The sequence below is a fragment of the Chondrus crispus genome, genomic scaffold, assembly GCF_000350225.1.
Source record: "Chondrus crispus Stackhouse genomic scaffold, scaffold_16, whole genome shotgun sequence".
Taxonomy (NCBI): domain Eukaryota; phylum Rhodophyta; class Florideophyceae; order Gigartinales; family Gigartinaceae; genus Chondrus; species Chondrus crispus.
The window spans coordinates 318934-390426 of NW_005179046.1; the positions used below are offsets into that span (position 1 = coordinate 318934).

The 71493-nt window shown below is 50.4% G+C and overlaps 1 protein-coding gene across 1 annotated transcript; it reads right to left on the reverse strand.

Moving 5' to 3' along the window:
* Positions 1-49376: 49376 nt before the first annotated feature.
* Positions 49377-49631, reverse strand: CHC_T00002890001 (hypothetical protein). Its single transcript, XM_005714287.1, has one exon. It carries the CDS (start codon positions 49629-49631, stop codon positions 49377-49379), a length of 255 nt encoding a protein of 84 aa, XP_005714344.1.
* Between the last annotated feature and the right edge of the window lie 21862 nt (positions 49632-71493).

Genomic DNA, 71493 nt, shown 5'->3' on the forward strand with positions numbered 1-71493 from the left:
TCTCCCATGCCACGTATGCGGTCTTGTGATGAGTTTCCATTTGTATTACACTCCTAATGTTTATATATTTCTACGTGGGATGTTAGGTGAGTATCTGCCGCACGTGTGGAGTGTGTGATAACTCCCTTCAACTCTTGGCTTGGTGAGAGGCTTCGAAGACGTGGCCTAGAGCACGGGACACGCGGCAGGCATTTAACCAGTACGGTCTAGCTCGCGGAAAGAGAATTGCGCACGTGGCCGACCACGCCATGTCATCCCGAAGTGCGGATTAGGGTACAACCGGTGACGGGTAAGAAACCAGCACGGGTAAGTAACGGAAAGGTAGTGTAGCAAAACTACCTGTAGTGCAATACACCTGTCAGGCAGAGACCGAGGTTCGATGGTCCAACAACAGCAAAAACAACAAAAAGAACAAACGCAACAACTTCCGATGTCGCAGCGCTACGGAGCGTCCGACTCTCCCTTCTCCGTTTAAACGAGCTTGCGACTCGTAGTAGCTCGGATCCCTGATAGGGGACACAGAGACATTGCCCGGCCCGGGATCGTTCTGGTAGAGGCTTGCGAAGAGAAATGCTTGACGGGTGTGGGGAGGGGCGTGTACGTAGGGTACCCCGGTTCCACTGGCTTGTAAGACCAATGCTCTTTGAGCGTCTTCGACACCTCGTAAGGAGACAAGGCCTTCGATGGGGGCGTTGCAACGCAGCCCGACGGGATGAAATGAAAGTAGCAGCGCTACAAAAATGTGCCCCCCGATGGCTGGAAACACCTTCACCGGTTCGGTCGCAACCGAGGACGATGGCACCAACACTGACTTGTACACTTGTAAAGCCCTTCGAGGGAGACATCGTTGCAACAGTCTCCGTGGGAAAATAGGTCACAGTAGCAGCGCTACGTCAACGTGTGGCCCGATCGGGTTGCGGCCGAACTGGTGCACGTGTCCTTGCCATCGATGGCAAGGACACGTACACCAGCTCGGTCGCAACCAATACCGACGGTACCAACACAGGATAAGGGAAATAGGTAGAATTAGAGACAGAAAAGGATGGTGAAATAAAAGAAAAAGAAAGGGGACCCCCGAGGGCAAAGGATAAAGTAATCTGTAGTAGAAGTGAATGTCTTGTAGAAGATGGACTTCGATCAAGACGATATCAGACTCTGGGAACTCGGGTTACCTTTACTGACTTGGTGGTCAGTGGGCTAAGGTATATATCGCCCCTCGAGCCACTACAGTAGCTCGCGGCGCTAGATTCTAAATCTAATCTAAAGGTAGCCAAACTAATGTTAACTAATTAACTAAATAAAATAAAATAATTAAAAATTAAAACTGTGCGATTATTCACACGTGTGTCCCCCATCCCAGACTATTTTTCATACCTTATAAAATTCCTTTCCGTTCACCCCTATGTAGAGTCCCATGTTGCAATACACTACCTACGTCTTTATATTAGATTTAGAATTAGATGTGGCACTGTAAGGTACAGACCTCACAGCGTGCGCACGCGCACCAACACGTGTACCCCAGTGTACCACACGTGTGCTGTCAGCACCGACGTCTGACATCGTTTCAGTGCAGGCCGGCGCGCACTGTCTACAGTAGCTAACTACAGTACAGTCCGTACTGTACTGTAGACCGTTAATTAACTTGTAAAAATAAATATAGGTAGCGACGGCCGGCGGAGGGGACCCAAGGTAGGCAACTCTCCACCGACGGTCTCCCCGCCAGCTTATTCTAACCGTTTGTGCCGACGGAACAGCGAGCGTTAGAAGCCACCGCGCGGGTAATGGACGCGCGGGACCACATCTGCGAGCTCGGATCCGCCTCTTCCCGTCCGAACCGGATCGTCAACCGGTACTGCTCTGTGGCGTCGAGGCATCGATTCGCTCGCCTAGGCGCGCGTCCCCGTCGACACCGCTCTACCACCAGCTACCGACCCGAACCAGGTGACGTTGGTTGGTGCAAGACCCTCAGTACAGCCGATCCGAAGAACGCCGCGAACACCCTTCCGCCGTGTTGGGGGTGTTTATAAGACAGGTAGTATTTAGGCTCAAAAGGGGCGCGGGCAGGCCTGCCCCCGGTTTACTGTTGGGGACCAGTGTCGGGTCTTAACCCCTTAGAGGAACGCCAGAACACCTGTCCCAGTACAGTATCTGCCGTGTAGTGTGAACCGGGTACTGTACCCGATTAAAATTCTAGCGCCCTAAATACGAACTACGGCACGGGTTCCGAAGCAACACGTGGGCACTACTGTACACGAGTACTGAGCTGGGACCAATCGGAATGCCCCCCTCACACCACGTGGACACCTGGCCCGTGTGTATATGCTGTACGGCTGCAGATTACCGACCTCCGTGCGCGTCGGCTGTCATTCTACCTCGAGCTTGCACAGATAGTTGTAGAGCTTGGCAAAGATCTTAAGAGCTCATAAATCCGTCGGATGTTTCTCGATTTATCAGTATTCAAGATGCTACAGTGCGCTTAATTGGCCTAATAGCTCTTTTGATGGACCTATACGCATCTGGGCTGCGCAGAAACTTTTGCACGACCGTCCGACTGCGTTTCAGCTCTTTTGTGATGCGATTCTAGGATTATTTGGCTATGTGGAAAGCCATAATTTTCCTATGCTCCTTCCTGCTGAGTGAGACAGCACGACGCTTGCTTAAGGGCAGAAGATGCGACCTAAGAGGAGCCCAGGATGTTTCCGATGCTCTTTTAATCATTGGCATTTCATTTCTCCCGCCAATATCCGAACACTACGTTAGCGGGACGTGTGTGGGATATGGTGCTTTACATATATTTCCACTTTTGAATATTCTCTCAGACTGTGATGCAAGAAATATGCATGCTTGTACCCTTTTACAGATTCGGGTTTCCTGCTCCTTTTATGATGGGTGGCAGGGATGCTCTTTAATCGAACACTTGTCCCTGTCCAAAAGGTGCTAGTTTTCGGTGGTGCTTTGTAGTTTTCCACCAATGTATCATGATTTTATAGTCGCATGTAGGGCACACCCAAGTTTTGCAATTCTTGGAACCGCATGAATAGTGACATTGCCGAAATACTGAGAGGGGACTAAGGCAGGTGCCGCATGTAGACCAAAACTTGAATACTACTTCTATTACACACGTCGCCACACTGTCATGCCATACTTGCTCCTTGCCGCCGCCGACTAACCTCAGGTCCATTGCACCTACAATACAAGCTAGCGTTTCGGAATTATGGCGAATTAGTGGAAGAAAGCATCGGGTCGAGGTGTCCCAGAAACCCATCATTTTGGAGTTGGCGGTAAAATAGTGGAGTCTCGTGAATTAGCAGCAGAATCTGTCCAAAAACTCTGTTGGAGGTCAAAAGTTGATTCTAGAAGTAGGCGCTCGCGAACTTTAACTGTTTGAAAGAATATGACTGTCCTGAGAACGGTGGTATGTCTACCCACCTTTGAGGCAACCGTCAGACTTCGATACAAAACCCTTTCTATTGATTTCTTTCTGCTTCTGATCTCCTCCTCGACTTAGTCGCCCACACTCTCGCCTTAAGATTCATACACGACCTCTTCAATTGCCTTGTCTCTGCTAGCAATTTCTGTCTTCGACTTTCATTTGGCAATGCACTAAAGCTCAAAATACACCCTTTCGTATCCCACGTAACTACCTTGGCAATTCGGATCAACTCAATTAAAGATTCATGCATTGATCAGGGTCCTCTGAAATGCTGTTGTACTGATTGTTCACCCGTAACGTTTCCTTTTATCTCGGAACTAGGGGATTTCTGAAAGCGAAAGTCGTAGTCATCTCTGAACGTTTTGCGGTTTGAGGGGAAAACAAACTACACATCGGTCTACACTCTTCCTGGACATGGTGTGGTAGGAACTTGGTGGGCTCGTTAACTGGATTGTGCCCGGATCGAATCCAACTGACATCACATGTCTTATGCTTGTGGTACGTCTCTCTCGCGACCTTAACAACAATAATCAGCCTCTTCTCCCTCGTCATGATTGACTTAGTAATCGTCTTGAGATACTGTCGGAATTGGTTGGCATGGCGAGGAGAAGATCGGTATGCAGGATGTGTGTTAGATCGTGGCGCACCAGGTAAGCGCAATCCAATCCATCTGAAAAGACTAACAACTCTGCTCCCATGACCGAACAACTAATCCTTTTTCTTTATAACGATGCGAAATTGATTATAGTACATCTTCCCGATTTACTACAGAGAAGTACATTACAGCTGAACTGCGGTCGAGAATTGGGCGTATTGGCAAAAGAACAATAAGTAGAAACACTCAAGGAATCGGTGTTTTGATCTAGGCGGTGTTATTTAATTCTGCCACTCGCTTTCTTCTGGGCTTGCACAATAATATCGTTCACAGATTTGACATGTTTCTTCCTAAAGTGATACTTGGTAACTTTTGCCGCTAAATTCACAGCCGCAGCTAGATCAAGTGTTGTGGGAACAAGCGACTAAAACTCTTGTCTCTTCAAGCGAAATTCCAGTACGGCACAGGTGGAATCAAGCAGCAATTATTCGCAAACTGCTCTTAGTGCATGAGGTACCCGTCATCACCTTCTAGCTTTTCAATATTGATTGCAGAGAATGGGAACTGATCGTTCTCCCGCGGTTCGGATTGAAAGTTTTCACCTCTCATCTTTGACTCTGATTCGAATCCCATGCCACCTCGTCCAATGGTTTCGTCTGCGTAAGCTCCAGGCAGTCCTATCAGTTTATTGTGTAAGAGCTTGAAGAACAGGGATAGATCACCACTTGTCAGTATCATCATGAGCCCTTGGCGTACGTGTTGAGAAAATGTAACGTGCCAATAATCCCCCGAGTACAGTAAGCTCTAAAGAGGCTTAAGCAGCTGTAACAGTTGCCCGGAGTCAAGATGGAATTCTTTTGATAGCGTAACTAACACATCTCGCTTGAGTCCCTTCGGCACTCTGTAGATAGGCCGGCGACAGGTCCCCAGATCACAATGGAAATCTCAGCACTGAACCCATAGTATTGAGAACACGAACCGAACTTTGACTCAAGTTGGTGCTGATTGTAACTTAACCATCCCCTTACGGGCGGGTGTGAATGCGCAGTCCGAGGAAAGACCCTGATCGAAAGCGAATTGGAAAAGGGGCATAGGAAAGGACACGGGTCTTGATCGCAGTGCTGGAGCGGGAGGGTGGCGAGCGCGTATTGTTACTTGGAGGAGCGGATCGACGCCTCGACGCCCCGGGCTTCCCCGGGTGACGTACCAGTGCCCACAGGCGGAGGAAGATCCCTACACTCCCGCTCACGATGCGTTCGTTACCTGGACCGATCCCCTCTTGAACGTGGTCCTGAATATAGAGCAGGTGCTAGGGTAAGCGTCGGGTGTTGCCAAGGAAATGGTTCTGGCCAAGCCCGTGCCTACCCATCCCTTCCGCCGTCGGTCCTCTGCAGTTTAATATACCAGAACGCGGCTATCATAAAACCCTAGAGTACAGTACGTACTGTATTGTTGTGTTTTTGAGTTTACAATCTCGCTTACAGACGCCTTCCTGGATTAGAAGGCCGGTATGAGAGGGCCAGCGAGTGTAGGGGCAATGCTGTGCGCATGACAGACCGGGATCGAATTACACCGCCGTCTGGAATCCGCGGCACCGCTGTCGACGGAGCACAGCCCGAACGGAGTGCGCCAGAGCACGGCCGGCTGGATGCTCTGGGGTAGCGCATGGGTGCAATACGAAGCGGGCGGCGGTGGTGGCGGACAGCGGGAAACGGAAGGCGGCAATTTGCCCGGAAGGAGGAGAGCGGAGCGAAACGGAGGAGGTCCCCAGTGGAAGAAGCTAGTGTACGAGAGGGTGATGGCCGGGGTATTTGATTAGGAATAGTGTTTTGCCTGGAGTAAAGGAGGCATCGACGCCTCGACTGGAGAGAGAAGGAAATTTTGCGAGGCACAACCAAGTACTGCTCGTAACATTACAAATTTGAAAGTAATTACAAACCGTCGCGAGGACCGGACCAGGGTCGTGACGGTCATAGATATGGGACCTGAAGAGTCGCAAAGCGGAGAGCGTGCATCCTCAGAGGACGCCAGGAACGCAGATAGAATTCTTTGAGGATGCCCTGTGACTCCAGCCGCGAGGAATGAGGGCATTGCAAGACCGTGGAATGCACCAGCAGCGAGGCGCCTGGACATGAAAGCCTCTTTAAAGCGGGGTACGAGAAGGGTGGGTGCTGGTATTCCCAGCAAGTGGCGTATAGGGAGCTCTAGACCAAGTTTCTGAGTGCCATGGCCTTTTTGCAAGGGTTGTTGGAAATATTTGTCAAACAAATGGACGAAAATACCAAAGCAGTACGTGCGGTGGAATTGGTACTGCACAAGACGTCAAACACCGAGTATCAACTTGCTGCATCTCTTCAAGCTGGCCAGGGCACCAATGAGCAGCTTGATGACCATGAAAAGGTGACTCCAAGGAGGAAATTGGAGACACCTGAGACTGGGGTTGCGCACATGACGTCTTGCAATGAATGTGAGACGATGTATAACCAGCGCTTGACCCAAAAAGCGACGCCAGAAGTCAGAATTGAGGCCAGCGGCCAAACAAAGAACTTAAATTTTGAATATTGTCTCACATAACCGTATGCAAACCGCAGACCCCCAGTCACTGGCGGACTACTACAGGCTGCAGGACGCGTACAAAATATACTATCGATCACTAGAAACAGTTAGAGCGGAGCGGCCGGGAGATAGCATATCCTGTTGCCGCAAAGAAAGCAGGGAACAGACATTGCCGAGGGTTTCCAGTTCGTGAGGGCGTCCACCTGTGGCTCTTGCCGTATGCAATTACTGGATATGCGCTTGCTATTTTTGAGAACGTTGCATCTGCTAATCTAAAGGAAAATACGAATAATCTGTGGGACCTTCTTCTAGCTCGTCTTTCCAATTCCAACCGCCAGAGATGTATGAGAATGGAGTTTCTCAAGATGGCATGGGAAGACTGCAAAGAAGACGTGAGTGGATTTGCTCGACGTCTTCGTGCAGCAGCACTTGCACTACCAGAATCAGTCTGAGATGGGCGTTTGCCGGATCGATTTACGCAGTCACTCCACAGACGCCTCCAAAACTATGCCCTCGCAGCACACGGTCCATTTGACGAGGTTTTCGGACGAGTGGCTATGATGGCCCACACGTCGGTGAGAGACAGCAAAATTCGTACACGTCAGGAGCGTGTAGGGAAAATGAACGAGACTACCAACATTGAGACCAGGGCAACACTGGTCATTCCCGGCGCCCCCCGAAATTACATTGAAGGCAGTGTACGGAAAGATTGGCGGATGACTGCCTTGTGCCTCCGCTATGGAAAGGGAGGACATATTGCGGGTCAGCTTTCCCAGCCCGGATCTGCAGAGACGCGGAAGGGAAGCTGGCGGGAAAGTCAAGGAGTGGGTCGAAGCCTACTCAGGCGCTCCACAAAAAAACAGGACCATTTGACACGCCAGAGAGCATGACCATGTGTTTGTGCCTGGGTAAGCACGACATGCAGGATGAAGAAGTCGTCGTGAAGATCGAGGTCGCGAGAGAAGTGGCCGGGGTCCCGGTGGACACCGGTGCAAGCGCGATATGGGTGGATAGGGAGTGGTTTCTATCTCATGGAGGCTCCATCATCAAGGATAAGCCCAGTGCCGTGGCTGGTAATGCTCATGCTATTGTCGTCTGCGGAAAGGGAAAACTAGAATTCCAGATGTGGGGTGTGAGCCTTTCTGAGGCAGTGATAGTGGCGTACAAATAGCCCAGTAAGCTGTTCCTAGTGCCTGCAGGAATGATGTCCTCAATTCAGTACTGAGTACTCCATTGACGACATAAATTTACGTCTTGTAAGGAGCTTTTTTCTTGGCTTTCGTTCCAGTTTGACCCTATGATTGGCTTTCCCGCTCTTTCTGTAATCCAAATCGAGGTTCGCATAATCCTGGAATGTGTTCGCTTGCCATAATTTGCAATTTTACACCTCCAGGCCGAAAGCGTCCACCATTCTTGTTTATTCGGAAGCATGGATCGGTCACCACCCGAGCCTCTTCCGTGCCGTGCAAGATGGGCTGTCGCGAAATACGACTACTTTTGGGAGGATGGAGAGGAACACATTTGATCTCAACTCGCCTGTCTCTGCACAGTGTCCCATGTTTCAAGACACAAGACCATCCGTGCAGTGCAGCTCGCTTTTGTAAGAATTTTGCAGTTTAAGGCGTTTCAAGTGAAATCTCGAATTATCGGGAATTTTCGAGGATGTGTCAGCAATGGAGCTGTACTGCCCTGTAACTTGCTGTCAGCCCGCACGCAGGTTAGAACCTTAATTCCCAGCGCATCCCGCGCACAGTATCCTTGCTGTAATGGTTACATTTAGTGTAACCACTGCCTAACACGTAGTTTTATTGGTAGTTGTGTATTTTGCGGAGCTGTATAGGTTTTCACCCGAGCTACTAAGCCACGGTTTCCTGTACCAGCTTATATTTTAGAACTCCATAAAAGGCTGAGTTCGTGTGAGATTAAAGGATTAACCTCACCCGTTGTCAACCAAAAATCAGAGATTCAACGAGAAGTATTTCCTCAGAACGAACTAGCCGATGTAGTGTTCACCTCGGACAGGTTGTCCCCAACGCCCATCGGGGGGTAGCTTTGGACATCGGTGAGTAGTTGTCCAATCCGAGTTTCATTCTAAAGGGGTGCTCCCGACGAGCACCTATCAAGCAATCAAATCACCTTTACAGTGTAACAGCTGTGAGGTGGGGTTTTTGCCACATTGCGCAATCGAGCAAAACTCCATTAAGTTACTGTCTCTGTTTAAGTACTTGTGGGCTGGAGTGACAGGTGTAGTGCAAAGCGCCTGTCAGGCAGAGACCAAGGCCCGACGGTCCAACACAAACAACAAGAACAAAAACAACAACTGCCAACGGCACAGCGCTACGGAGTGTTCGAAGCTCCCTGTCCTCTTTAAGCGGGTTTGCGGCCCGCAGTAGCTCGGATCCCTGATAGGGGGGCAAAGAGAAGGGCCCAGCCCTGGATCGGTGAATGGTGGTAGAGACTTGTAAAGGCAACTGCTCGACGAGTTCGGAGGGGTGTCTAGGTAAACCTGGTCCGATGGGTCGTAAATCCAATGCTCGAAGAGCGCCTTGTACACCTCATACCCTTGATAAGGTCTTCGACGGGGACGTCGCAACGTAGCCCGTCCGGAAAGAAGAAACAAAGCAGCGCTGCACCGTCGTACTGCCCGATGGCAAAGTACCAACACCGGATCGGTTGCAACCAGATTCCGATGGAACCAACGCTGAGAAAAGCACCACTGATGCACCAACACAGAAGCCCGATAGCTAATGACGTCACGTTGCGGATCGCAATCCTACAAGGTGGGACCAACTCAAGATTAAGGGAAATTAGGATAGGGAAGTAAAGGAAAATTGATAAGGAAAAAGGAGACCCCCGAGCGCAAAGGATGCCGTAGGCTAGAGTAGAAGGGAATGTCTTGTAAAAGATGGACTTCGACCAAGGCCATATCAAACTCTGGCAACTCGGGTTACCTTTACTGACTTGGTGGTCAGAGGGCTAAGGTATATATCGCCCCGCCGGAGCCACTACAGAGCTCGTGGCGCTAGATCCTAGATCTAATCTAATGTCAGCAAAATTAATGCCAACTAATTAACTAAATAAAATAAAATAATTAAAAATTAAAACTGTGCAATTATCCACACGTGTGTCCCCAACCCGGACTACTTGTCATATCCAATTATTTTCCTTTCATTCCAACCCCATGTAGAGCCCATTATTGCACTACAACAGGTACTAGTTGTCTGTTGAAGTACCTGTGGGCTAGAGTGCCAGGTACAATTTGTCTGTGTTGAATACCTGCGGGCTGGAGTGCCAGGTATCTGAACGTGCTCTGGCGCTGAGTTATTATACTTCTTGGGTGCGATGCCTGTGTACCAAGATCTGTTGCTCGAAGCGTCGCTCCCCCACCGCTCTGTTTGAGGCGGATAACGGTGTCACTCGAAAGAGCTGGTGGAGTGGCCAGGGCCTGAGGTGGACGGGAAGGGTGGCGAGCGAGGAGCACAAACGCTCTCTCGCCTCACTGTTTTTCTGCTGCTTGCTGTTGGCTTGGTAGCGAGTGGCGAACTGTCTTTAAGTCGCATTGTTTGGATCGGGGCCTTGCCAGGGGTAGTGAAGCTTTAAAATGGTATCGTGCTACGTTCCTGCAAGAGATCAGTCTGAGGTTAAAGGCTGTCGTGCAGTTTGCTGTATAGCCTCTCTAAGGAAGTCTCGTAAGGATCAAAAAGCGCCTTTCTTTGAGAACGCAGAGAAGGGTAGAATGCCGAAATCGTATCCTGACCCGGACTGTATCCGGGCGTCATAGGTCGGACCTCAACCACCTACAGGGGCTGCAGGCGTCGGGAGTCAGACTCCAAAGAACCTACTTGTAAGGGCTACAGGCGCCAAGGGTCGGACCCGGACAAGTGAACAAGGAAGTTGTCGATCGACTTCAGAATGCCACCGATCTACCTTCGTCGTCCAATATGGTCTTCTCCGTCTTTGACAGAATAGAAGCAAAATGGCTTCCCAGTCGCAGACTTCTCCGTCAGATCAGGCCTTGTTCTGCCACACGGTGGACATGGCTTCTTTAACTCGAGCACAAGCGGGCTTTATCAACTCCGTCCGCATGCTCGACGATAAAAGCAGATCTGGACCACTTTCTTCAGAGGAACTTAAGGCTGCCGTGGCCGAGATGTTCCCTCCGGCCGTACTATTTGGTGATTAGATCAACGCTTTACCGTACGCTCACCGTGCTCTTCGGACTTGGCTTGACACCAATGGTGCCAACCTCACTCAGCACCGTGGCTAGCGGATTCCTCTCACTTCAGCAACAAGCCTCTATGAAGAGGCTGAAGACCGGGACATCTTCGAAACATTTGCTCGTGAGCTTGTAGCAGCTGGAAAGAAAAGCGGACCAATGAGGCACAAGCTCACCACAAACGTCGATGCTAGCGCTGCTCATAAGATTGCAATGCGTTTCAAGGACAAGAGACAGAAGTTTTCAGGAGCAGTTCGAGAGTTCTTCAACGACTTTGTTGCGGATTACACACGTGCCGCTAGTGACTACGACCTATCTTCCATGCAGAAGCTTCAGTACATGCATAACCTATTCACTGGTGATGCAAAGCGCTTCTAAAACAAGATCGAGTCATACGCAGCGACGTTCCCGCAAGCAGTAGAGATGATTAAAAAAGAGTATAATTCTTGCGTCCGCCAAGATCGGTGCAAGAATTATCTCTCGTCTCTCCGTGTGACCAAGTTTGTTGCAGATGGACTTGAAACCTCTGCTGCCCTTGAGAAGACATACAAGGTGATCACAAAGCTTGCTCCGCAGGTCCCGCAATCACATCGTAGCGAGGCTCACAAGGTGGAATTTCTTCGCAGAGCCGTTGTCGGATATGACTGGGCTACAGAACCACTTTCGCGTATCTCTACACACAACCTGTCTTTCCAGATGTTATATGGTGAGTTAGAGTCTGCACTTCATCTTGCCAAGGAAGGACAGCTAGCGAGGGTTCGGCACTCAGTATCCGTCAAGACTGCGAAGAACGAAGACGACTTCTTTGGCATGTTGCCCCAAAGTCAAGGGCGATACCTGAACAGACACCAAGGTCTTAGGACTCGACCTCCTACGCAGGGTTATCACGCACAGCAGTCAAAAGAAACATTTTGCAGGAATGACCCACTTAAAGTTATGGGTTGTTTCAATTGCGGTGAACCTATTCATCGAATAAGTGACTGTTCAAAAGCCAAAAATTCTGCTGTTGCCACAAAACTTTGACTAGTGTACTATGCTAAGAAGCGCCAGCAGACGCCTTCCTCTCATATGGTTCTCTATGAACTCTGCCCCCAGCTGGACTCCGGACAAACGAATGATCCGGATGATCAGTACGACTTGGGGCATGTCTTTGAGATTGACCAGAGCCACGGAAACGATGCTGGAGTGTTCGATCCTGAAGGTGAGGACGACACGGCTTCTGAGGAAACCGATATTGAAAATTCGGATTTTCCTCTGAGGGACTAAGTCGTCTACTTTCTCTCAATAAAAGACGATCCGATGACTCTAACACCACGGAATCAATCTATGCTTGCGATGCTCGTGAACTAGAAGCATTTTCTAGTTTACAAGCTGAAGAGTTTCACGGAGCTTGCATAGAAACAGGAGCTCAAAAGAGTGTCATCGGAATGCAGCTAAAGGCATATTGTCGCCTCGTGAGTCAGGATCTGGTGCTTAAAGGTCAGGAAAGTGATCGAAATTTCATGTTTGGCAAACAGTCGCATGTCAGTTTGGGTTTGTTCGAAATTCGTATTTCCGTCGGTGATGTGCACTACGTAAAGCTGTCAGTTAACGTGGTCGACATTAATGTCCCGCTACTGCTGGGGCTAGACATCATGTCGGAACATAGAATTGTCGTCCACGTTGCTGATGGATTGCTCTTCAGCAAAAGTTATTGTTGGAAACTCCCCATTGATCGGAAACTTCGGCATTTGTACATAAACCGAAAGTCATCAGTTCTGTACACGTCTTTGGAGTTGACGAAAATCCATCGTCATTTTTTCCATGCCAATCCCGACAGAGTTCTCGACCTAATGAAGAGAGCTGAGGACGCCGAAGTAACACTGCAGACTCACCGCGCTTTGAAAGACATCTCTCCGACTTGTGCTATAGGTCAGAGGCTTGCTAAGGCACCTAGTCGTTTCAGGGTTGCTCTACCGAATGAGGACGTGATATTCAACAGAGCTGTGTACATGGACTTGATGAAACTTGATGGAAAATCTACTTTGCATATCGTCGATTAAGGCCCCTCTTTACTGCTGCCGCATTCCTCAGCGAAGGCAAAACAGCAGATGATGTCTAGAATGTCTACATGCGCTCCTGGGTCATTTCTTAAGTCGTTTTTTTGAAATGGTCCGTTGCGATCAAGGTCCTCAGTTCACGTCAGAACGGTGGAGGAGTTTGCCCTTGAAGGCTGTAATACGTCAAGATGAGTCCGGAGTCGAGAGCTATAATGCACTAGGCGCTGGAGAAAGGTATCACTCCTTCCTGCGCCAGATATATCCCAAGTTCCGTGCTGAGCATCCTAACCTAGCTCATGACTATGCTCTCTCTCTTTCCGTGAAGTCCATGAACGAAATAGCCGGGCAAAATGGACGCTGTCCTATGCTCCTCGTATTCGGCGTACTTCTGCGGATGCCACTGGCGACAAAGGACTTGCCTGAACAACGCGAACGCGTGAACGCGATGAAGACCGCAAGGTCAGAAATGGTTAAGCATGTTGTGGGAGCTCGTCTGTCTACGGCACAGAGAAGCAATGTTCCTGGAGCAGCAAATTCGGAAACTAAAGCAGGATGTGATGTACTTGTATGTCGTGAACTTCCGGATGAATGGCGCGGACTTTTCCGGGTGTTGAGTTGTGACGGGAAACAAGTGGTTCTCGATGTTTACGGTCTTCACAGCACTTTTTCTGTTGACAAGGTCAAGCCGCACAGGATACCTTCCGTTAATTCTGAGCAACCGTCGCCACCAGATCCAACTCAGATCCAGGCCTCGAATGTGCCTGACCATGGTGCAAACATCGGTGGTGCTTCTATTAATGATCCAGCCGTGGTTGCCGTGAATACGATCTTTACGGGGATTCATGGTAACTTCAAAGATCTCAAGCATCATGGTGATATTTCTGAGCCGTGCAACGAAGCTCTGTCAACTTATCTGACTGAAGTCTTGAAGGTAGGTGATCGAAGAGAAGATAGCGAGCCATTCCTTTCTGTGAAACAAAAGGAAGTGGACGGTCTGACGTCGAGAGGCACTTTCACGAAGGTAAAGCAGTGGGACGTTCCGAAAGATGCAAGAATTCTTGGCGGGAGGTTTGTCTGTACTTTGAAAAACCAAGGAACTGACAAGGAAAATGCCAAAGCTCGCTACGTTGCTCAAGGACACAGGGACAAAGAAAAGCCCTTTATTGTCCATAATGTCACAAAATTGCACCAGAGCTCGGTCAAGATCCTAGTTTCCACTTGTGCAGTTCTCAACTTTCTCATCTTCACTTATGAAGTTACTCAGGCATATCTCCAAAGCGATGAGAAGTTGACAAGGGAGATTTACCTCAAGCGGAAGAAGCAGGATCAAAAGTTCTTTGTGGTCACTGACCAAGAACTGCTTCGGCTTTTGAGAGCTCTATATGGTATCAATGACGCTGGGGACTACTGGAGTTTCACTTTAGACACTCACGTCAAGTCCGATTTGCAGATGGTTCCGCTCGAGACTGATCCGTCGCTCTACCTGAAGAACGGTACTAATTGCGTAGAAGGACTTCTCGGTGCATATATATATGACTGCTTACTCGGCAGAGATGAGCGTTTTCAAGAGCTGACTAAGGACATGCTGTTGAAGTTTGACTCTAGACCCAGAGAATGGGACAATGTCGAGTTCTTAGGAACTCAAATTCGGACTTCATGGATGCATGCTGACGGATGCAAAGCTCGAGTGTTCTCCGTAGGGCAGCCAGACCATCTCTCTAAGATTTGCAAGATTCCGACAGACGTCAGTTTCGAAAGATTCAGATCAGTTCGCGCATCTTTCACCTGGCTAGCTGATGTCTGCTGCGCGATCAATCGATCAGCCCAAGTCACTGAAGAAACGTTCTACAAGCGGCATGTTGAAGAGATGAACTGTGCTATACACCGTGTTAGATCATCGCTGGACCTGTTTCTAACCTATGGTCCACTTTATTACGAAACTGTTCACCTTAGGGCATACACGGGGGCCTCTTTCGAGACCAACGACGACCATTCGTCGCAGCTTGGATATGTCGTCTTGGTATGTGATGCCTCGGATAAGTGTCACGTCTTGGACTTCGCCAGTCGTAAATGCAAACCTGTCGCAAGGTCTTTCGTGTCAGGAGAGATATACGCGTTCGCCGAAGGATTCGATGATGTGTTTGCCATTTGAAACGTATTGGAGAAACTCTACAATCGTAAGATCCCTATTACGATGCTTACCGATTCGAAGCAGATGTTCGACGTGATGACAAAGGACTCCCACACAGCAGAGAAGCGCTTGATGATTGATATAGCCGCATCTCGAGAAGCTTAAAACCAGCACGAGATATCGAACGTGGGATTGGTATTGTCAGAGCACAAATCGCTGATGGATTAACAAAGGTCAATAGATGTAAGGCCTTGGAGGAAGTTGTGAAAACTGGTTTCGACAAGAACACAGTTCAGCATTGGATCTTCCCTCGTATTGAATGAGTTTGTGGACTACGTGTTTGGTTTTTGAGAGGTGGCGGTGTAAGAATTATGCAGTGTGAGGCGATTCCAGTGTAATCTCGAATTATCGGGAATTTTCGAGGATGTGCCAGCAATGGAGCTGTACTGCCCTGCAACTTGCTGTCAGCCCGCATGCGGGTTAAAACCTTAATTCCCCAACGCATCCAGTGCACAGTATCCTTGCTGTAATGGTTACATTTAGTGTAACCACTGCCTAACACGTAGTTTTATTGGTAGTTGTGTATTTTGCTGAGCTGTGTAGGTTTTCACCCGAGCTACTAAGCCACGGTTTCCTGTACCAGCTTATATTTTAGAACTCCATAAAAGGCTGAGTTCGTGTGAGATTAAAGGATTAACCTCACCCATTATCAACCAAAAATCAGAGATTCAACGAGAAGTATTTCCTCAGAACGAACTAGCCGATCTAGTGTTCACCTCGGACAGGTTGTCCCCAACGCCCATCGGGGGGTAGCTTTGGACATCGGTGAGTAGTTGTCCAATCCGAGTTTCATTCTAGAAGGGGTGCTCCCGACGAGCACCTATCAAGCAATCAAATCAGCTTTACAGTGTACAGTGGGTTGGCGATAATTGAAACCCCGGATAATTGCAACATCGCGATAATTGAAACGGAATCTTGGGAACGACCTTGGTGGTCACCCAAAAATATCTAAAAAATAAGCTTGTTTCAATTCCGATAATTGAAACGTTTCAATAACGATCCCAGAAGGTCAGCCCCCTCAACTCACCCCCAAAACACCCAAACAGAACGACAAATCTACAAAAAAATGAAACGGCACCCGTTATAAATCATTTACCGTTACAGGAACAGGATAACCGTTTTCTTCAAATGAACTATATTCCTTAAACAAGCTATCCCTGTTAGCACAAAAAAATACTAAAATGTGAAGTCTTCACTTAGGGACACCTCCCGAACACAGTTCCATCTTGGCCACACTCTCTCCCTTGATCCCAACTCTCAACCGTTTCCCCTATTCCTCCTTCACTGCCAAGCATCACCATGAAATATACCACGCTTTCCCTGATTCAAAAAAGCAGATTTGCGAGCAGTATGTCGCACTAAACGATGAGGGCAAAAAACCGACCCTACAAGTATTGGGGGTTTGGGCAAAAGAAAAATTCAGACAGTTTAGAGGACAGTGAGGAACATACTGAAGAAGACAATTTGCTTCCCTGCGCCAAAGAGCAGCTGCGTGTACTTGCGCTAGCTAAGCGCATTTGTGTCTCCAGTGGGCAGGCTGATGAGGGCCTTTTACGAGGAATTCGGAAAGTGCAGGCTGTGGTCCGTCAGGACATGTATCAGGGCCAGAGGCAAACCAAGATAGATGCCTTTTTTAAATAAAATAGTGGGTTTTGGAGGGTGCCATATGATTGACTAGAGGACGAGTTTATCATACCATTTGATAATTGAAAAATTGCGATAATTGAAACAAGAACCCTGCCACCGACGTGTTGCAATTATCGCGAACCTACTGTAACAGCTGTGAGGCGGGGGTTTTCCCATAGCCTTCTAGGAAGGAATCATTGCTGGATGTGCAGTAGGATCCAATTGCATTCGGCCGGGAATTTAATCTTACAACCATTACGGCACATTTTGCCAATCACATTGGTGTCGAATACGGGTCGTTACTGTCATTCAAATTCGAGAGCATGCTTTATACTGCTCACATAAATGCACAGAATTTTTGATCTTCAGAACTTGTCGGAAGTTCGGACTTTGAACCATACTTTTCCCTTTTTTGGAGATTTCACACTTCTGTTGCCACCAACATGCACCTCATCGCCCCCTAACCGCAACATTATCTCTTTTACTACAAAAATGGGATATTTTGCGTTTAGGGGGGCAATCAGGAGCATTTTAGTGGCAACAGACGGGTGGAATTGACTTTTCTATTGTGAACAGGATCCGAATCCTGAATTGTTGTTGCAAGAGCGGGGCAAAAGAGAGAAAAACAGCAGCATAATGGACCCGAAAAGCGAGATGTCAAAGCAAAAACCAGCCTGATAAGTCACGCCCTGAGGGCGTGTCCTAACAGACTGGTTTTTGCTTTGCCTTGCCCGGTTTTACCAGGAATGCTTTTAAATTCTTAACAAATACCGTATGGTTCTTAAGCCCTTGCTTTTCTTAAACACATAAATTAAAACGTAGGAGCCACTCAAAGCACGCCAAATCACTTCTTTGGGCAAAGCAAAGCAAACCGCTGCAAAAAGGAGCATGTTAAGACACACCCTGAGGGCTTGTCTTAACATGCTCACCTTCGGATCTCTCTTGTCGCACGTCCAAAACAACAAAGTCGAAGTTTGTGGTCGGTATAGTCGTGTAAATGACTAGGAACGGAGGAATTTGGGGGATCTCAAGCACGAAATTTCCAGAACGAACGATAATTTTGGGGATATCTCAAGCATGTTTCCATAATCTTTTCAAAATGCGCGTACTCCCTCAAACTATGGCCCAGGCAATTTGACACCTAGCTATCACTGTGGAAGAGGGATTAACACATCTTTTTGACGTTTTCTGCGTATTTACTCGTAACACAACGTTGTGTCAAATTGTCAACCTTGTCAAGACGTCGCAAGGAGCAGAAAACCAAATGTCGGAGAACCTAAGGAATAATATACGTTCGTTCGAGCCTCAGAAAATGCTTATGAGGGTTGTTCTTCTGCAAAGGTCAAACTTTTTTCGTCGTCGAGAAAGCGCCCTATCTTGTTCATCTCCGGTCCCACCCCGCACAGAGAAACAGCTAGCACACCTAATTCAGCGAACGCGCGTATGTCACTCCTCAGTCCGTTTCTTAGATGGGACATCTCAAATGGCGGCGACAGTAGCCAGTCAGCAGAATCGAACGGTGCTGCCCATGTCACACTTAGCAATATTCCCCAAACCCTCCATTATTCTTTGCTTACTCTACAGACGGTTCTGGGTTTCCGTGTTGACATGGAATTGCTGTTCTAATCGAGAAGCATGGAGCAAGCAATCTTCATCGCCTTATTGAAGAGCGCCACCTAACGGCAGCTTGGTTTAAACAATACGAAAATGATGACTACCACCTTCCTTCTCAAGCTTGCGTCGATGATGTAATATGGAATGCAAAGAAGCTCGTTGCGAAGAGGCAGGAACTGCAAATTCTCAAAGGCTTGCTGCCATCACGTGGGCGTCCGGTCAAGAGGGCCGGGAGACCTAAGAAAAACTGGTACGAAAAAGGCCCTGCCGCAAAGAAGAAGCGGGTGTACTCCTGTTCCTTGTGTCGGATGTCGGATCAAACAGTGAAAGACTGCTCTCTGAACAGGTATTTGGGGATACCACAGAGTAGCCCATCCTTCAGTACCGCCGCAGTATCCGAAGTTACCCGTTAGTTAGTACACTTTATTGCACTGTCCACGATTTTCAACTGTTGACGCACCTCTTTACCCACAAATTCCTTTCCTGTCACCTCAGACTTGATATGGTCACCACAGTGATCCTTACAAATAAACCGCTATCGGATGGGTGCTTCTTGCAAAGTTACCACCGTCACCGTTGTTCGCTACAACTTTTCCGATTTCACCTGTCTGTTGCCACCAAAATGCACCTCATCGCCCCCCTAAACGCAACATTATATCTTTTTTTTCTAAAAGAATCCCCTCCCCATTCATGACTTGCCAACAATACACAATCATCTGCAGACTTGGGCAGAGCTGTAAACAAGTGACTAATTTACAACGCCCCGCCTCCAACATCTCAGGCGAACGTGACGAAACTTACCTGCGCAGTTTGAAACCTGGAAATCTCATCCTGTTTGGGCAGAAAAAAAACCACCAACTCATAGAATCGTCTCACCTACTATCTGCAAAAACATTCTGCATCAAGACTTTTCATAAGCAGAAGAACTGCTCCCAAACCCTAATGCACATATTCTACTAACAACCTACCGCCCATAAAGACAGAGCACGTCTGCAGAAAGTCGGAAAAGCTTTACGGTAATGTCTAAATGAAGAAGACTGATATGCCTCCCAGCTAAAAGATCTTACTCTATGTCATGAGGAATTCTCAGCCTGACAATGCCAAGGCCTACCTTTTTCCCCCAAAAACACAATGACACGAAAGCTAAGTGACTTTCAGAACTCCTACAACCGCATTGTCGGTCATACTTAAACAGGAATCATTCGACATTGTTGTATCCAACATAAGGTCTAGACAACAACAAAGCAGGGCTTCTCTCATGACGTCTAACTCAACATAACGACGGGAGGTTCGTTCGCAGAGCTCTTGTCGTGCCCACGACGATCACTTCAGTTGGTTCACAGTGCTCTCACCAATATGAATCCTCGTTCTGATAACTGCGGCAAGCGGCAAGAGCTGGACGGGCTGCCGTGGGCCGAACCACTAGATCTTAATATCGCCTCCTGGAATAAGACACCCTTTGGGTTGATACATGTCCATATACAATTCAGTGCTAATCCCTCCAAAACGCCCTTTGAATGCACACGACGATCCTTATTACACGTCAGCAACATTGCCGTCGGTTAGGAGCCCGTTTCCAGGGTTCCCATTACATTGCTGTTGACGGGGAGGGCACACCCCGAAACGCCCTTCGCATGAAGTCAACAAAAGTTTTTTTTGTAGTCCCCCTTTTTTTCAATGAGCTAAAACCGCGTGCCGTACAGTACCAAGGGTAAAATTTACCAGGCGCAATGATGTGTGCCCATGCTTGACGGGTGCCCATGCTTGACGGGTGCCCATGCTTGACGTTTTGTTGGACATCCTTTCCAATGCCCTGCCCCCCATCCTACCCTACTTCCCTACCCATTTTTGGTACGCTCGTCAGACTAGGTATACTACAGGCCAGGTTGTGTATCCGGGTACGTTCCATTCTTTGCGTTTCGTAGCCGCTTCTCAGTGCAATTTTAAATCAACTCGAGATGCCGTGACTGCATCTGTGCATCGAGCGGCCTCTCACCACCTCGTGCACTCCACGTGAAATGAAGCCTTACCGTTTTCTCGCACCAGGACTGCTTAATCAATGTACGTCTGACGAAGCCACTGCCGCGGGCCTTTCAAGGCAGTGCATCCCCACATCGCATCTCAATCAAGAGTAATCTCCTGGTTGGTGAGACAACCTTCGTCAACCTCTCAACTGATACAATCCTCGAAATCTCACCTCACGTCTCGCAATACTGATGACATCACTATATCCCTTCTTCTCGCTCACCTACGGCCCAGCAATCGTTTACAATCGAGCACGGAACACCACCCATCCTCTGTCGGAATAGACTCTACAAAAAACACATCATGGCATGCCCGATACCCTCAGCCAATAAGTACACAGGTGTGTGCGTAGCGTGTGTTAACAATGCACCGAACAGGAAGAAACGATTCTATCCTTTCTTCCTGTTCGGGGCATTGTCATCGTGTTTGTATATCGTTCGAAGAGCGCGGGTCCCGTGTTATGTATAGATGCGTTGCTTTATAATGTTTGGCGTATGGCAGCATGTAGTGAGTGAAAATACACCCGGAATAGCTGTATCTCCATCTATCATTGCTGGTTCCGTCGTGAAGGCATCACATCTCCTCTGTATCCATCAAAACCTTTATCTCGCCACAAAACAGCCTAAAATGCTTTATACCATTAGAAGCTTCTCGTCTTTTACTAGACAGGGCCCTCAGCGGAAAGGGAGTCGCTCGCTTCTCTGTTCATCTTCCCGCTATATATACTCGGTCTCGTCGGGCTGAACCCCACTTCCACTCATCAACTTCAAACCGACAACACAACCGCTCATCTTATCACACAGAAAGCCGATCTTCCGTTAAGAACAACCCGCTCAAGAAGATGAGATTCTCCGTTCTTCTTCTCATCGCCCTGGTCCTTCTCTTTGCCACCTCCTTCGGCAAGCCGGTCCCCGCCGCCGCTGATGAGCTCATTCGGGCTGGCAAGGGTCTCTCCGTCCGTAAGGGGGACCAGCTCACGCTGCTAGATGAAACGGCCGTGCGCGATGATGATGATGATGACGATGATGATGACGACGATGATGATGATGATGACGACAGAAGGCCGAGAAGGAAACGCAAGTGGCGCAGACGTAGGTGCCGTTGCCGTTGCAGGTGGAACAAGAAGAGGTGCTGCAGGTGCAGGCGCCGTCACAGGCGTGGACGTGGGGATGATGATGATGACGATGATGACAGGTTTGACGATTAGGGAGGGTTGGTAGTTAGGTTTTCCAATTTCCTTTATTCTGAGGTGCTAGTAAACTGATGCATAAGATGCTTGTTTCAACTGTTGTGGACGAAATTTCCTAGTAGGAAGAGGGTGACAGACAGGCTGGCCGAATTGATGGAAGTTGGCTTAGCGCGAATAAAACGTTTCATTGCTATACCAGGTTCGTCGAAGCAAGGATGCATTAAATTCAAGCGAAAAGATGTGAAGAAGAATTAGTATCACAGCTGTAAAGCTGACTACTCGTCTGCTACCGGCAGTTGCCGAGCGTTCTGCGAAATAATCGCCTCCAGGTCGAAGTAGTGGTCCGTCATCGAAAATGTCCTTCTAGTGCCGAGAAACCTTGTAATGAAACTAGTAGAGCAGGAAAGGAGAGTGTTGGCCTTGACCTTAGTGCGATTTGAGCTCACGTTAAAAGAGAGCTTTCTGAACATTCAGCCAAGTGCAGAAGAATTTTTCGACGGAAATCAGTCATTGCTGGATGCATACGAGTGCATGTGCTTCACCCAATGGCATGGGGAGCCTGATCGAATGCTCGCCCGTTATAAGTGTGTGAGTTAACATCATCAGAATTTCACACAGAAACCGCTGTTGACATCATCCCAACAATCAACAGTGGCATCAGGAATGCGCTTTTGCCAAACCTTGCATAAACAAATGTTTCAACTGCAGTTGATCTCTTGCGCTGCGATAAAGATGTTCAAGCTCACTTGCTCAATTCTTTCGTTACCGTGCTACTCTCTCTATCTGTCTTGCTTTTCTTCATAGAGGAACTCTGTGTGCATCATCTAGGAATCTCTCTTCCCGGAAGGAGGCAATCACACCCAAGGCTTGTCTCAAAGCAAAAACGAGGGGCTCTCCAAAATCGAGAGTGTCATGCCATGCCGAAATCCACGGTCTCAATGGAAACGTAAACAGTAGAGCTATAATTATCTGAATTATCAAATGCGACTGTCTGTCTACGATGCCTATGAATGAACCCTGTATGTTTTTGGCTTTTCACATGTTGCTATTGTTGATATCCATCCCGCGACACCAGCGATGGTAACAACAATGCCATCTTACTCATTAAGCATTCTACACTCAAAGATGCCTTCCTAATCTTGCCAAAAGTATTTCATTGACTATATGAACAAGACTCAACATTTGCAATCCGATTTAGCCAGGAAATACGTTGACGGTAAAAGGGTATAAATGTTTTCAATCCCTCACACGCCTCACCATACAAATCTAACATAACGAGTGTGCTTTCACGTTCCCGAAGGCTCTCTTCTGCACCAATCGCTTAGGTCTGCAGTGCACTCTTTCAACGACTCTAGCCTAATTTAGCTTCTATCTATTTGTCCGGATAAGAAGACAGCTCTACATCATTCTAAACGTTCCCAGAGTCACTTTGTTACATGTTTCTATAGTGCACGAGCATATCTACCTTGTCTGGCAATGTTCGCTTTCCCTTTAAAATCAACGATACTTCTGACTTCTGAGAAGACAGTTGTGTCCAGATGTGACGTATATAGACGCGCTTGTGGTGTTTTCACTACCAGCTTTGATATGAAAACCTCAAGATGTTTGGTCTGCCCCAAAAGCATTTTCGCAGGGACCTTTCTGAGTCGCTGATGCCGCATCTATAACATATTCCTATTTTGGAACTGGGTTTGAAGCATGCCTCGCATCGTTAACGGGCCACCGAAAGTAGCGAGGCCGGCGGCCATGACAAAACCCCATCCATGCCCACATATTCCTACGTTCAACATTTCGCGGACACTTCACTATGCCATAACGCTGCGTTCACTTCCCTTGCTACTTTCCAAGAAGCTGTAGTGGAGTCCACGTATCGTAGGCACGATGTCCGGAATTCATTGCTCCAAGTTCTGTTCGTTGAAGCATTAAAAACCAAGCTCTCCCTGTCGTTTTATCTAAACCACGGATATGGCTAGAGCTAATCGAGAGAGGGCGGGATAGTTAGGGACATTCCGCACGTGTCTATTATTTACTTCAGCATCTTAGAGTGTCTCAGCTGATTTATGTCCCCTTTTTAACTTCTTCGAAAGTTCTGCCATAGAGATTTTGTGTCCCTAGCATTTTGCAGCTTTCCTGATGGGGTAGCATGCCGAAAGAAATTATATATTGCCAATTTAGAGTGTCCTTTGTCTAAATATTTCATGTTTTACGCGCAATCAGGCTGATGACATGAAAAGCATCTCGACTTATCAAGACAGCTGTCAAAAGGGAGACGTATTCAAAACCTCTGCCGAAGTGTTCCTTCTGTGTCTGAAAATCCGCACGGCTCTGCTACAGAAGAGCACAGAGGGTTGTGTGGGTAAAAGTCGAATACTGCTCGGCGATGGTAAAGGAGTTATGTGATAAATTACAGAAAACGTGAAACATTTCTTCAAACACTCTGATCGAGATCACGAAAATCGGTAAAAATGCAATGAACATACCAAGCGAACCGTTTTTGGAGAAAATTCAGTCTTTTTACGGGGAACACCGGATTGTTCTGAATAGAGGCAAACTCGGAATTCTGCTGAAATTCTGTACTTCTCCAATACTGATGACATCACAAAATTCCCCTGCCCCATGCCGCAGCCTAAATCTTCAATCGTCACAAAAAACTTTTTTCTTTTGCCGATGGCTAACTCGCCCGTAATTCCCATTCGTGCCACGCGTCATCCGTGGAGACACGGCGCCTCATCTATGTGACAATGCAATCCAACAATCGAAAATGTCCGTTCGTAGTAGCCTGTATCTATTGTTCCACCCCTTCTACTCAGGGACAATGCAATTGGAAACCGATGCACAATCTTAAACAAGCAGTTGAATTCATCTGCCTTCCTCGACTCTGATACGATCAGTGTCCGCGCGATGCCTGCGCAAAAGGGGGAAAAGATGCTTAATGTATCATCGCATGAACAGGGCAGTCGAGGCTGTGCCTTCCGTTCTATTTTTGAAGAGGTTAGTTGTAAGCAGGTCACAAATCAACCAAACGAACAAACTTCTCTGCCGTGTTCCCGCAGACTCACCTCACCAGTCGTTCTTTGGTCGCAAACATCTCCATTCACAGACGTTGATGGTTCAAAATCGGGGGAGTTCGAATTGCAACTGCAAAGCTGTCCATCCACCGTTCCCGCATATATAAACAAGACACCGCTTGCAACAAACATTGACCCCCGCCCACCACTCCCACAACCCCCACCCACCACTCCTACAACCCCCACCACCCGAAGAAAAAAATCATACTCTACCTGCTGACACAACCACACCTTCACGGAAAATGAGGTCTACAATCTTCCTTCTCGCCTCATTCGCGCTCCTGTGCGCCCTCACCTCGGGAAATCCTGCCCTACCTGCCGATGCCCCTGTGCGTAGCAGCAAGGGCCTTCAAAGTCGAAATACCGAAGATATCAAGTTTCCCGTTGGGACGGTCGTACGTGATGATGATGACGGTCCGAGGCGGAGGAGGGGCAGGCGCAGGGGGAGGGGCAGGCGCAGGCGCAGGCACCGTCGCAGACGCGGAGGACGCGGAAGAGGTGATGATGACGACTGGGATGACGACGACTGGGATGACTAGTGCGAATTGTGTAGTTGAATTTGTAGTTTCCCTTCCCTTGTGACATGCGCTTGTAAACTGACGATTTAGATGACGTTGGTTTGTCGTGGAGTCTCAACAATCGCCCGTCGCCAAAACAACACCAGTACAGCTTAATTTCGATTACGGGAGTAACAGAAGCAGTTGAAAAGAGGAGACTCGAGGATGTATGTGACCAGGGCCAAACGGTTGGTTCATCACTGTTATTCATCTTCAAAGGAGATGGATTCCTTCTGGCCGCCACGACCGCTCGTTGAATCACTTCCCCGTTTGATGAAGATCTACAAAGATAGCCATACTTAGCAAAACATGTTGTAACAACAGTTCAAAGTAATTCTCCCCCCGAAAATCTCTGGCATCTCGGACGCACTGATACTGCGATGACGCCTCTTCTGTAGATGCTGCACACGCACTACAGTATACGTTTTGTGCCAGAGTTGCAAGAGATCAGTCATTGCTGGATGCATATAATTGCACAATGCACAGCCAATGGTGTATGCCGTCTGATAGTACTGTACCTCCACATTTCAAGCACGCAGGGCCAATAAAATAGTTTAGACGGTCCCCTTAAGGGTACAACTGTCAGGAACAGGATGGCACAACTACTGTACCTTGGTTTTGAGATCGAGCGTTTTTATTGGCTAGCAGACTCCTTGCTTTTTTTTATCCGGTCGTCAGGATGATAAGTGTCGTCTGCTCAGCCGTCCAGCGCCTATATATTCTTTCTCTTCATCTCCCTCCCTCCTAAAAGATACGTTACGCCTGCCTGCTCTGTGAAGCACTCTTCCTAAGAGGTACGTCCATGCACACGCTAGTCTCCAACCCTCTATGGGATGTGGTGTCCAGGTCGTCCGTTCGTCCTTCTCCAGGTGTTGTGAGAAGGAGAGTGTTCCGGACGAACGCAATCCTTTGTAATTCTTTAACAATATCACCGCTCGAACACCTTGCACTAGCCCAAAATATACCATCAAGAAACCCTTTTCGTCATCCCCTGCCAACAAGCAGCGCTTACGGAATCAAATATGTTGATCAATCCGTTAAGACACGTGCCAAAAATGGCGCGACCGCGCTTTCCGTCACCTCAATAGGAAAAGAAAATGCGTTATCGTCAAGTGAATACGATTTGCACTTTTTAACTAAACCCTAGTGTCTAGGTGACAAATGACCTCATATGAGGCCATTTGACCTCATATGAGGTCACTTTTCAACTTATTTTTCTCGACTTGTGCTAGCTCAACAAGATGGAAAAAAGATACTCTCGACACGGCAGTTGACTTCTGCGTTGTGGAAGGGTGGAGTTTGGTGAGATCTGCACGTCTTCTCCAGCCATTTTTAAAATGCCCAAAAAGGAGCCTTTTTTGACCAACCTCAAAATGTTTTATGTTGATATCTTCGAAACCAAAACGCCTGTTTAAAAAGTCAACTCATCATTGATAGTTCATTAGATTCTTACTCTCTCTGTGCATTGACAACCGCCATCCCAATGTTTTGCAAGATGTTATTGCCGAGCGCGTATACGTTAAAGAAATGGTGTCCAAACTGAATGTTTTAAAGTTTCGATTTAATTTATATATTTTTGCAAAAAAAAGCTGGCCTCATATGAGGTCAAATTGCTTGTCGTCTAGACACTAGAGAGGCCTTTCTCGAAGCAAGCAGTGCTCTGTCGGTCATTGTCATAACCTGTCAACAAACCACGATGGAGGACTTTGATGTGATGGAATTTTTTCGAAAAGCTGCCAATCATCGACGGATAGCCATCCCTCAACCCGAAAACAAGGCGGCACATGTGAAAATACTGAGGAAAAATTAACAGAGAAATAAGCACCGACGGACGGTACCCCTTTAATCACCCTTGTCTTCCGACGAACGGAACTTTTGACCTCGAGGATGGCTGAGATTCTTCTCTGTGTGCTGCTCTCTTCTTTCCTCTACTAGGAAGTGGGGAGCTGCTTTTATACTACCCCAATACACCCGGTGATGTGCTAAATACTCCTCGTGAGGACGAATTCATCGTATCTTAAAAAGGGATCGATGAAGTCCGTAGAAAGAAGTATACAAATTAAGCTCAAATATAAAAGTGAATGGCCAAATGGCCACTCACTTACTGCATACATACATATGCAGCAACAATACTACTGTAACAAGGCAGACCCACACTTGTACGGGCGTCTTCATTTCAACAGCACACTCTAATACACACACTTCTTGCTTTTTTGACTACCGAGATCATTCGTCTGTCCGGTGAAAAAAATCCATATCAAAAAGGACCACCTCCCTTCATGCTACATTTCGATGTTATCATGAATAAAAAAATCGATGTCCATCCATATCAGCGACATAACATCAACATTAGCCGCCACCCAGAGTGAATACAACTCCCAGTCAAAATCTGGTAAGCATTCAACCGTATCAAAAAGGTAACCCTTATTTGGGGATATGAACAGTTGCAACTCATGCACGACCGCCGTTTGATCTTGGCATGAGAAAAGGAGGCAGCCGTTGAGACGTTTTAGTATATGTTCCTTTCTCCGACGGGCCGGGACGCTACCTCGTCGATCATATCAGCTGCATACAGAACAGTCTCGCCCTTCTTAAATTGAAGCGTATGTGCTCAGAAAAACAGCGCAGGGTTCCGAAACAAGAGCCTTCGTTATGGAATTTCGTCGTGTCCTTCCATTCTAAAAATCTGCAGTCTAAAGGCGGACACTGCTGTAAAACTGCAGGTATGTGGATTCTCAGTCACATTCGCCCTTGTTCATCGTTACAAAGAGACACCAGAGTGTTGCAATGTTCTTCTATCACTCGCGTTAGGACACGTTCGCAGAGACATCGTAAGAACAACAGCAAGGTCAGTCAACTGAATGAGCATTGCATACTTGAATATCTAGGACAATTATCTATCTTCCCCAAAACTATGTCCTGTGAAATTGGCGCGAAACTGTTCAGCGATGATGCATTCAACCCAAAGTGAGACAGGAAGGTCACCAATGTGTCTTCTGTCTCGTCAGACGAAATTAGTGTGTTTGTCGGACAGTAAATCTACCTGTTGTCTCCACATCGATCACGTGATTGTTGGTTAGTGGCGTTCAACAATAGTGGGACCTCTTCTTTCGCACTGGTCGCCGTTGGCACGACTTCTCTAGAGACGGCTGTGACGCGACGGCGTTGTTCTGCGTTGCAATGCTGAAGTGCAATAGGAGTATTGGTAGGGGGTAGCTTTCATGTTGATCGACGGTCACTATCTTTCGTCCAGACTCATCAGCCACTGTTCAGAGAAGTAATGTATATCTGGATTCGGTGTTTGTGGGAGTGTATTGACACCTCAGCATGATTGCCCAGCAGAGGAAAACTGTTTCCACGCATCGTATGCACTGCTGTTGGCGTGCCACATTCTTTTTTGGCATGCTGTACAGTAGTAGACTTGATTACGGAGTGTCACAAAGAGTTTCACCTGTTTACATCTGGGTTCGAAAGTTGGAGCCTTTCGTCGCAAAGAAGACTTACCTAAATGGCCGGTCTTTAATATCCCATTCTCTTGCCTCGCTGCTGTCGCCATTTCTGCCAAACGCTTCATAAGATATATCCCTATTCCTCTCTCTGGCCATATCTGTAACACCATCGGGACGTCCCCTTTCATTGCACCCTTCAAACTTAGTATCACCCTTGAGTTTACGCCTTAGCATGTACCTACCGCCAAGGACTATCAAGCCTTAACTCAAAAGCACCAGCAGTTCTCTCTTCATCTGTCTCACCGCAGCCACGTCACGGTCCCGAACTCTTCGTGCAAGCCATCCTCATCCAGCCGTGAATACATATTTCACTGAATATTCTCCCTGCCAGGACGACAGTTCTCTGACTTCAACTGCATTGCAGTATTGATGATAATAGAGCTATACATAAACTTCAAAGCTCTGCACACTGTTTAATACTGATGACATCACCAAGGCCGCCTTCTTCCCCCGGCGTATCCACTCTTTCTTTTATTGCCTTCCCATGAGAGAATTCGTTCGCACGTCCCGTTTGAAGTAGTATCAAACATGGACTCGCGTATCTCTATTTGTATGGAACCCTAGTCCGCAATAAAAGCATCCGCAACAAGCCCCAGTCAACGCGTCCGTCCCCTTCCCGCTCACACGCGTTGCTATTATCATATGTCGGTCTGAACTTCACATTAAACACATGTCTTATCTGCACCTTTGCTTTCTCAGTGCTGAGACAAAACCCCTCACAATGTCAGGCGACCAGCATGAAAGACACTCCCTACGGCATCACACCAAGTTCCTTTTTTGCCACCGTTGTCTTCGAGCACCCTCACTCATCAGTTGAACAACGGAGGCGAACCCCATTTCTTCACCGAGTGCTTGAAACCAACTATGGTACTCGTTCTCATCCACGTTGCGCTTTACCAGTATACCGCATGAACCCTACCCAGGTATTTTCCCTCCTGAGTTTTTGGCTTATAAATGCTAGTCCGCGTCTTGCAGACGCTCTAATTCCCACTCAACACTTCTACCAACTCACAAGAAAGTTCTTCCTCCAAATTCTCAGTCAACCGAAACCATTTCAGAATGAGGTGCTCCATCCTGCTTCTCGTGTCCTTCGCACTTCTGTGCGCCATCATCTGCGGTACACATGTGCTAGCGGCTGCCCCACGCTTGGGCGTTCGGAAGGGCCACTCTACCGGCAGGAATGCCGAGCCGAAGCTTCTTCACAAGATTGCCATCCGTGACGACCATCACGACGACGAAGATGATGATGACGATGATGACGACTACTACGGTGATCATGATGACTATTACGATGATCATGATGACTATTACGACGACCATGATGACTATTACGACGACCATGATGATGGCTACGACTACCATTATGGTGATGATGATGGCCCGTATGATGAGTAGGGGGGGCGATGTAGACTCAGTTAGCGATTGTAAACAGATCCTTCAGACATTACTTTCGGATTAGTCGTTTGGGAAAATGGATAATTTTTCACTACTGTATATGGTCTGGAAAGACTATGTATAGCGTTATAGAAGAATACCGATGAATTGACTTACGGATATCATACATGCCCGGAGCTCCTTCGCTGTTCCGTCAAGGCCTGACGATCTAAAAAATCCGCTTTAAATAGGTTGAAACCATTCAACTTGACTATAAGAATGGAAGACCACGGCTGAAGTATTCACTTCTACCCAGAATAATAGTCTGAAGTCTGAAGAGTCAAGGCTTAACGTACAGCGATTGCTTCTGAAAAAGGACTGTCGAGCGACTCTCACACTTTTCGGTCAATGTACGATAATCAAACTCTTCCCTTCAGAATTTGTGGGCTGCACTTCAGTACAGTGGATCCTACGCATTAGTGCCGCCCTGTGCGAATACTCGAAAAACGGCACTGCTCTGGGGCAGCAGTGATCAGTTGGGTGAACTATTGCCCGTCCAACACTCCGTTATTATTGAAGTCTGTTCTTGTTTCCGATCCTCCCTCTCATGCCTAGCTTTCAAAAAGGCTCGTTTCGCAGACCTCAAGTGCGATAAAGCATTGGTCACATCGCACTCCACACCCAGACTCTCCAAATATCCAAACAACCTTGCCGGGGAGAGGGAGGTGACGACGGTGATGACGTCGTCTGTGACACGTGGCACGACCTGTGACTGCCAATCTTGGGCGGCACTAATCCGAGGGAGGCAGTAACAAAAGCGGCACTATTGCGCGTGCCCCCTGTACCTCGTTGGAATTGATGTGATTTCAGTACTTTAGTGTCTATCGGACCGTAAGTCCTCGTGCAGTGCAACCAGGGAACCGCTACTAGCAAGTCGATAATACCATGTAATTAGTTGATCATACCCAGATTTGGTCATTATCACCCACGTGGATCCCGCTTCGAATAAACGGGTCCCGCTTTGACCCGCATTCCCAAAAGGGCCGTCGCAATTGCCTGAAGATGATAGTAATTTGCAATGGCATTCTATTTTCGTCTAACTGACAAATGTAGATAGTAGAGAAATTACGGAGTCTGGAATCTCGTACAACTTTCTGACAAAGTCAGCCCGGAAGTACAACTGTCTCATTTGTACGAGATTTGACAATTTTGTACGAGACAGATCTGGTGTTGTGTGCAGGCAGACCTTTCGAAATTAAAAATTTCTGTCAAGAATGCACCTCGTCTCTAATTGCTCAAGTTGAAGGGGTAGCGTTCACGCCATTACAAAGTGCGTGCATAGGTACAACCCATTCACCTTACACTCTCATCACAAACATTATACCTGAACCGCACCCATCCCTCCCAACAAATGTTCACTGTTGAAACCCCGTCCCCTACCCCTTTTGACACGGCTAGTGCGCCTGCAGATGCATCTGCCTCACTCTCTACTGTCACACCATCTCCCGCCGCAACAAACCTTAAGCGCTTCCGCTTTTCCGATGCGGCTGACATACTTTTCCTCAAATCTATTTCTTGCAGTTCCGCTCACTCGGCTGCGTAGAGGAAGAAAGGAGCTTTGTTCGAGGAGGTGCACAAGCAGTTTTTAGGAGCGGCTCCGGCCGGTGTGCTTGCCGAAAGAGACCGCCCTTCGCAGAAGACGCTTGAAGATCGGTTTGAGACGATAGTTTCGCGGCGAAGGAAGGCAGTAAAAGAGAACGCAGCAGCGTCCGGCATAATGGAGTTTTATGCGGAGAAAGAGACGCTGCTGGACGACATCATATTGGAGATGGATGAAAAAGCTGAGGAGGATACGGAAGAGCGCAACGAAAAATCTGAGAGGGAGAGGAAGTTGCTGGAGGCTGGAAAGAGTATTAGAATCGCTGCATTGCGCCGTAATGGCGCCGTTGGTGATGCCGTGGATGATGCAGTAGCAAACTCCGGGGCTGGGTCATCGCGAGTGTGCCCGAGTGGGTCCGCAAGGGATTGTAGACGGCAGAGGGCGGTGTATGTCCGTGACTCTGATGATGGGAGTAACGAATTGTTGAGAAAAGATATGGCACATCGCAGGGAGGCTGAAAAGAGAAGGTTGGATATACATGGGAAGCGGCTCGATTTAGAGGAGAAGCGAGTGAGGCTATATGAGATTCGTTATAGGGAGACACAAGAGACTGAAAACCGCAGGCTAGATTTGGACAAAAAGAGAGCAGCAGTAGAGATCGAAGAACGCAAGCAGGCCATGGACGAGCGTGGAAAAATGATTGACGTCTTAGCCGCAATGGCGAGCAAGATCGCTAAGTGAAACGTGCTGCCGGCTCCGCGGACCAGCGCTCCCGAGAAATGTGGATTCGAAATCGGCTGCTACACACTTAGATATTCAGCGAAAGTCGGTGCAGGACAATTGAAATAGCTCCCTACTTGCCCGGCGCTCTCCGAGCATGTTTTGAAATTGAGTAGAAGAGCAGATGCTTGATAAAGCATCGCAATAGGCGCCTTACGGACTTTGAGTAAACGAGCGTAGTCGTTGAGACTCCATATTTGTTTGAGATGCTTGTAGTTCCACTCCACACTTGCACGAACAGCGCTCATTCTTGTATTGTAAGACGCCTGCGACTCCGTAGCGCTTCCGCTTAAACGGTCGAACGCGACTTGTAACCATGGCCTGAGCATGTATGCGGCATCACTATAAATGTAAAACTGTCTGCCATCTAATAAAAGGCCTTGCACAGGAATTTCTATGTTGCTGTTTCTTAGCAACGTTACGTCGTGCCTACGACCAACTTCGGGGCCGAATAGGTGGAATATGAGCCCGTCAGGTGTTGTGATCGTCTGGTATATGAGGCAGTGCATGCGCTTATGTCCGGAGTAGCAACTGCGCTGCATATGACCTCCTCCTCCTGGCCTTGCCATTCTTATTTTAGTGCAATCGCTGAAGCCCACACAACTTTCTAACGGGGCTCCAGCATCCCTTATTCGTTCAGCATATAATGCCGCACGCTGACTAAGAAGATTCGTACGTAGAGATGTTAGCAAAGATCCGTTGTTCTTCACAAAATATTCTAGTACTTCCCAGAATACTTCACTGAGAGCTGAAGCCCGCATGCCAAAGACAGTTCCCACATCTTGCCATCTGCACGATGACGCGAGACGGCGGAGCACTATACAACAGGCTGTCAAAGGTTCACAGTAGTACGAATTACGTTTTGTGCGCACCCCATTCCAACCAATGGCTGCCGCCACCTTTGGCATATCCCTGACCTGGAATCTGAATTCCCTAAGACAAGCGTCATTTGAATAGATGTTAAAGTTGAAAGATGTCCAGGAGATCAGTCTTGGTCGCAGCTTAAGAACGCGGGTGTCTAGTCTTGCGCGACGCAGCTTCTTAGCTGCTTTCATTTGTATAGCAGCCGGGGCATCAGCTGTAATTGAGAGGATAAATCCCCGTTGTTTGCGAGCTTTGCGTCGTCTCGCAGCTCCAAGGCTGAAGTCGGACTGCCGCATGTTACATATGAAGCTCACGAGTCAGAGCGGATGGTAGGAGTGATTACTGTTGGTAATACTCACATAATTGTATTCCATAATCAAATTACGTTCAGAAAGTTTTCGTTTCTGTTCAGCAGGACATCCCATATGATAGACGAGAATTTAAACGAGTTTTTTGTTACTCCGTAATTTCTCTAGTGAAACTTGTAATAAAGAGTTGTAAGCCACGCCCTTGACCTCCAAGTGTACCAATCTTTGCCAACTGCTGGTAGATTGTTACTCGCTGACATGCTGTCAGGCTGTCGGTGGTTTGCAGCGTGAACGAAATCTGCAGCAAACTTCTGAAACTATTCTGAAGAACGGGAAGATTGCTCATGAGAGAAGCAACTCAAGAAATCGCCTGACCTATCGCTCAGTTCGCTCTTTCGCAATCGCCGGACTCCCCTGGATCTTGATTTTACTAGAAAAATACTGACAGCTTTTCGCCGTCCGACCCTGCCTACGATTCCGCAAAATATTCCAATATCATCCCTCACTCACTATCTCCCTCCACTCTCTCCGTCCCTCCCTCCGTCCCTCCCTCCGTCTCTCCCTCCGTACCTCCCTCTGTCCTTCTGTCCCTCCCTACTGCCTCGGTGTGCCTCCCCGTCTCCTTGTCTCCCCGTCTCCTCGTCTCCCCGCCTCACTCCAGGTTCTGTGAGCGAGCCCCAAACCTGCAGCCCCATCTCGCTGACCGCAACGATCCTCTTCCGATCCCTACCTGCTGCCCGTTCCCCCCGGATGTCCCCGCAATGGCCTTCGTGACCCCCCTCGTGCCCATTGCAGTGAGCGCCGCGCCGCGCCCGCCCGCCCGCTCGTGCTTCCTGGGTGCGCCTCTGCAAGTGCTCTTGTGCGTGGTGCCGCGCCGCGCGCAGCCCGCATGTCGCCGTGTCGCGCCGCGCTGCTTGAACATGTTCCTCTAGTTCCCGGACTGCGAGGTCGACGAGAAGCTGCACACCGGCGTCATCTACACCCGCTGAAACGCGGAGTTTGTCAGCGCCATGTTCAAAGACGTCAAGGATACGCTTTCCGACAACGGGCTCAAGGAGGGCAGCGTTGTGCTCATGGAGGTTCCCGGCCCGTACGAGCTGCCCATTGCCGCGCGCCTGATGTACGCGTCGCAGAAGGTCGACGCTGTCGTGTTCTTGGGCGTGTTCATGAAGGGCGCGACGGACCACTACGAGAACATCACCAGTGCTGTGACCAACTGGCTCGTGGACTTGCAGCTCACGCTGTCCACGCCGATCTTGTTTAGCGTCCTCACGTGCAGGGTTGAGGCGTAGGCGGAGGCGAGGAGCAGGGGGATTAGGTGTGTAGGGTCTACTGGAGAGTAATCACAATTTTTGTGCTTACCCTAACTGACGTCGAACTTCAGGGGTGCGATGCTCTTACTACCAAAGGCATTACCGCGTACAGACTAAAGGGCACTGGGGCAGGTTGAATCTCAAATCATGTCGTGGCTTTTTATCATGAATGACACCTCTGCACTGTGCGGAGATATCCCATATTTCGGCTTGGGGAGGGTAGAAAGGGTGATGGAGACGGGCATTTGCGGCAATACGATGGAGGGATTGGGGTGAGCGTAGAAGAGGGCGGGAAAATGTTGGATTCAAGGCTGGAGGTCAGAGCCCCGGTCGGGCGAGTTGTTCGTGTCTTCATCTGAAACCCCCCAGAGATCGGACTCTTCCCTTGCGGATATGCTATCGTCTGACCCAGCCAGACTTCCGCCAGCGGAGCTGAGGTGAAGACTTGAACCGGGGCTTCCTGACATGCTCGCGGAGAGTCGTGAAATCTGCTCGTTCTCCATCTCGGCCTCTCCGTCCCACAACTCTATACGGTCCACTGCCGAGGCTGGTAGCTGAATGCGTAGATTCCAATTGCAAAACATCAGCTTCCTTGCCTTCTCATTCTTGAGTCTATTTCGCAGCTTGGTACTAATGCTCTTCATAGCCCTGAAGCTCCTCTCGACCGCAGATGAAGTCGGAGATGCAGAAAGGACACGCTGTGCCAACTGCTTGACTTCTAGGTCTCTGCAGAGGCAATTGGTCTAGTATTGAAGCAGACGACCCATGTAGAACTTCAGAGCAGCATCATTCCCTGACAGGCGAATATTTCTCCAGCTATACTGCTCTACTGAAAACGCGTTCATTACCTTGGCCTCTTTAACCTTGGCGATCAGGTCGTTCGGAAACATGGTTCTACAGTACTGCTGAATAACAGTGCCCATTCTCCCTCGATAATCAAAGGTGCCAAACTTGGCAACGTCTGCGTTGGGGTTCAAGCAATTTGCAGCCCAATGAATGTCCTGTAACAACAGGACTTTTGTTGAAGCGCTCACAGGACCGTCTCTCCCCCTCCTGTACCCACCTATAATATCTTGTGTCTTCCAGTCGGCCAATCGCAGGTTCTCGATATCTGTCTCTAAATGCATAGTGAGGGGTAGGGCGTCATTGATCCGAGAAGAGTCAGCGTCAAATTTTCGTAGGTACCGTCGGAGAACTTGAAGGACAGAGTGTGCTTCCAATACCTCAGCGAAAAACGTCTTGCACATTATAGGAAGGACGAAGTCCTCCCTTTTTTCCTTCGTGACGCTGGCACGTAGAAAAGGTTGTCTTTGAAATCTTTTTTTTGCTCGGGCGCAGTACCAATTGTAGTGCAATGCCCCTGTTAGGCAGAGACCAAGGTCCGACGGTCCAACACAAACAACAGCAACAAAAACAACAACTGCCAACGGCACAGCGCTACGGAGTGTTCGAAGCTCCCTGTCCTCTTTAAGCGGGTTTGCGGCCCGCAGTAGCTCGGATCCCTGATAGGGGGGGGCAAAGAGAAGGGCCCAGCCCGGGATCGGTAAATGGTGGTAGAGACTTGTAAAGGCGACTGCTCGACGAGTTCGGAGGGGTGTTTAGGTAAACCTGGTCCGATGGGTCGTAAATCCAATGCTCGAAGAGCGCCTTGTACACCTTATACCCTTGATAAGGGCTTCGACGGGGACGTCGCAACGTAGCCCGTCGGGAAAGAAGAAAACGTAGCAGCGCTACACCTTCGTACTGCCCGATGGCAAAGTACCAACAACGGATCGGTCGCAACCAGATTCCGATGGAACCAACACTGAGAAAAGCCCCACTGGTGCACCAACACAGAAGCCCGATGGCAAATGACGTCACGTTGCGGATCGCAATCCTACAAGGTGGGACCAACTCAAGATTAAGGGAAATTAGGATAGGGAAGTAAAGGAAAATTGATAAGGAAAAAGGGGAACCCCGAGCGCAAAGGATAAAGTAATCTGTAGTTAAAGGGAATGTCTTGTAAAAGACGGACTTCAACCAAGGCGATATCAGACTCTGGCAACTCCGGTTCGATTGGGAAATAAAGGGAAAAGGGATGGGACCCCCGAGCGCTGAAGGATGCCGTAGGCTTAGGTAAAAGGGAGCGTCTTGGTAGGGACGGACTTCGACCAAGGCGACATTCAACTCCGACAACTCGGGTTACCTTTACTGACTTGGTCGTCAGAGGGCTAAGGTATATATCGCCCCGCCGGAGCCACTACAGTAGCTCTCGGCGCTAGATCCTAGATCTAATCTAATGTTAAATAACTAATATGCAACTAATTAAAATTAATAATTAAAATAATAAAGTGAAATGATTTCCACTCTTGCTTGTCATACCCCATCATTTTCATTTCTTTTCACCCCCCTTTTCAGGTGCGTATTGCACTACACCAATCACCTTCAGGAGAGCCGGGCGTGCACGAATAAAAGAGTTCAATACTCGTTCAGCGGGTGCGAATTCCGTGGCGGACATTTGCTCCACCATTAACGCAGTGCGATGCAGCGCTCGTACTTTGCGCATGTGCATTTCAATTCGAGTCATTTGCTCAGAATTGGGAGAGCTTCCTCTCATCTCCTCCTCCTTACGACGCAAACCCACGATCACCAGGCCATTGCACTCTTGTATACACTCAATTAGCCGGGCCTTCAGCTTCTTATGACTATCCACCATAGTGACGACATGCGAAACCTTATCAATGACGGTCGCCATCCAGCCAAGCTCTGACACGTTTTCGAGAAGAAGATCGGCCACATGGCTCTGATCATTCACGCTAAAGCTTCCCTGGTTGCGGCTGGCAAACTGCTCCCTCGTGTTAATACATGACTGTGTATTGTCACTAGTGATAGCATGCACCTTGTCACCAATTTTGTACGATGCGAGCGTCTTTTCGACTATTTCTAAATAATCCGCAGCTCCCAACTTCTGTGACCCATAGTATTTTGTCCCAATCATAAAAGGAAGTTTCTCTATTCCGTCCATTCCAGAGTCAACTTTTAACATAATGTTTATGACAGATTGTCTTGTGACATTCTCCCAACCATCAAACATCACTGTAGCAAACCCCCCCAGCTCAGAGCTTCATGGATGCATCTTTTAACGTGCCCCTGTGTGTCGTCGTAGCAGTTGTTTAGGAGCTCGTCGCCAATCTTTTTGGCAGAAGGGGGGTGTTTCTCGATATCCGGATTGAGCAGGGCCAGCATCTCTCTTTCAGGACTCGTGAACTTCCCTGTAAGCTTCTCGAAAAGCAAAAACGGACGAACCCGGAGCACAACGACCTTGACTATGGCTTTCATCAGCCGTTCCACCCCCTCCCGGTCCAGCACAAATGGTTTAACTACCACCTGGCTTAAGTCCGTGGGCTGGCGCTTACCTCCATTCCTTTCGCTGCTGTTTTTTGGGGAGGTGGACCTGTGTTTTCGACCGCTCTGTCCGCGGAGAAGGATGAGTTGCTCAACGAATGTCTGCATGCGCGGACATCTGTACTCGACGGAGCAACTGACAACGCTTGTAGTACAATTCCGTACCACAACCCCCCGGCGAGATGATAACCGCGCGGGAAGGCGGGTGCTACTGTGGCGAGCGGGCGTACACGCGCCCGCCGCCGTGTACAGTAGTACCCCAAGGGTCCGACGTGGGACAGCAGGTAGCAGCGTGCGTGGCCACGGGTAACACGTGGCACAACCGTTGGCCGGGATCGTGGCCACGGGCACATGTGTATAATCCGCACGGTGGCTAACTAGTAAGTAGTAGTTAAAGGCACAAATTAAGTAATTGTGTACAGTAGCTGGTACACAGTAAGTGGTAGCTACTGTACAGGGACAGGTGTCCTGGCTTCCCACTTAGAGGTTAAGACCGGGGACCCCTGCCCGTCACAGTAAAGAGGGGCAGACTTGCCTCCCTTCCCTTTACGGCTAATTGCTATCCCGTTCCGGTTTTCCTTTAGTCTCAGGCTTCTAACCCGTGACCGGCCGTCCGGATCTAACACCACCGACCGGCTGCGCGTCACCAGCCACGTGAGCCTTCCCTCTTTTCGAGTCCATCCGTACGGTCTGCGTTTGCGCGTGGGTTACCCAGCGGCGCGCGCTCCCTTACCTGTAACCCCCCCTCGTCTCCGAGTGGTCGGGACGAAGGTAGTTATACCACTACGCTGATCTCCATGAGGTCACTGCGTGTACATTCTTGGCCTATGCGGAGCGTGCGAAGCTGGAAGCTTCCAGCAACTGCCGCCGTTCAATCTCTGGCATTGTGCAATGTGGCGGTTTTGTGAGTCCCAGTAAATGCAGTGCAAATCTGTGATGGTATCGCACGGATACCTTTTTACCGCACAGTATGCAATGCCGAAACTTTGATTGAGCCGCCCTGCAGTGCCTGGAATATTTCCAACCAGCACCTCGAAGCTTGATCCAGAAATTTGTAACCCGAGAGCATCGCGGGCGCTGCTCTGTTGTCTCCGATGCTTGAATGCCCCCCGTATTTCCATCCTCACGTATCAATGAACTCCCGTCTCTTGCAGAATTTTCCAGTAACTCATATATGGCCACAAAACATACAGCTCCATGAAGCTCCTTGAGAATCAAGTTCTCCAACTCTCCGTCCATGGCTTCAACCCTAACGACGGATAAGGTCCCTTCCTCCATCATACCCTCTTGTGTGGGCTGCATCGGGAGAGCAAGTTGCACCTGTTTCTCTGTTGCGCTTCGCGTCACATCTGGATACTGGAACCTTCCGAATGACACTGCCATGGGTGGTACAACCTGATTTACGTTAGAAATTGGCATGGAAGTCAACAAAACAGGCACGCCGTACACAGGAAACGATGTGCTCGAGAGATTTGAGGTTGCAAGTGCAGCGGATCCTTCCAATCCATGTCCTGCACTTGTTGGCGGTGATGAGGACATCAGAGGGTACGGTTGGCGAAGGAGGAAGAAAACTTCGAGATGCTCACAGATGTGAGCGTGGGGACAATAGTCGAGGTGGCCAGGTGGGGGCCAGGTGGGGGCAGTATTGTAGGCGGACGATAGAGCTGCAAAAGGGCGGTGAGGAAGCCGTAGTGTACTATCTCTTTGTGAAGCGTAGCTCGACAACGCCGCCAAGTAATTACACAGGTGCGGGTTGAGGGGCAGCGGTCACCAGCGGTAAAGTCAAAAGTGGTAATGAGGGGAGGGGGCGGGCAGCCAAGGGGTTAAAGCGGAGGCGGAGGGTTGGTGCGATGGATCTGGGAGCGAGGCTTGGCGAGGAAATTCTGCAAAGCAATAACACAGGTTTGGGTTGAGGGGCAGAGGTCACCAGCAGTAAAAGTCAAAACCTGTAGAGCGAGCAACTAGCCGGCAGTTGAACGGCGACAGAGGCGGAGGGTTGGTGCGATGGATCTGGGAGCGAGGCTTGGCGAGGAAATTCTGGCAAGCAATTACACAGGTGTCGGTTGAGGGGCAGCGGGCACCAGCGGTAAAATTCAAAACCTGTAGTGCGCGCAGGGAGCGGGCAGCCGAACGGTGGCAGAGGCGGAGGGTTGGTTGCTGGATCTGGGAACGAGGCTTCCGGAGGAAATGTTGCCAAGCAGTAGCAGAGAGGTGACGCTGAAGGGTTCTGATCAACCGCCGAACGATAATAGCTGAGGCAGAGAGGTGTTGTCGTTGGATATTGAAGGGAGGCGTGCGAGGAAGCGCTAATGAGCAGTAGCAGAGAACTGTGAGTTTTTGATCTGTGGGCGGAGGCGGGCGAGCTGCAGAAGTAGGCGCAGAAGCGAGTGAGCGGAAAAGGGGAAGGGCTGATGACAAAAAATGGGGGGAGGGACGGCTCAATAGTAAAGGAATGTTTTTCCAGTTCGTCACTACCTCTACGACGTACCGACGGGAAATTAAATTCTTCAAATCTTTTCAAAATCTTTCTTGAAAGTGCAGTGCAGGTGCTCCTGTCAGGCTGACGATGTGCAAACGCAAACGTCCGTCAGTTTGCTTGCCCTCCTGGCCGTCTGTGTCATGACGAATGTAATTGTGAACAAGAAATGCAGAGAAAGCATTCTGAAGCCGCCAAACCTTGTCTAGCTTTCTACACGTGTATCCTTGCTGGCGGGCAACCTGGACACCGTACCGTTACGAGTCCTGTGTGCAGAAGGCATCCGATTTGCACTTAGGTTTTGCACACAGCGGTTCGCGGAGTGCAACCTCCGAATAAGAGTGCCGTCATACTCTTATTCGGAGGTGCACATGCTATGACACCCTCAGGGGTGTCATAACTGCCCAAATGGCATGTGCAGAAGCCAAAATGTCAGAAATATCCTTAATCGAAATGTCGTTAACTCAAAAATTTAATAAATATTCAGGATGTTTTTTGAAAGCACACCACTATATTCTTTCTTATTCAGATGATCTGCTTATAGCGTCTCAAATCTCACGTTTTCTTGCGGGGAAGACGAGTTGCACCCATACTGAGAGGTTTATTATTATGGGACGAGCACTATTGGGAGGGCAGGCTGTATGAGGAAAAAAGTTATTTTATTTTACAGTACCCCTTGTACTATAATCGCCCCACTGCGGAGGCAAAACCGTGAAAAACAATAAAAAGTATTGTTTTTGGACGATAGTTTTAAAGAAATAACGAAACGTTGTCCAAAAGCAATGTTTTTGACATGGAAAACATTACTATTATTGTCCAAAGACGGTAATTAGATTGCATTAATAACAGTACTATTGTATGTGTGGCGGCAATACATATAGACCAAAGAAACATTCTCAATGTTGTCTATGAACGGTACATCGCCACTTTTTCTGAAACAACAGAAGTTTTGTTTATGAACATTCCAAATATTGTTTAAAAGCGAGGAAATGACTTGCAATCACAAAATTAACTCGTCAAATGTTAACGAGGCGGGTGACAGCATTTATGAGGTTTCCGAGGTGATTCTGATGCGGAAACGCAAGAGGCGAAAACTGGACTTGCTAAAAGCAATGCCTAGTGCCAATCGTCTCTTATTTACAGACGATGGTAAGGCCGTCAGAGCGTCTGACATGGGGAACGACAATGAAGACTCATCAGATGAGGAAGACCTTCATGGTATATCTGACTACGCAATGACCGTGTCATCCCGTTTGACCCAGAGTGTCGGCGCAGGGTGGGGTGCGTTGATGTCTTCACATGTGCGGCTTGTCGGGCCTCAACGCGTGATGGAGGGGTCCAAGCTGGAGGCTCGTGTTGATGGAGTGCCACTGGGTGTTGTGAAGAGGTTATCGTCCAACTGCGAGAAGCGAACAGGGGAGCAGTCTGAGAAGAGTGCTCCTGAGGTTTGCGTGATTGCGTATGGGGTACCGTGGAATGCGTCCCTGTATGACGATGGACAACCGCATCTGCTCACCATTCATTCAGCTTCGCAGCGGCATGCTTCGCACCCGTTTTCGTTTAACGGGGTGCCTGAGACTGGGATGAAGGCGAGATTGATACGATTATTGTCTGCTTTGTTTTCGCTTTCTGACTTCGAAGCAATGTCGCCCAAGTTATGTTCTCTAGGCTTTCTCTTTACTTTTGCGTTTTGCATTCCTGGTTTGCTGCGAAAAAGAGCAGCGACGTTTGTTCTGTTTACCATGGCAGCGCTTCTGAGGTTCGGGCCTGCCTTTATAGTGACCTATCAGCTCAGAGAGGCTGATGCCGGTCTGGGGATGGCAAAACTGAAATCAGTGTGGTTGCCGTCTTCCTTTCATCCATCGGGCGTGGATTTACCGTATATGTTATCTGTAACCGTGTTGTTTGGGAGCTTGGTTCCTGTATCGTTTTTGGTAACAGTAGGTACAGCAGGGCGGAAATCTGGGTCAACCGTGCAGTGCTGTCGTATCACATGCGGAGTGCCACCGCAGTAGCATCCCCCCGCCGTTTCTTGTGCGGAGTGCCACCGGAGTGGCCTTCCCTCATCTCTTCATAGCTCGTCGAATTTTGCAAGTCGGGTGCCGGTATTCTTTGTCTGCAAGAAGCCCACTGGCTGGTGGACCGTGATCCGAAGAGCGCCGTCAGCTGGATGGCCGTCAGCTAATACTCCTTCGCGTGCGGCAAGACCGAGGTCGCGCGCCGGTTTCTGCACGAGGCTACTACGCTGGACGCAGGCTTGGCACCAGCGTGCGTCGCCGTGGGACATGCGTGCGGCCTCGACCTCGATGTTTCACTAAGCCGCGACGCGCCATCGTGCGCCGCACGCTCTTCATCCTCGTCGTCTGCTGCCTGCTCTACTCTAGCGTCCTTTCCCCCTGCGCGCACCATGCAACACCCCCCCGCCCCCGCCACCTCACCGCCGCCCTATCCCCCACCGGCCACCACCCGGCCACGATCCCCCACACGTGCGTGGTCACCCGCCGTCCAAACACCGTCCAAGACACGACGCCCTGTGCCGCCTGGGCCTGGCGGATGCGCTGCTTGACATCGACGCCCAGGTGATCCGCGGCTACGCCCTCTTCCTGGGCCCGCGCGCCGAGCGCCTGCCGTACCACCAGCCTTCCAGAACAACTAACTGGTCGTATACCTGCTGGCCATCGCGGCCGACTGGCTGCAGGGGCCCTACGTCTACGCGCTGTACGCCGCGTACGGCTACGGGAAGGAGATCGCCCAGCTCTTCATCGCCGGCTTTGGCTCGTCCGCCATCTTCGGCACTTTTATCGGCTCCATCGCCGACAAGTATGGCCGCAAGTTTAACGTCCTAGTCTTCGTCATCACGTACGCCCTGTCCTGCATGACCAAGCACTCGCCGAACTTTGCTACCTTGATGGTCGGCAGGCTGCTGGCGGGCATTGCTACCAGCATCCTCTTCTCGGCCTTTGAGTCGTGGCTTGTGTCGGAGCATAACAACCGCGGCTTTGATCCCAACCTCATCGCCGACACTTTTTCAAAGGCCTAGTTTGGGAATGCTGTCGTCGCCATTGTCGCAGGCCAGATTGCTGGCATGGTCGCTGCCCAGTTTGGAAAGGTCGCCCCGTTTGATACGGCCGCTGTCATCCTCGCCGCCACGGGCCTCATTGTCATGTTGTCCTGGTCCGAGAACTTTGGCGATAGTAGGCAGACCGTCACCGGCGGCTTGCGCAGTGCCTGGCATATGATGATTGCCGATGAGAAGATCTTGCTTGTCGGCATCATTCAGTCCTGCTTTGAGTCTGCCATGTATCTCATGGTCTTCAGTTGGACCCCGGCGCTACAGGCCGCGTCGCATGCCATATCACTTGGCGAGATTCCGCATGGCATGATCTTTAGTTCCTTCATGGTTTGCTTCATAATTGGAAGCATTTTATTCGTCTTTCTTATGAAGACACAACCCGCTGAGCTATTCATGCGCAATATGTACATCATAGGCGTCGTTTGCTTTGTCGTCACCACCATATCATCCAATGTATGGGAGGTGTACGGCGCTCTGCTTGCGTTTGAGGTCATTTGCGGTTTGTACTTTCCGGCTATGGGTACCATGCGAGCAAAGTATGTTCCCGAGGTCACCCGATCCGCCATTATGAACTACTTTCGTCTTCCTTTGAATCTCATAGTCTGCCTCATTCTGTACAAAAACTATGAGAATACCACCGTCTTCTGCCTGTGTGCCGTCATGATGGCCATTGCCGTCATATGCCAACAGCGCCTTTTCAGTGCTTCAAAAGTCTCCATCGGCACCAAAGATGAATGGACTAGAGAAGAGCGCGCCGAACTCGTCGAAGAGGGCGATAGCACTGTTGAAGATGCTGTGCGGTAAATCAACTTGCCCGCCTACCCCCCCCCACACCCATACTATCGTGGGCTTCACCTGGCAAAACATGCGCTGCTTCTGAGACAGATCTGTGGCAAAAAAAGGCTCGCCACAATGCTCGGAATTTAGAGATGCGAGTTGGTAGTACGCAGTAGAACAGTGGAGCGTAATGTTGTATTGCATTGAATGTGTTTCAGCCCGATGGATAAAACGGCCCGTGTTAGAATCAGTCATTGAGAGGTCTGACATCTATCAGTGCGAGTATGGTGCGTCCCAAGCGTTTTCCCAACACGCTCCAGAGCAGCACGCTGTTCTTCATGCAAGGTTGCGGAGAATTTGTCTCTCTGTAAAGAGCTCTCCTCGCTTTGCGTCTAAAGTCTTCAATGCTTGCCAGTTGACTTTTGTTGCCAGCTTTGATTCGCGTGCAATGCGCCTTTCGAAATCCAGATAATCAAGCCACAAGTCCACATTTGCGTTCGCCGATTGCAAAGCCGTTGCTTCTTTAAAAAGTTTTCTTGTTTGGAAAGGGAGCTGAAGCACGTCTGCACCAGATAGTTGTCCCTGACTCTGCATGCGGTCATAATTTTTCATTTGAGACCGGATGGCCGAGTGTAATGACTTCAATGTGAGCGGGGGCAGGGAAAGCATGGTATCGCAAATGCCCTGCAACTGTTTCAGATTGCCCTCTGAAGATAACCATGCGCAGAGAGCTCTCTCCTCATCGCGCCCTCGAAACGGGATGAGAACCTTGGCCGTCAACACATCGTGCGATTTTCTTGACAAGGGACAAGTTTTTGATTCTAGCATGTTCGCAAAGTGGTTCATAGACCAGGTGTGAGGGTCTTTGGGATCCACACCGTCGGGGCCTTCCGTTCCGCTACTAGAAAAATCACCACTGAAAACTTTTCCAGACTTGATGAGGACAAGCACTTTCTTGGCGAGGGAAGTAGCTGCCTGGTGCTGTTCGCAAGTGATGATAAGGGCGATTAGGTTTTCCCAAACTTTTGGTGGTGGGTTGGTGGGAGTAAGGGAATGGGATGGGGTAGTGGAAGTTTGGCCGGCCGGCGCAGGCACGGGAGGGAGAAATTGGAACAATTTATTCCGAATGTTGTTGGGATGGAGACTGATCTTGAGTCGAGCACGGGAGGCGTTTCGGCAAAACCTTCGGCCCTCGAAACGGCACTCGGCGTCGACATGCAAGAGACGGGCTCCCTCGCCCCCCCCCCGGCGTCAACGCGAGCGGATAGGACGAACAAGTACCACGCGCACTACTCTACGACGCGCATCTACACTACGATAGTCCCCAAACGCGGGCCTTCCCTCCCCTGGCCCTCCGCGCGGTAATCACGTGAGCAAGTCGACGATCTGGTCGACGACGGCGACAAGAAACGGGGGCGTCTTCTGCGCGATAGGGACGACGACATCGACGACCTGGTCCACAAGCGACGGATGTCCGGGCTCGAGCACCTCCCTTGCGAAGCAAAGCACGAAGCCGAGCGCGGCGGCGCGACCGTTGACGCTCTCGGCGGCGTTCCAGAAGAAGCGCGCCGGCCTGACGGCGGCGCGGCCATCGCCTGCGGCGGGGGTGGAAGCGTCGACGGCGGGCGCGACCGTGTGCGCGGGCGGGGCTCGCTTGTGCGGCGGGGCGTTGGCGATCTCGGCGAAGGCGGTTGCGAGCAGCTCGCGGCGCTGGAGGCCGGGCAGGGTGACGAAGTCGTCGTGCGAGAGGCGCGCGGCCGAGGCGATGCGCTCGTTGTCCAGCTGTGCCACGGCGCGTGCGCGCAGCCCGTCCAGCTGGGCCACGGGGTCGGGTGGCGGGCGCGCGGCGGCGGGCGCGGGCGGCGGGCGGCGCGACGCGCGGCGCGACGCGCGCGGCAGCAGCAGGCGCAGGCGGCGCGCTAGGCGCGGCAGCGAGACGCGCGCGCGCGGCGGCAGAAGTGTGTTGAAGGCCAGCGTCACCGACACGGACACCACCGCCAGCACGCCCACCAAGACCGGCGGCGGCAACGCGAAGGCCGGCGCGGGCGCGCAGCGCCGGCACATCGGCCCCGGGGGTGGCGCGCGCGGGCGGCGCAGCGTGCGAATGGTGGAAGTGGCGGGCATGGTAGAAGCTGTCTTTGCAATCAACTAATATATACTTCTGAAAAATGTTTTCCCGCGAAACAGTTAAGTGATCTGCACAAACAGTCGCAGTTCGAGTTTGCCGCGCTTCCCAACGTGATGGGCAATTCTTTCAGGCGGTATGTACGGCGTTTTACGCATAGTGGTTCCGAAAACATCCCTTCAACTTCGAAGGCACTCCTCACACCCCAGGAAACTATTTCGACTTCCGAACGCACCACTTGTCCTCCTCCATCAAATCTGCGATCTTCGTTACCCCCTCGCGCGAAATCAGCCGTTCTCGCATCTCACCGACCTCCTTCTCCAGACACGTCGTCGCCTCCTTCATCACCGCGCCAACCTCTTCACACTACAGAACCTTCTTCCCTTCAATCACACACACCAGCGTCTTCGGGTGCAGATAAGACACGGCGGAGATCTTCCCGTTTGCGATTTCGGACAGATTCTGTGGGACCTTCATTCCAAGTCATAGCTTCGCCATCATCCAGCCCCCAAAAAGAAGCACAAGGAAACATGGGTCTGCGACGTACAGTGTCCGCGCATAAGAGGCGTCCATTGTCATTACAGGCCAGAATTGGAAGCGCCGAGAAGCGTCGAAGACTAAGACCCTCTCAGACTGAGGCCACACGTTCGAACCCTACTGCGCGGGTACCCCTGTCGAATTCATCTGCGCTTGAGAGCACCGAGTTACAGCCTGCCGCACGTTCCAACCCTACCTTGCACGCACCCCGATCGAATTCATCCGCGCTTGAGAGCACTGAGTTGCAGCGATCCATAGTGGCAATGCACAAGAGGTTGGCAGAAGAGCTGGCCAGCTGCAATGCCACATTATCGGACCTAGTGAAAAGCAATGCCAATACGGCGTCCAGTTTAGAGGACATCAAACTCCTCATTCTTCAAAGCTCTGCAGGTAGTTCGCGAATACCATCTCGATCAAGGGTGCAGGGAGGGTCTCGGAAAGGTGCAACTAAGAACCTGGAAAAGGACGTTCTCAAAGACAACCCCACAGTTATTATCGAAATCAATGCGGCAGTGAACGCGGATACCGTGTCAAGATCGCTTGCACAGACTCTATCTTCGTTTATGGATGTCTATCACAATAACCAGGATGACCCCCGGATGACATCGCGTGTCGTCAGCGTCCTCTTGTTCGGGCTCAAACATAACAAATCTCGTTCAGAATTCAAACACGGACTGGGCAAAAAGCATGCAAGTTTTCGCTTCAGTACAGCCAAACGTGCGGTGATGAACGCAAGAAATCTCTCCGACGAAAGTATACGAGCATATGCGGCAGAATTTACAACAACCAAAGCCTTTATTGATAGGGATGCTGACCGCAATGGATTTGATGTTTCTGTTTCTACGAAGCCTTCTTGGCTGCAACCAGGTGTTTTGGACAAGCAAACGCTGCACACCGCGCGAATGCATCACGAGTGCGTGAAGGCCGAGTTACCTCCGGATCCCTCCTGCCCGACTAGGCGCAAACATCTGTTCATATGCAAGAGAATCGTCACTATTATTAACGACTGTTTGAGAATCTCTCGTGATCGCTCAAAGGTCAAAATGTTCGAGAGCGCCCTCTTTCTACTGGTTAACTGGAGTGAATATGACTCTTTCCATCGCTCTCACTCGTCACCCACCTTTCGATTTTTGCACAGTGATGCGGAATCCGTCCCCGCTTCCGAGATCCCTGACACTACTGTAGCGTGGGATACACACACATCCGTCACCAATCGGAAGCTTCTGGCTGCTCTTATATCGGAAAGCAAAGACCTGGTGATACAGGCGACTTATCAGGTCACCGTCACTGGTGGTTCGAACGGCGAAAACCGTGTCACAGAGATCAAGCGCAACATTAACATCTTGCGAATTGCTCTGCGCTTCGTCTGCGCCTATTGCCATTGTGGTGAGGAAATGACTCTTGGATCACATGCGTCAATGCTTCGAACAATCTATCGGATTGCTCGGTTTCTGAGGCAATTGTTCTCTGTTCGGGCGAACTACAATCCTTCAGGTACAACGGCAACGCATGATGAGGCAACAGCTGTCAGTGGTGACGTGACAAGTGAGAGGAGCCAATCTTTGATACCCTAAATCACGCTGCGAGAGATGTTACCGGGTAGATCGGAGAAAGAGAAGGTTATCAGTGGGGTGTTGAAAATCTCCAAAGAGACATTCGCCAGATTAAACATTTCTGCACCGCAAGACATTGACAGCAGCGAAAGCGCTGTGCTAAGCGGCAGCAATGAGTGGAGACATCAAACAGAAGATTTGGAAGATGATTTCGACAGTGACGATGATGATATGGCGGGAATGCTAGACTAACATTTCTGCCCTGATAGGTTACGTAAAGTTCGGATTTGCACGACCAGTGTCAAGACGGGTTCAGCAGTACGCGCTAAGCTGCATGCCAACAATCGCACGCCTTCACTATCAGAAGCTGCAGTATTAGAGCAGGTGAAAAAGTCGGAGCTCGTTCTAGTGGAGGACATCACTCGGGAAAATCGCATGAGGGGCGCGATCAGCATTCGAAAAAATCATTTCGGCTGCTCATGTCGGCAAGAGTGAACAGGGCGGAACCGATATAGTTTATCCTACCTCCATAGTCACCCAATGAATGAACGAATTGCACCACCATGTATCCCCCAACTTTTTCCGAGCAGCATCTCACTCGTTCAAACCGAAGAGCATGTCCAAGCATGACCCATTCTTCGGTCTTAACAGTCTCCCTAACCCGGATCTCCGCCTCCTCCAGCTTAGACGGGTCCAACACGACCTCGCTAAGCACCCTGAAAGCAAAGTCCGTGACGCTATGAAACTCGTCCGGGCATCCCTTGACGCCGCGCATGGCGTCCTTCGTGACAGCGGCGTGGTTGCGGCAGATGGCGTTGGCGGCCTGCTTACGGTGTTGGGCGCCCTCATGGCCATCGTTGAGCACGTGCTTGCTGCGGGCCGTCTCGACGGCCAGCGACACCGGGCTCCGCGTGCGCCGGAAGGACACCGGACCGATCTGCGGCGGCAGGGCGCCGATGTGGGTTCAGTCGTCGCTCTGCAGGTACGTGGCGAGCTCCCAGGCGTCCCGCGCGGCAAACCAGCGGCGTAGGTTCGGGCGGCCGTTGGCTAGCTTCAGGTTGCGCCAGAACTTGGGAGAGGAGCGCGCGCGCTCGAAGATCGTGGCTGGGGAGGAAGGGGTGTTAGGATCAGGCGGGCATTGTTTGGAGAAGCAAAAAAAACGAGGACAAAGGTGATGAGGACTTACAGAGATGTCGACGAACGAGGGCTCCGGGCCCGGGTAAAAGAAGGAGCCCTCAAAGTCGCCCAGCCAGGTCTCGATGAGATCGAGGGTGTGGTTGACCGGTTCCAGGCCTCTCCCGGGGCTAGACATGGCGCCTCGCAGGGCGCCGAGCCACGAGCCGGTGAAGACGCGCTCGAGTAGCTTGATACCCTCTCCAGAAGAGCGCGACTTCTATGCAGCCTTGCATGACCGCACCAAGACCCAGAAACGTGTCCTCCAGAAAGAACATGATATCCATGGACACAAATTACAGTGAATGTACACAAAAATGGTGATTTGTGTACACACATTTTGTGTATTTTGGGTTTCAGGAGGCGCCCATTATTTCTTCGATGACATTGCGTCGCAGAAAGTCAACAAAAGATTGCCAAGGCCGTGCAATAATTTGTTTGCCAAAGAAGCATGTTGAAATCGTTAGCTTGATACCCTCTCCAGAAGAGCGCGACTTCTATGCAGCCTTGCATGACCGCACCAAGACCCAGTTTGATACATCTGTCAGAGAAGGCAAAGTCATGAAGATCTACGCATCTATTCTTGAATTGCTGCTCAGGTTGACACCTCTCCCTCCCGCCATTACCGCCGTTGGGAAGTGCCCAAACCCCAGAGCCATCCCTGCATCCCCATTCGAATTCACCTCAGAGAGCGCTTCATTCAGGGCCGCGGCCGCGCGTCGCCCATCACCGAAAAAGTTGAGCGGGCGGTGAAGCGGTTTCTCTAGCGTGCAATCAAGCGCAAACACATCAGCAGCCTCGCGGTTCCCCCTGAACCTAGTCATCTGGACTGGTTCGTTCGTGGCAGCGCATGTATCCACGTACGGGTTTTGCTGCACAGAGGTACCAAACGTGTCGTGATTCCCGTGGACGGTCAGCCAGGGCACGGACTTGTTCACCTGGGCGGCGTACTCCTTCAGCCATCCCCATTTGGTGGCGAGCTGCGCGCTGCGGCCACCGAATGGATAACGACGCGAGGCGACGGCGTTGACGAGATCGCCGGAGACGAGCACGGCGCTGGCTAAAGGCGCCCAGCGCGGGAGGATGTCGTTCTGGAAGCGGCGCAAGTTGCGCTTGGCGGAGCCGTCGTCTATGTCGTTGACGTGCAGATCGGAGATGTGTAGTAGCACAGTGACAGGGGGCCTCGCGGCGGGGGTGTGAGAAGGGGGGATTTTGCAGAAGGGATTGACGGAGAGATGGGCGTAGCGATGGACGCCATACTCCAGGAGGAGGCCCAGAAATATTATGAGGAAGATGCATTTGGGGATGCTGAGGATGGCGGCGGCGCGAAGCTCGCGGTTGAGAATGGTTCGCGGAGCGTGCGTCATTGCGGGCAGTGTCTTGAGTGAATTGGCTTGGCGCAAGGCATCTTTCAGACGGACGCACAGGCCGTCGTGCTCGTCTTGTTGGTGTGCTCATCCATAACTTTGTTTGTGCTGTCGTGCGAGGCAACTTATCTTACGTGATACAGTATCTCCACTGCCATGTGATCAATCATAATAATAAAATTCTTAGTGCCCAGCAACCACTCTTTGGCTTTGAAAACCAATGACAGCGTGTTCACAGTGATTGCATTGTAGCATGTAGACGTACTCCCTTGCCACAACAGTAATAGTCCAAATGGGCTTAGTACTTGGGACACCGAGGCGTCTCTAAATAAATCGTTTCATTTCGACAGCGGGCTCGAGGCTATTCCAACCCTCAGGTTGCATGTTTTGAGTGTGGCCTCGTACTAAGTCTACGTTACTACAAGAGTCTCGCCTCCACCCAAGTTTGTAGAGAGACCAACGAACTCGTCCCTACACACCTGCGCGACCTCCCGCTCAGAATCAAACATTGGCTTGTTGGTACAAACCCCCTACCGTGCAGTACTAGCCACGACGAAAAACAGCTTAAACTCAATAGCCGCGGAGCAAATTCACACATTTACCACCAAAACTGAATCCAACTCGAGCCAGGGCGAGCAACGAGTGGCAACTTTAAAAACCGCACACCACCCCCGCTCTACGCGGCCTCGGGATCAACGCCCGGCATACTAAACTTGGACGCAAACTCTTCGACCTCCTCTCTCAGCTGTTCCAGCTCCTGGTTCCCTTCGAGCGCCGGCTCAAAGTCGACGAGCTTCTTCCCGGTGACCTTCTGAATCTCCAGGCCAATATCTAAGCCGTGCCTCAGAAAGCGCACCTAGGTGGCGCGCTTTCTGAGGCGCGGCTTAGATATAGCGCCATACGTGACTAGGTGCTCATGTGTGGTTGACCCTTTGTACAAAATACGTGCGTCAAGTACTCATCTGTAACCAAACAGCTGACTTCGGACACGGCCTGAAAGCCTCTAATAATGAAGTAGGGGAGCTCAACTTCGAGAGACCCGCAAACGTGTTCAGAAACGGATGTAGCTGTACTCCAGAATCGACTGTTCGGGGGAACCATCGGACGCCACCGGAAAGAGAACGTTTTCAACTCCGAGAAAACAGTCTTTACAGCCTCGTCCTCCGACACCTCGCCCGGTGTGGCTGAAAGCCTTGCCGCGAAAACCTTGCTTACAAGGTCAACTGCTTGAAGTGATGAACATGAGAGAGGGTGAGTGTACGACATACTTCGAAAATCGAAATCTCGGCTCTTTCGGACAAGGGCATCGACCGTCGCCTTGCGACGAACGTATGGCATACATGTTCCCACCAGCAGTGCCGCCGCCGAATTCTCATCGGTCTCATCTGCGACATACAGCCCCATAATGCGAATTGCTTCATGCACGGTTCCTTCTTTTCCTCCTCCTTTCCTCCGTCGCACAATATTTCTCATGTCCGCGACAGAGTTTATGCCAATAACTGTGCACAAACCTTTGCATGATGGGAAAATTATCTCTGCGAGCTCGGTGCACGCTGCGAGAGACTGGGTTTCCTGGAACGAGGGCTTGAACTGGGCAGAATCGGACAACGAATGAACAGTGCGGGCCAAGTTCTCATACTCTTCCAAGGTGCAGTCTACCACTGAACGAATGCTTCCGGTAGAGCTCTCTTCGTAGTGTGTGTCCTGCTCCGTATCCCCTTGTCGCGGTTTGAAGTTTGGTACCGGCTTCTGGATGAGTACCAATGTTTTCTGTCTCAAAGTATTTAGGAGACGTGCACATTGCCGTTCTGCCGTTGATCCAGACCCGATCCGAGAAAAGAATTGAAACTGGCCAACAACCATGCGCTCGATTTCTTCAACTCGAGATAAAAGCGTAGCCACTTTCCCCTTCACGCTATACATTCGCAAATTTTGTACCGCCTCCCCATCACCAACTCCATTTTCGCTCTGGCGAATAAAATTTTCTCCGTCTGTTTCATAGCTCACCTGTCCTGAGCACTCATAGTAACGCCACCGCAACTGAGTGGCGTCATCTTCCACCAAGCGAATATAATCAGGAAGAATCCACACCATCGCTTGTTGTTCATCGAACCCCTCCCTTGCCACGTATTTCAGTTTCCCTTTCACTCTTCCCTCGACCACTTCCTTAGTTACTAACTCTGCCCGCCACCAGACGGATGCAAGCGTTCTCTCACCTCGCCTTCGTCCTTCCCCTTTGGTTAATTCGATGTCCCAGAGGACCTCAATTAGTATCCCAGGTACCAGAGACTGCATTTCAGTACAGTAGTCTGAGCCTTGGGAAAGGCTTCCTGTCACTATGAATTCGTCATGAAAAAGCACGCTCGTCTTTTTTTACACGTGGCAGGCAAGACCCCCAAGTTTTGTTTCCCGAAGTCACCAAAGGACAAACGGGGCTTCGTCCCGTCCTTTCTCTCGGCAACCAGATTCCGAAGTGGTGCGCAACCCTGCCGACTTACCCCAAATACCACGCACATCCCCCGCCATGGTCGAGCAAAAAGAGGTCATCCGCCTACCCCCTGATGTGTATCTGATCGACCCTCCTCCACCCCCCTTCACCGTCCCCTCTGCCTACCGCGCCCCGCGCCCCGCCCTCTCATCTCAACTCGCAAGACTTCATCTTCGATCTCGGGTCGTCCACATTGTGGCCGCCTTCTCAGGCTCCTCCATGCCAATCTTACAAACCCCACCGTATGTCGCCCGCATGCGCCATGCTATGATGCCGAGTGGAAGAAAATTAGAGAGGAACCAGATAACTTTGACGAAGTGTCAAAGACAGTCAAGGTGGAAACTGGGGAGGCGAGTGATGAGCCGGCGACGAGCGCGGAGGAGCAGGCGAGAATTGATAATGGGAGGAGGTTGAAGAAGTTAATGCAGGATAAAAAGAATTCAAGAGCCGGCGGAAGGGATAAGGATGTGTCGGGGACAGAGGCAGAGCCGGTAAACACGGTGGAAGATGTCAAGAGCCGGCGGAAGGTATAAGGATGTGTCGGGGACAGAGGCAGAGCCAGTGGATACATCGTATACACTGGAGGAGGTTGTGTAGATGAGGACAAGTACTACATTTCCATGTGCGTCGGACAGTGGGAATCGTCGACAGCGCTGAACCAAGAGATCGACAAGCGGCAGCTGCTCGTGGATGACGAACGTGCCAAATTGAGCGCGGGAAAGGCAAGGGCAGCGGAGGTGGCGTGGTGGAAGCGCGTACGAGCAGACGAGCTTCTGTCGATGTCAGAGCTGAGCGCGCCGTAACTCAAGCAAAAGCGGCACGAGCGCGCGCTTTGCGGGGCTATGGAAGCACGGTTACGGGGGAAAGGGTCAAGCTCGCGGCGAAGGCGGAAGCGTAGAGGAAGGCTGAGGATATAGAGAAGATGCGCATGGAGAGGCCACAAGAGTATCTGACCGAACTGCGAACGGAGCGAGATGAGCTAGCTGAGCGTTTAAATCGAAAAGACGCCGCGCGCGAAGCGAGGTGGGATCGGCGGTGGCAGGCTGCAAAGGAACGAATGAGGTTGTTGGCACAACAAGCAGGAAGCAATGCAGGTTTCGACGAAGACCCAGGGCGAGGGAACTCAAAGGGGCGCGAGAGAGGAAGTGGGAAGGGAAGAAGGAGGGGCCAGGGGAGGGGACGAGGGAGAGGGCGTGGGAAGAAAAATGTGGAGGAGGACACGTTTGGGGTGGACGATGCGGACTGGGATGTGTACAGATCAATGAAGGTTGGAAACGATGGGACGGATTCTGAAGACAACTCTGGAGAAGAGCGTGTTAGTTTGAAATCTGTGCGTACTGAGATTATGATTGAGTGTCTCGTTAAACCTGTCAGGAAGTACCGCTTCTACGAGGTTATCACTGAGGATGGAATTGCTGGTTTCACGGAGAAGCTTTTCGACATCGGCGTGAATAGCACGCATCTCGCTGTCGTGGTAGTGATGTTTGGCAAATATGAAGTAGTATAGCGTGAAGAAACCGAGAAGAAGAAAACACATTCGATACATGGTGAGTAATTGCTGCCAAGCTCCGAGCCGTGAGCGAGCCTGTGTGGGGTTTGTTGGTCGCCATCCTGCATGAAACGATCGAGAGGATTTCCTCTCCCGCTCAGATGTAGAATTCAGCCGTGGGAGGCGCAGTGAGTGGGAGTCATGGAGGCCAGATAATGTTGCAGATGGGTGCAGGTTACGAGCGGTAGTGCGATATTGTGTCGGGAGATCGGAAATGTCGAACGACATCGGAGAGTGGAACTTATGTGTGCTACGTGTTTTAATTGGCTGTCTCTACAATGACTTCATTCATCTATTTTTAATTGGGCCCTCGTCATCTGCCCGTGCCGCACGTCGCACGGGCCGTGCGGCGCGCGAATGATCACAAGTGGCTCCTTGGAAAACTCCCTATCGCTTGCGGCTCGTCGCGCTGAAGAGCTACACCGAGCTCGGTGTTAAGGAAGTCGGGCTGCCGCGTGCAAGCGTGGTTGTGCGAATTACTGGTGTGTGCGTTGTACGCATCTTCGGTGCGCATGTAGCGATGCTGGCCTGCTCCGCCTCAACACGGAGCTGCGACTCTGCTTCCTTCTCCGCTTTTTTTCTTCTGTTCCGAGCAGCTTTTTATTCTGTTCCACCCCCCAATCTCCGGGCGACTTCATTGCCTTCGGGTAATTGGGGATTAGCGTTGTCCGCCAGTTCTGCTTCTTCCTCTTCGACAACGCTCTCCAGTCTCCCAAGCGCCTGCGCTTCGACTAGTCGCTTTGCAATCTCGCGATGGTCATCACTGGCGACTCCTTGCTCATCCGGAACTACGGCCGCTCCGATTTTCAACGCAGCGATAAGTCAGGGAACACATGCGGAGAACTAAGCCATTCGAGGAGGGTAACCGTCGTGCCTGGATAAGCAGTAGAAAATATTCCCCTCCATGATCGAGGCAGTGCAACTCAAATTATTCTCTTCGGGTTTAAGACATTGTGTGGTACGGTCACTGTGACAGGCGTGAACTAGTCCAACTCTTCTGACAGAGTCCGTGAGCTTCAAGAATTGAAATGGCTTGTGGACGTCAACATAAATAAATCCGGAAGTGAACTGGCATTTCTTGACAACAGCGAAAGGTGTCTCTTGATATGCATCCTGCATTTTCATAAATGTTTCGATTGCAAAGTAAGCTACGTGCAGCTCATCAATGTAAGCAATTCTTTCATCTTCCGCAGGTGTAGGTACAATTTGCGGTTCGTCATCGAACACGAGTGCTTGAACTGCAGAGCCTTTCGAGAGCATGTCGTGCGGTCTTGAATGCGATGTAACAACTCCAAACCCGTACAGGGATTTTTTCATTCGACATGCCTTTTCGAAGAATTTGGGGTCATTGGGACCCGCTTCTACAATGAAGTCGGCAGCAATACAAGTCATAGTCGCATGGAATGAACCTTCAGCATCTACCGTACGTTCACTTAGGACCCATTCCACCCTTCTCGGGTTGTTGTTAATAGTAGTAGATGGAGCTCCGAGTACGTGCTTCAACAACCCATTTCTAATAATACTCAAAGCCTTCTCTGCCTCACCGTTCGTTTTCGTTACATAGTTATGTACGTCTCTTCTTCGTCCGCAAATGAGATTGACCACTGAAGAGATTGCCTTGCCTTCCATTTCACAACTGCCGTCTACAGAATAAAGAGCAGATGAAAGCCGTTTTTTCCAATCGTTATTAATAATGTGATCCATTCCCTGTATATGGGCGTCATGACCGTTGGAATCTGCCATGGCCTGCTTAAGGGGCTGGTGAGCGCATTCGAAAACAAGTTCGGCGAAGTGCTGCACGTGACCCATTGCAGGGATAGAATGCATATAAAGCTCTAGAAGCCGATGGATATTCGGCTTGTCCAGCTCTTTCCCCGCCATAGTACTGCTTCGACAAAGGTCATTGCAGTTTCGTATGTACATCTTGCAATGGCGTTCCAAGTCTGCCATATGCGCCGTGCCATCTTCACGATTGTACCTTTTCACCTGCTCCAATCCATCCACATGCAGCTTAGGATACCAGTATGTCTTGCTGACAAGTTTGCTAAACAAACTGAGGTTCTGTACAATTGAACACAGTGCTTGTTTGGATACATTAGATATTTCTTGAGGGCAGGATAGGTTATCAACAATCTCTTTGAATACAGGAGAAGCAATCAATAATATCGAAAACGTTGCCGATATGCTTGCCGTGTACATACTATTTGTACTGAAATTGTAGATGCGTGTCTCAGTTACCAGGCGGTTTGTTCGCAACGAGGAACAGATTAACCCGTCTACCTGCTTTCTTCTAGTCGCGGTAGGAAGGGACTTAAAGGCAAGGGTTAAAATATTAATTGCGTTACCAGCCAGGAGATGGTCGGGGGCAACAAGCATTGAGCGATACGGGTCAAACCTAGGGTTTGCGACTGGGACGTTGTGTTCGGTCAGCGGTATCGTGGTTTTTTTCAACGCGTTCTTCAAATCCTGAGAAAAAGAAACAAAAGGACTTGCTTTCCTTGCTGCATCGTCATTTCCGTTCAGGCCCAATGCGTTCAGCTCTACATCCGAGATACCAGAGGCTCGTAAGGCCTTCGTTCTTTCTGCATTTCTCGCGAAACATGCGTCTGCGCTGTGAATATCCGTGGTGTATGCATATCGCGATGCGAGTCCTTTAGGCCCTTTAAATCGCATGAACGAGCAGAGGTTGCATGGTGCTGTGCCATTCACTCCCACCACATCCAGGACATGCCCAACCTCGTGGTAGTCGCTCACGAAACCAACCACATCGGTAAACAGCAGCAAATCCTCCCCATCGGCACTTCTGGCAGGTATACCCTCTGTTGATGATTTCACGAGGTCTGCTACTACTTGCTTCAGCCCTATCTTCGTTGACACTCCAGGTTCAGTCAGGGCAAGAATACGTACTCGCTCTCTACTACTTCTACATTCCGGAGGATAGTTTAGGGAGAGACTATAGACACCCCCCGCTGAACCCGCTTTAAATCGGAACGGGGAAAATCCATCTGAATATAGTAGGATATGGTCAACAAAGTATTTCCTTCCGTCTTTAAGCTTACCATATGACGGTGAAATTGGGGGTCGGGAGTGTTGAAATGAAAGAGATGGCTGGTTGCCGGCCACCATGACGTCCACCACGGAAACCTTCGAAGCTGTATGAAATGAGATGCGTAAAGGATGATCAGCTCCATCGTCTCCAACCTCGCAAGCGAAGGGTATGCACACAAGCTCAATTTGCTGCCCTCCCTGTGTTGATCTGTTGTGATGCTGAATTAGTACCATGACATAATCCAGCTCAGAACTGATATGTAGAACTGTGCTAATGTCACCAGCGCGCCACAGGTCCGTTGTTGGCCGCCGAAATCCCTTCCATGTTCCGTAACGTAACTCCGACCTCGACACTTCGGTCAGGGGTGGTCCGTCTCTCCATGACACTACGAGAGAGGTTGTGACAACCCTGAACGTCAATTTGAAACATCTTGGATCTGCTCCGCTACACATATCCAGAGTGCACAATACTTCATGCGGAAATGGCGGTTCCTTCCGCAAGTGCAAGGTGACCACTCCTCCATCTCCCCTGTACGCAGTGAGCAATGGGCAGGAGGGCGCCGTTTCGTCGCCGGTGCTGGGAAGGACGTTACGAGCGATGTCCAGAATGAGATCTCTATTTCGAACCATGGGAACGCTTTCGATAGTGGAGAACAGAGCTCCCGAGCTAGGAGAGATGGAGTCTTTCGCAGCGCCTTTCAGTACATTCCATGTCTCGCGGCACGCCAAGTCCATCAAAGACCAAGATGATGGCAATATGACTTTGAAACGGCTTGAAACTGGCCCAACTCCCTGCAGTGACTGAAGAGTCTGTCTGGAGCCCGATTTCGAAGTATCTAAAATCGCCTCGCATTCCATGCTCATCACAAAACCCCACTCTCGAAGCAAAGGGGACAGAGTCCGATAAACCGTAGAGTAGTCAGGAACCAATTTCCCCCCTGGCTCGTATTTCTTTAGAAGGTGGTTGAAACAGCTCCGAAAGATGTTATAACCAGACTTAGAGTACCGAACGGTCCCGGACACAAGTAAAACAGCCATTATATTTTGCCACACGCTAAGCTTCTTCCATCCACGACGGATCTCCGCAACATCCAACTGCAGTCCTACATCATGATGCATTTCATCTTCCTCGTCCTGTGCACTGAGCCGGACCACCAGTTCATTTGTCGTACCCCTCACGTGTTCAAGTACCATATCTACCATGCCACCCATGTCTTGCCCATTCGTTTCATGCATCTCCGCGACTGGAATTTCATCTGCGAACTGCATTTCGTGGACCATAGGGGTTCTGAACCCCTCTATAGTCTCAAAACATACATCTTTATGATCTCTATCCTCCGCCTCTGCCATTTCTTCTTCTTTTGTTTCCGCTGCACCCGCTCCTCGGATTTCATCGCAACCTTTCTCGGCACCCGTACAGTTTCGTGTCGTTCCATCAGCACTGTGTGTTGAGGGAGCGGATGTATCTGCCAGATGAAATGTCTCCTCATGATGTTCTCCCCACCGATCGTCGTACGCAATGCGACCCCTTCTTCCCCGACTCCCGAGCTGGAACATGTTCCGTCGCTTCCGAATTCTTTTCTTCATTAGCTGTTAGAAGCGAGGAAGACATCGGATGAGAGTGCAATTGGAGCCACCTCATACCAGACTCGTATTTCATGAATGTGAATGTAATCCAGGCTGATACCAGACTGTCAACAGTCTGATATCAGCCTGGATTACATGCGTGAATCACACCTGCTAATTGGCTGACTGAAATTCTGTAAACATATTTTGCAGGTCATTGGCTTCCAACTCGAGTTGCTGTACACCTGTGCTGTGCTTTACGTGTTCATCCCATGGACAAAACGGAAATGACGTTTTATTGGTGCAGCATCATCCGTTTCGTCGTAAGAACCCAATTTAGGTCACAACCGGCTCACGTTTATAGCGCTTGAGGATACATTCGAGCTCCAAATGTATTCACGAATCCCTATAAAAACATCCATGAGCAGCGTGATACCAACGCCGTAGTGCCGCCACCCTCCCAGTGGATGAGATCCGCAATGTGCTATCAACATAGTGGATGAGATCCGCAATGTGCTATCAACATTGAGCTTCCATCACAGCAGGCGACACGATCCACAGTGAGCTACCATCACAGCAGGCGACACGATCCACAGTGAGCTACCATCACCGCAGGCGACACGATCCACAGTGAGTTACCATCACCGCAGGCGACACGATCCACAGTGAGTTACCATCACCGCAGGCGACACGATTCACAGTGAGATACTAACGAAACTTCACAACTATCCCGCACGTGATATGATCCTCCTAGTGCCACGAAACAGGGGGACCAACCGCCGGCAAAAGTCAACAACCTGAAAGTGCTGCGAATTTCAGGGGCACAGCTAACAGGCTCTACCCCCCAAAAACCGCCATCTGCGGCAGGACGAAGACGACTATCCGCAGCCATGTCGATGAAAAACATCCTCAGGCATGACAAAGACGATCATCGACAGACACAACTGTTGTGTCTGTTGCAGCTGCATCAATATTGATAATACATGTAGGTACTGGCCTATGAAACGCTTGTTTTCACATCCATCAACAGTGTCGTCAGGCAGCGATTCTGTTATCATTCCTTACATTTAATTTAGTGCTTTACAACCATTGCAAATGTAGTCCCCAAAACATTACATTACCAATTCCTAAACACTACAAATGTCGTCCAGCAACATTATATTGTCGTCTCAGAACAAGTATCAACTACCATCCAAAACCAATATAAGTATTACTTCTGAAAACCACGATTATAGTGTTCACGAACGATACGTTTATTGCTATTCCGACATATTACATGTAACGTGCACAGAACGATGAAAGTAATAATTCAAAATATTACTAATATATATTGTCGTTGGACAACATTACCAGTGTTTATTCGAAAGTTATATTTCACGTTTCTGTTCGATATAAGTAATAATACAATTAATGAATATTTTATATTGTCGTTGGACAATGTTTAAAGTGTTTCAAGGAACATTATATTTAACGTTTCTGAACGTTGCATTTAGTGCCATCTAATATTATTATATATAGTGTGCTGAAATGATTCATTTATCGTTTCCACAGACAGTGCCTATAATGTTCACATACGCTACGTATAGTGTTTCAATAACACATTATAAGTAACGTCCATTGTTGATGTTTTAATGTTTACAATGACATTATATCTATTGTTCACGGCTGATGCAAGTGGTACCCGAATTCTGATGTTTTCATCGTACACGGACGTTTTATTATCATTCCTGGAATGCTGATGTATTGTTGTCCGGACAATACTATTCTGGTATCCCAAAAACGTATCGTCCAAAAACATTACATATATCATGACACGATATTACTTTAATGTTTCGGAATACTACAAGTATTGTTGTTCCTAGTACTTTGCCTCCGCAGTGATACCCCACCGACTTGATCGGTCAAGTCGGTCAGGTGTAGCGCGTGCGCGATCCCCTCGGCGACCTTACGTTCGGGAGTGAGCATCGCGAGGGGGTTGCGCTTCGCGTATCCCACGACGGTGTGCTTTGGAAGCCTCCTTTCTCGTCGTGAGAAAATCGCGACGATGACGTCGAAGGTCTGATTCGGTAGCACCTCCGCGACGCCATTCGTCAACTTCACTCCATGTCGGTGTTGGAGTGAGGGCTTGGGTTCTAGGAACACGAGGCCCCTCCCCGCGGTTGTCACACGCACGCGGTCTTGTGACATCGCGGGGATGGTAACCCAGCGGGTGATTCGGATTGCTTGCGGGGCCTCCTCGCGTACGTCTGGCAGACCCGTGTGTCGCCCGTGTCGCCTGGTAGGGGGAGTCGACTCCTCCTTTCCGTCGACGATGGCAAGGGAACCGCCTTGGCGTAGCTCCACTCGTTGAGCTTCGATGTCGATACATCGCACGTACGTATCGATGAAGGCCGTGCCGAGGAGGACCGGCACGGGGAGCTGGTCCGCGACTACGAACGGAAATTCGGAACACCGTGTTCCTCAACCGCACGGCCAGGCGGACGATGGCCGAAAGCTTGAGGGGGTTGCTAATCGCGCCTGCCAATCGTGGCAGAGATGCGTCGTGCACGACGTAACGCGTCCAATCCGGGAGAAGGTCGGCCTTCCTCACCAGATTATACCCCCAGCACGTATCAACGGCGATCGTGCGGGGTTTAAATGCATTTCCCTATGTTGCTATCGAGCCGAGGACGTTGTAAATCTTCGACCTCATAAGGCAAATGACGCCGTAGACAACCTTCGGGGCGGCCTTATCGGTGAGGTCGTTCCGCCGGGGCCTTCGATTTCGGTGCTGGCCTCGCTTGCGTTTCCTTCTCCTCCTTCCTTGGGGCGTCCGCGGATCAGTGACGCCCCTCGGATTATTCGAGTCCGTACGACACGGACCCTTCTCTGGCGATCTTGGGCTCGCGGGAGTCAGGGGGTCGACCGAATCTTTTCGGTCGTCGTTGCCCCCGTCGCCATCGTTACGCCTCACCGGGACGTCGGCTGTCCCGGTGTCTTGTCCTCCTAATGTCGGGCCTTCGGAGGCCTCGACGTGCGCTCCCTCCTGTATCGGCATTACAGGAGCTCCCGTGCTCGCCTCCGGTAGCGGGGGATTTATTAACGGACAATACCCCCCGTGTCCTTGGCGAGCACGTGGGGTTGGGTCTAGTTCATGGGGAAAAGACGGCTCACGCGACCGCGTCTACGTAACCGTCTTTACCCTTTTTTCGAACTACCCGTGATATCGGAGCTAACCTCCTGCCTATCGACGGCCAGGTCTTCTTCGGGTAGCCGTCCGCGTGGGTCGGGACGATTCCTCCACTGCGGCTCAGCGGCCCTGGCGACGTATTTGGGTACTTCCGGGCCTTGACCTGCGGCGTCCGGTCGTCGCAGGATATGGGGGACGAAGCGAGTAGGCGCTCCTTCGTGACCCTCCATGGGTAGAAGGTACGGATCCTCTACCCAGTCTTGCAGGTACATTATCGCATTTTGTACCTGTTGGGGTAACCGAGAACGGTCTCGGTCCCCTCTTTCTCTTTGCCAGGGATAATTTGTGTCCGCCTGGCCGTAGGCGGGTCGACCCCGACGATCGCCTTCGTTACGACGGTACCCGCCTCCACGGGGGGCGAAGCGTGCGCCCTCACCCGATCGGTTCGGGAACCCTTGACGCTGGGGACGTCCCTCGCCCGCCGCTTGCCGGAGAAGATTACGGGCACCGGGGCGCGTCTCCATCTGGTAGGGGTAGTTTCTGTACGCCGTGAACATTCGTTGTTCCAGCGACAGGAACGGGCACGCGTACATGGCATGCTCGTACGTACGGCATAGCCAGCACACGTACGCGCTGCCGTCCGTTGAGGCGAAGGTCGCCGCGTGCCGCGCCTTGTCATCGGTGAGGAGGGGCACGCGGGGCGAGGCGCTTCCCTTATCTCGACTCGAGATATCGAGCTCAGCGACGCGGGGGTCCGTGCTCCTTGCCACTCTTGGAGTGGCCGCGAATGCGGTCGCGTAACTCGATTCAGTTCCGGTCGACATCGGTGAGGGGGTTCGTGCCCCCACGGGCCCTGCTCCTTGCGTAATGAGGACAGCGTCGGCCTGCCACTCATCCTCCCCGATATGGAGGGTCGAGGCGGGCGAACTTGTCGCCGCGGACTTCGTAGTCCTGCCAGCCCTCCCTGCCGGTTTCGGATCCGGCAGAGGTAAACCGCGCCCAGTGCGGTACGTTGTACCTTCCGCCGTGGCGATACGGCGGATGGTCGGAAGATAGGTCTTCTGACTGCCTGGCAGCCTTTTCACAGTTTCGGATACTGCGGCACGGGTTGCCGGTGCAAGTCCCCGCACGAAGTAGTGCGCGGGGGACTGTTCGGAGAAGACTGCCGTGCATCGGAACTCGGCAGTCTCGAGTCGGTCGGCAAACGTGCTTTCCGTCTCATGCGATTGCTGTCGCGCCGGAGCGACAGCGTCGTACGCTTCACCTAACACGTCGTCCGTGAGGTAGCGTTTCAAGAATTGATTCACGAGCCCCGGCCAGCTCACGTCGTCGTGGAGCTGGCCGGCGAGGAGGCCACGCATCGTATAACTCGTACACAGGCCCTCCGCGTCGCGCTCGAGGAAGTGCGCGAGGACTCGTACCGCAACACCTTCGGTCAGGTGTTGTGAGTTGAAGGTGATTCGGATATCCTTCAAGAACGGTAGCAGCTGGATCGGGTCGGTACCGTCGAAGCTGCGCATCGTGGGACGGATCCCGGGACAGCGTTGGACGTACTTCGCGATCCGTCCCGCGTCACCCGAGGTAACGAGCCTCGAGGTGTCATCCAAGCGGTACATACGATAGTCAGCAACGGCGCTGAACTCTTGGATCATCGTATGTACCGGCTCGAGCCCGGGTTCAGCGGGACCCAGCGTGCCGAGGGAGGTAACAGGTAGCGTACGGACGTCTACCGGATCTGGATGCTCGGCGTAACTCGCCGGCGGGTAGCCGCCCCAGCGGGGATCGACGGAGAACATCGGTTCTCCGGATCCGCGGGCGGCTCCTCCACGGTCCTGTTCGTCCGTGTACGATACGCGGTCCACTTGCCGCCTACTTCCGGCGATAGGCGGCAAGGCTTGAGTCTCAGACGCGAGGTTCGCGTCTATCGGAGGACGGATTCCTTCTGCAGTCCAACTGGTAGCGGCACCAGTCGGACGCCACCCTTCGGGGGCGGCGGCGCTCGGAGGTACCGTACTATCGGGCCCTCTCGAGGAGGCACCGGGTAGCCCTTCGGCCATGGTACGTTCCATGTTACGAGCACGCCGACGAGTGGCGTTGAGCTCAGCGGAGAGGTGCGCGAACGCACCCAATTGCTCTGCGGACGAAGAGGTTCGGTCCTCGGGTCGTCTCACTGTAGTGCAATGTGCCTGGCAGGCCGCGAACACAGTCCGACGGTCAAACAAAAAGACGAAAAACAACAGCAACAACAACAACTGCCGATGGCACGCGCTACGGAGCGTTCGAGACTCCCTTTCCCGTTATGTGGGCTTGCGGCCCACGGTAGCTCAATTCCGACGGGGGGGGTAAGGAAAGATGCCCGGCCCGGGAGGAAAATGGTGGTAGAGACTTGTGAAGACTTGAGCGCTCGGCGAGTGCGGGCTGGGCTTGTCTACGAGAATGTAACCGCGGTTCGCTGGGTTGTAAGGCCAATGCTCGACGAGCGTCTTCAGCACCTTGGGTATAATTCAAAGTCTTCGACGGGGGCTTGCTCAGCACTACCCGACGGGATCGTAATTGTGTAGCAGCGCCACGACCGACGTGTTGCCCGATGGCTAAAAACACCCTCACCAGCGCGATCGCAATCGCGGTAGGTGGTACCAACTCTGTCTTATACAGTAAGACCTTCGACGGAGGCGTCGTCGCAACAGCCTTCCGACGGAACTTGAAACAGTAGCAGCGCTACACGACGTGTTGCCCGATGGCTAAAACATCTACACCGGATCGGTCGCAACCGACTCCAGTGGAACCAACACAATTAAGGGAAAAATAGAGATAGAAGTAGAAAAGAATAGGGAAATAAAGGAAAAAGAAAAAGGGAACCCCCGAGCGCAAAGGATGCCATAGGCTTAGGTAAAAGGGAGCGTCTTGGTAGAGACGGACTTCGACCAAGGCGACATTCAACTCTGGCAACTCGGGTTACCTTTACTGACTTGGTGGTCAGAGGGCTAAGGTATACATTGCCCCGCCGGAGCCACTACAGTGGCTCGCGGCGCTAGATCCTAGATCTAATTTAGTGTCAGCAAAATTAATGCCAACTAATTAACTAAATAAAATAAAACAATTAAAAATTAGAACTGTGCAATTATTCACACGTGTGTCCCCAACCCGGACTACTTTTCATATCCAAATATTTTCCTTTCTTTTCACCCCCCTTTCCAGGTACGTATTGCACTACACTCACCGAGGTCGGCCTCTCAGGGCGACCTTGCCCGGACGGCCCGGGCGAGGCGAAACGGGAATTTTCGACGAGCACTATCCGCGAGTGTAACTAGTCGATCAGTGCTCGGAGATTCTCTAAGGACAGCGTCACTCTATCGAACCTCCCTTCACGCAGGGAGCGGAGTTCGGCCATACATCGAGTGTATACATGGTCCGATACATCGATCCGAAGGGAAGTATGGACTTCCTCGATGTATTCGGCTATGCGTTCGAACATCGCAGCCGCTCTGCCTCGGAGGATCCGAGCGACGGTTCGCGGTCACGAGGACCTGCGTTGCCGTCGGCCGACGGGGCGGATGGGGACTGCCGAGCGGCCGGACTCAGATCCGCCGCTTCGGGGCGGATCGAAGGCTCAAACTCTTGGCTCATCTCGACGCAATCCGTTCGCGGAGGGAAGCGGAAGTCTTCTCGGAGATCGGACTCCAGGGTCTTGTATGTCGGGAGACCACTGTAGCATAAACACCCCCAGCGATAGGGGTGTATGAACAGTTCGACCGAGACCCTTGTCGATCGGGAAGACGGGGGTGAAGCGGGACACCAGCTAACGGCACCGGGCAGCGGGCCCGGGTAGCGTGGTAGAGCGGGAACGGGGAGGACACCGGTAAGCGCGAGCGGTTCGACGCCTCGACGCCCCGGCGCGGTACTGGGTAACGATCCAGTACCGACGGGCGGAGGTGGAGCCGGCTCGCGGGCGTACCGCGCGCGTCCTCAACCCGCGCTCGGTGCTGCTCTAAGGTAATTAGCGAGCACTACCTTAGAATTAGCGGGAAGTCGGACCATGACGGTCAGTGGGTGACAAGTCCGTGCTTGTCTTCCTCCACCGCCGCCGGTCCGCTCCATATTTAATATACAAGACAATCTATAACACTACAGTACCGAAGTACTGTAGTGGACTACTGTAGCACAGATCGGACCGTACTGTAATACGGTCAGCCATCGAGGCTGACAGTACACGTGTGTGCGCTCGTTTCCGTCCCGCGCGGTACACGTGGCCACGCGCAGTAGTACTGTAGAGCATCGGGCTCTACAGTATTGGATCCCGTTGTTGATCTAATCTAACTAAAACGCCCCAGGGGGGCTTATACTACAGTCACCAAAATAACGGGACGGGTAGATGAAATTAAATGAAAAACTTAATAACCATTGTGCCATGGAGTCGTTCTTTACGACATTCACAAACACGTGACTTCCAGCCTGGCACGAAAACAACCGGCGCTCCTATCTCATTGAGGGGCACTGTTGAACAGACCCAGTTTAAGACGTTCCAGACGCCACATCACAGATAACCAGTGCTCAAAAGATCGGACGCGATCCCGTAATTCTGTGATTTTTATCAACGTTTGTATCATTATGGCGTGCCACGTCTTCAAAAAACGGTAACTATATCAAGGTGCAGTGCCTCTCTACAGTGCTTCCCCCGTTTCATTGGCATTCGATGACGGGCAATTGCCCGAAGTTCAGCAAGTGATCTGACACTGCTCTTGAAAGCAACGACTGACAATCCGCAGAGCGCTGCACGACGCTCCCAAGCCAATTCACGCATACGCCTGGCCTCCTCATTCTTTTTTGCGTTGCAAGATGCCATCTTCCTCTCACTTTCACACAATTGAAGAGCTTTTGCAATGGCCTTTGCTTCATTCATGTGATGCTTCTGCCGCACTAGTTTCAGTGCTCGATCCGATGTTAAAACCGCTCCGTGCGTTGTATGAACAAAACCTGTTTTGATAACAAATGTTTCGCATCCAATAACCTCGTTATCCTTCGAAGCTCCCTTTGGTTGGAACAAAATTTCGAGGTCGGCGACACTCATTGTCTCATTGAAATTATCGGAACTCACAGGTCGCGGTAGAAAAAGATGCCGAGTCGGGTCTATGAGATGTATACCGGCTCTGCGAAATCCAGCACAACTATTTGTTTTGGTAAATACAGTATCATACGCATACCGTAGCATGTCGCAAAAAGGAAATCGTCCCGCTAACCATCCTCTCTCTTCAAAATAGCAGAGCATTCAGTGCATCATTCAGCGATGCCTTAAAGGCAGAAAATGTGAGAACATCAAGTGGCTGTGGTTTAACAGATGTGTGAACTGGAAGAGCATAGACTACGATGTTGTTTTGCGAAAAAAGCTCTGAAACTTGCAGTTACATGTGCGATCTGTACCCATTCTAGGTAAGCAACATTTTCTTTCCACCTGATGCCGAATCTTTGCTGTTGTTGACAAAGCAGTGCGCCCAATTTAAAAAGTTGCATGCATCTACACCGCCATTTTCCTCTCGAACCGCAATAGCAGAACCTCTAGGCAACTGGTCTGCGTACGACTCGAAGTACTCCTTTCCGTTTCGAATCAATGTTCGGTACGGAAATCGTGTTCCTTTCAAAACCAGTGCCCTGTTTCTCTGGCCATGCAGAATTGACGACTGGCATGACCGTGACGCAGTTACAATGCTACCAATCCCCGCATCCTTTGCACTAGCTAGAGTGATGTGCAGGCGACGATTGCCCTTTCCATTTGCGTCTTTGCCAGGCCTACCCCCGGACTCGTCTAAATTCCAAACCCGCTTGGGATCGATATCATTCTCGTAGATTACTTTTTCGACTGTAGCAAGATGTTTTGTCAGTGTTTGGGCATTAAGAAGCCCGAAAACGCAGTGCCTTTTGTGAAGTTCTTCGATAGTTCATTTATTCCTCGTTGTCCGATCTCCGGTGGACAACCCAATTATATACTGTTCTGCCCTACGTTATGACACGATCCTTACAGTGATTCGCTCAGACCAGGCTTCAATATCTTGACACATCCTCCCGAGTCACTGTTCTGGTGCCAACACCTTGCAGAAAAGTACAATTCGTGCGGAGAGCACGAGTCAAGCAACGCTTGAAGCGCTCCCGCACCACATTCGATGAGTGAATGTCGCCCTTCGAGAGGGCGTCTGGCAGCATTGCCCAGTCTGGGACCAAGCGCATTTTGAACTCTCTTCTCCGTAAACCTTGGCGCAGTATCGCCATTTCCGTGCGCAATCTTTTCTCAGGTGGTGTTCACAACCTTCTTAACTAATCCTTCATTGTCCGTAAAGATTTTCTTGCACTCACCCAAGTCCTGGCCTGTCAGCTCTGTCCAAAATTTTGTCAGCCACATTTGAGCATCAAAGGATCCCACTGCGGACAAACATTCTGCAGCGGTGGATGAGCGGCATACGCGATGGATAACTTTTGACTCCTAAAATATACACGCAGCCACCTTGTGTCCCTCACCATCCGTCAAAGCAACCAGGCCTCCCTGAGACCGGCTTTCCAGGCATTTCCCTAGAGCTCTAGCGTCATTATAGGACGAGATTGATCCCACGCCCTTTCGGTATCGGAGGGCGACCTTGTTTTCCTTCGCGCGAAGGAAATACAGTTCTCGAATATGCCCATATTTTAGAGCTGTATTCGCAGCCTTTGCGTGCTGGAGACAAGTGTACCCTGAAAGGTAGGGGTGCGGAGGTACGGACAGCGTCCGGGTAGTGGTCGAACTCGGGTGGTCGGCCACTGGTGTTGAGAGGAGAGTTTACTTCTGAGTTCGGCCCTATATCTCGTTCTACTCCTACAAGTCAGCTACTTATAGTCTGAAGGCTTTGGTTGCTCGAAGCTGATTTCGCTGCTGCCAGTGTTTCGCTTCGTTTCCTGTCGGTTTGTGTCTCGGCTTGTGTCGGTGAATTTATCCTTTTCTCCTGTCAGTGACTTGCGTTTCGCCTTCTGTCGTGCGCAAGTCACTGGTGTCGATTTGTGGCAGTGTAACTGTCTACAGTGCGCAGTTGTCGGTGATTGTAAATGTCTGGACAGAGTCGAAGCTTCCATGGCCAAGTCCGGGCGAAAGACTCCAGCGACATTAGCGAGCGAACCAACCACAGAGCGGTATTCAAGGTGTTCAGGTGGAGATAAAACATTTCATCGTCTTCGTCCATGGTCATCATTTCTGCAGTAGACGCAAGATAGTAATCGCCATCCAGGACGATCTCGAATGGCTTGTTGGGTCCATTTCTAATCGTGCTTACTCTAAGACCTTTGTACGTAAATGTTTCTTCCTCGTGTGATCCAATTCCCAGCTTTTTACTGACTTTTTCCATTGCAGCTCGCAGTGCATCTGACCCCTTCCCATAGCACCATCGACGTGCATAGCAAGTATGACAATGATTTGATTTCTTTCATCAGATATTCTAAACAATCCATCATCTGACAAACAACTTGTAAAACCACATGCTGCGATAACGTTGCATAGTTTATCATACCAAGATTTTTGAGCTGACACGATCCCATAAACCGGTTTGAGGGGTTCTCATATCACTCCGTCGCCTACGAAATCAGCCGGGGAACTATCCAGACGTCCCTTTTTAGGGGGTTTTCTTGTAGAAAAGCAGTTTTGAAGTCCCACGTTTCCGGAACCCACTGCTTCTCCGCGAGAGCTCCCAGTACCAGGCGCTGTCTTGCTGCTGAAGCTTTTGGCGCATCGAACGTTGCAGTTGCCTTTTCAGAATCCTCAAAACCGCGCGCAACCAGTCGTGCCTTCGCGAGGACGGTCCCATCGTGCTTCGTTTTCTTTTTGAGCACTTATCGAGTAGAAACCACATTGGATCCCATTGGTAGGTCGCTATATGACATCTCTTTTGCATATTTAAACTCGACAAACGAGGACAACTCCTTCAACGTGGCAGTTTTGAATAACGGGTCATTTTTGACTTACGCAAACTCTGCGACTTGAACTCGTTATTTTGGTGTGCGTCAGGAACAGAGTGTGAACGCGTACACGGTGAGGTGTAGATGCATAATTGTGCACGGTTTTCTTCGCTCTGCACATTCGTCGATTGGGGATTTTCTCAATATTCTCTGTAGCACTTCGAGTGCTTTTCACGGCAGAAGGTAGAAAGGCTGTGCGTGGAACAGGGTGATTCACATCGCCATGCAGATTCATGAATTCCAAATCATTGGTACCAAGCAATGGTTTGTCCCTTTAGGATTTCTCACCAGATCTGACATCCTCCTTTGCTAGTGTTACTTCTTTTGATAGTTTGATGAACTTATTCTCCTTTAGGACTGAATCATCCCGGACTTAGGAACGG

Coding starts and splice junctions, on each gene's coding strand:
- CHC_T00002890001 (XM_005714287.1), bottom strand. CDS start 49,631: ATGAGGGCGCCCAACACCGTAAGCAGGCCGCCAACGCCATCTGCCGCA.